Source organism: Cajanus cajan, chromosome 4 (assembly GCF_000230855.2).
Source record: "Cajanus cajan strain Asha chromosome 4, NIPB_CcT2T_4, whole genome shotgun sequence".
Taxonomy (NCBI): Eukaryota; Viridiplantae; Streptophyta; class Magnoliopsida; order Fabales; family Fabaceae; genus Cajanus; species Cajanus cajan.
In genome coordinates this window covers 6,556,273-6,628,361 of record NC_138520.1, presented here as the reverse complement: position 1 = coordinate 6,628,361, position 72,089 = coordinate 6,556,273, and the positions used below count along the sequence as shown (strand labels likewise).

Genomic DNA, 72,089 nt, shown 5'->3' with positions numbered 1-72,089 from the left:
AAATTCTGTCAGAAAATTCCGTCGGAAATTTCTGACGGAAATTTTCGACGAAATTTCTGTCAAAAATGTCCTCCAGAAATTTCTGACAGAAATTCTGTCAGAAATTTGTGAGGAACATTTCCGACAGAAATTTCGTCAGAAATTTTTGGGGGACATTTCCGACATAAATTTCGTCGGAAATTGCTGGGAAAAATTTCCGACGGAAATTCCATCGAAAATTTTTAGGGAAGATTTCCGACAAAGATTCCGTCGAAAATTTCTTTGAGACATTTCCAACGAAATTTCCGTCGAAAATTAATATTTTAAATTTTAAATAAATTTCTTAATATAACTAACTGACATTATTTTTACCTGTTTAACAAATATATATATATAGATTGCAGAAGCTTCATCAAAATAAATTTAAAAGATAATAGTCAATAATTGTGCCTTAGAAAGTTTTAGAAGGAAATACAACATGTAATAATATTCATACTTCAGAGCCTATTATATATTCCCTCAACATTAAAAATTCTGATACAATAATACACATATCATAATAAAATACATAAAACTTTAAAATGTGAAAAAAAAGGTTATTTACAAACCTTCAAAACTTCTTAGTTGTTAGAGACTGACCTTCTAGTGTTCTGCAAAAATGAGACAAGAAAAGGCTAAAGTAATGTTAAAAATAAATAGAGGGACTAAATTGTATAAATTAAAAGCCATGTATGTATAATATAAAAACACTACAAATACCTTGTGTAAATTGGAAAATAAAAAAAAAAAAAAAGTAAATTGCATCATATATCTTTTAGAGGCTATTGCCATCAATTTATCTATGTGGCTGACTCACCTAATGGCACATGAATTCATTATTTGTTGTAAACCATGAATGTAAAACCCTAAATCAAATATTAAAGTTGTGACCAAGTGGTCAAGAGTAGTTGGAATTCAGAAAATGACTAACACAATTCAATATGTAATATAATAATGTGAATAAAATTGAATAAGTTCCAAAATCATTTTTAATTATTCTCTACTGTAATGTCATTTCACTATCAAATTTAATTATTAAGACAAAAGAAGAAACAAAAAATTCTGAAATAAGATTGCAGAATCTCAAAGTCTTAAATATTAATTAAAAGAAAAATAAAAAAAAATAAAAAAGAGAGAGAAACTTTTTCTATATTCCATGATAATGTTTCACTCATGCGGCAAAGGGGGAATATATATTAAAAGTATAAATTGATAATTTTATTAAAATAAAATTGATAATTATATTAAAAGTATAAATTGATAATAATTATATTCTATATTAGTTTTTAATCTTAGAAAAGGTTAAATAAGTCTTTAAAAGTATAAATTGATAATTATATTAAAATAAAATTTAAAAAATGTGTGATTAAAATGGTAACATTAATATATATTCAAAGATTAAAATATAATAAATTATTAAATTTAGACAATTATTTGATATTATATTCTCGTAGTTCTAAGTCTAATGTGATTATGCTTACTACTTGAAGAAAAACACTAAAATGACTATTTATTCGTAATAATTTCGTTTTATATGATTGGAATATAATAAATAAATCATTTTATTTAAATTTAAAGTAACACGAGACTGCCGTGGAGTTAAAGGAATCAAAATATATATGTTCATCCATATGAATTAAAATACAAGAAGTTGTTAGGAAATCATATGTGGATACAGTGCATTCCAAATATGACATACACACCAAAGTTTTTCGTTCCACATCTAGCATATGATATATTCTTCTTAATGACACACCTACAGAATTCTGCAATTTGATTTAATTTCACAACTTCACGTGGTCCTGGGCACATTGTGACACCCTCTATCCCAACATATATATATATATATATATATATATATATATATATATATATATATATATATATATATATATATATATATATAATAATAATAATAAAAAGAAATATCTCATTGGATAAAAAAAATATTTAAAATTGAAACGACAATTCCAATAATCATGTGAGTAGAGAATTCACATTCATGTCCTTAATCCAAATAACAAATAAAATTACAAAGAATAAAAATTGAATTTTCCAAAATATATACTTTAATAAATCATAAACAATGTCATATTCTAATTCTATCTATGTCCCGATATCATATGTCCTATCAGAGCAAAACCCAATATAGAAGCCTAAGCTTCATCACCAACATCCTCAGCCTCACGCTGATGATCACCTGTATATCAAACAAGAGAAACAACACAAAAGAAGGGAGTGAGAAACATCTCACTTTGGCTCACAGTGTAGGAACGCATACCGGATAGCCAAACACAAACAATACAGTTACCTCATAGATCAATCAACAACAATAGCTTATCCAATCATCCAAGTCATACAAATAGTAATTTATCATCATTTAATAATAAGAATGCACATGCATGGATACGAGCTACATATTATCATGCATGTGGCGCCAATAAAACATCACATGGCATATTGCCGCTAGCAATACACGAAGAGTAGTCTAGGAGTACATGCCGGGTCACACCCTCTGCGCACTCTCACTAGAAGGATATACTACCAGAGTCTCGTCGGGATAGCTAAGCTGCACAAGATACATCCCATGCACACAATGGGCGAGACTAGGACTTCCAAATCGAGCTATCCCCAAGGACTAATCCCCAAAGCTTTTACACTAGGGGGTCTTCTCTGGCAGTGTATTCCATATCGTACCCTTAAAACACTTATGCAAATGATGCATGTCAATCAAGACTCTATGCATTCTCATATCACATTATCATTTCCCATGGGTCATATCACATCATCGCATTTCGTCATCATATTTCATTATCACATTTCATATCTCATGTCTCAATCACATTTCACTTTACATCATCATATTCACAAAGCCTCCACAGAGCACTTTAATTTATATCAAAAGTCGTTTATTTATAAAATTAAATACATATTTTTACATCTCATCAAACAAGGAATATAACAGAAAAATCAGAAATCAAAACAGAAAATATTTCATATTTTGCCTATTTCTCATAGGGTTTCCCAGAGGAACCCATAGAGCACTCTAGATCATATTAAAACATATTTATTTTCAAAATTAACCACATACTCATGCATCACATCCAACAAGGAACACAACAAAGTAATCAGAAGGCAAAATAGAAAACATTCATATTTTGCCCGTTTTCTCAAGGTTTCCCATAGGAACCCATAGAGATCTCAAGTCATACAATTAATTGCATATAAGAAAAATAATAAGCAAAACAGATACAATTGGGAGAAACTCCTCATACATGGACAATTATTATTATAATAATAATTATTATTATTATATGGTATTTGGTCATAATTATTTTAATAATTATAGAAGAATATTATTTTGTACGTTTTAAATAATTATTGTTTTGGACAATTATTTTGTACGTATTAAATAAGTATTTTTTATTAGCATATTTAAATAAATATTTATATGTTTTAAGAGAAGGTTGATTTTATATGATATTTTGTTATTGAAATTATATTATTATATTTTGGGTCAGAAATATATTATTATTATAGAGGAAAAATATTTTATAATATACATGTATTTATTTTATTTAATTATTTTGAGAAAAAAGAGAAGTGGGTTAGAAGAGAAGGAAAATGGGTTGGGTTGACCCAGCCCAATGGATTAATTTTAAGGAGTCAGGTAGCGTTAACCCTATCTACCTCATTTACGTTCTGAAGGGTTAGGAAAAAAAAAAGAGAGAAACAAAGAGCTCTAAGGAAGAGTACTCAGGAACGACCTTAGATCACACCTTTGTCTTCTGCTCATCCAGGTAAGGGGGGAGTGAGAAACCTCGCTCTGGGTGTTGGATTGTATGTTGGGTAGTGGGATTGGCCCCCAATCCTGTGTTTGTTGTATTTTTTGTATGCTCATGTATGAGGGATTTCTCCCAATTGTATCTGTTTTGTTTATTATTTTTCTTATATGTAATTAACTGTATGATTTGAGATCTCTATGGGTTCCTATGGGAAACCCTGTGAGAAACAGGCAAAATATGAATATTTTATGTTTTGCTATTTGATTACTCTATTGTATTCCTTGTTGAATGTAATGTGTAAATATATGATTAATTTTGAGAATAAATATGTTTTGATATGATTTAGAGTGCTCTATGGGTTCCTGCGGAAAACCCTATGAGAAATAGACAAAATATAAATATTTTTTGTTTTGATTTCTGATTATTCTGTTATATTCCTTGTTTGATGAGATGTAAAAATATGTATTTAATTTTACACATAGACGAGTTTTGATATAAATTAAAGTGCTCTGTAGAGGTTATGAGAATATGATGAGATAATGTGATAATGTGATATGATGATGTAATGTGAAATGTGATTGAGGCATGAGATATGAAGATGTGGTAATGTAATATGATGATATGATGAGATAATGTGAAATGTGATTGAGACATGAGATATGAAATGTGATAATGAAATGTGATGATGTGATATGACCATGGGAAATGATAATGTGATATGAGAATGCATAGAGTCTTGATTGACATGCATCATTTGCATAAGTGTTTTAAGGGTACGATATGGAATACACCGCCAGAGAAGACCCCCTAGTGTAAAAGCTTTGGGGATTAGTCCTTGGGGATAGCTCGATTTGGAAGTCCCAGTCTCGCCCATTGTGTGCATGGGATGTATCTTGTGCAGCTTAGCTATCCCGACGAGACTCTGGTAGTATATCCTTCTAGTGAGAGTGCGCAGAGGGTGTGACCCGGCATGTACTCCTAGACTACTCTTCGTGTATTGCTAGCGGCAATATGCCATGTGATGTTTTATTGGCGCCACATGCATGATAATATGTAGCTCGTGTCCATGCATGTGCATTCTTATTATTAAATGATGATAAATTACTATTTGTATGACTTGGATGATTGGATAAGCTATTGTTGTTGATTGATCTATGAGGTAACTGTATTGTTTGTGTTTGGCTATCCGGTGTGCGTTCCTACACCGTGAGCCAAAGTGAGATGTTTCTCACTCCCTTCTTTTGTGTTGTTTCTCTTGTTTGATATACAGGTGATCATCAGCGTGAGGCTGAGGATGTTGGTGATGAAGCTTAGGCTTCTATATTGGGTTTTGCTCTGATAGGACATATGATATCGGGACATAGATAGAATTAGAATATGACATTGTTTATGATTTATTAAAGTATATATTTTGGAAAATTCAATTTTTATTCTTTGTAATTTTATTTTCTATTTGGATTAAGGACATGAATGTGAATTCTCTACTCACATGATTATTGGAATTGTCGTTTCAATTTTAAATATTTTTTTTATCCAATAAGATATTTCTTTTTATTATTATATATATATATATATGTTGGGGTAGAGGGTGTCACACATATGATTAATTTGCTTAACATAAGTTAACTTTTTCCTCCCTTATTTTAATTAATAATGATATTTTGAAAGATGAGTGATTTTTAAAAATTAAAGAAAAGATATGTTATTCTTAATAAAATTGTTGGTATATATTTTTCAAAAACAAATTAATGATATACGTAATTAGGCATACCTCACTCACTCATTGTATTTATGTTATTCGTTACAAATAATATATATATATATATATATATATTTATATTTTGAAAACACCCATATAATAAAGAAAATATTAAATAGTGCATTCAGGGTTTCCGATGGAATTTCTGACGGAATAAATCCGTCGAAAATTTCCGATGGATATAAATCCGTCGAAAATTTACATTTTTCGACGAATTTTAATTCGTCGGAAATTTTCTGTCGGAAAAAAAAATTTTCCGACGGATCCTAATCCGTCGAAAATTTGGGTTTTTCTTGTAGTGTCAACTTTAACAACTTTAAGGCAACTTTCAACTTAATGCAACTTAACAACTTTAAAAAACTTTAAACAACTTTACAACAATAATCTACTTCAACTTATACATCTTGAATTATTAATAATTCAATGATAAACAACATGTAAAAAACTTAGTTTCATCAACCACACAACCTATAAACAATTTAAGCCAACAACTACTCAACTCATATTCATCTGGCAACTTAATAACTTTACAACCTTATAAACAACTTCAACAATATACAACATATTCGACACAAATTACAAATCAATCAACATATTTAAAGTTCATCTACCATGCCAACATACACAATGTAAACAACATAAATCAACTTAAGCACCCAACAATTCAACCATTTCAACAAAAAAAAAACACAATGCATAAAGCTTCCCTAACCTGAATATTGGCTCTAAATAGCCAAAAATTTGGGAATAGGAAAAACTTTCCTCCGAGCTCGACTCCCGAACTTCAATCCTTCAAAATCAAGCTTCCTAGCGGACCAGAGTCCTTCTCTCTAAACTTCTCTCCCTCTTTAATGCTAATTTATAGAGGTCAGGAGTGGCCAGAACGACCCATTTTCAAATTCAAAACGGCCCGTTCTAGACTCCTTTATCATGTGTAAAATTCACATGCAGAACAGTCCGTTCTAAAACTAGAACGACTCATTCTGGCACGTCTAGAACAGCCCGTTCTTGAGTTGAATTTAACACAACAATCACATTTGGAACGGTCGGTTCCAATTTGAGAACGGTCCGTTCTGGGTTACTAAATTACTCATCGCCTTTTGAAATACTTACTACTTTACACATGTGACATTGTTAACTTTGAAAGACACAAAAAAAAATAGCAACAACAAAAATAGAGAGTAATAAAGTATAGAGAAAAAAGAAAGAGAAAATAAATGAACTTATCTTGTGAAGACAATTCTTGGTATAGGTGTAATGAGAAAAAAATCTAAATGCCCCGTGCTTTGTACTAAGCTTTTTTTTCATTTGTGGCCTCCTTCTTACCCAGCAAAAGGAGATGATGCTCGGAGTAGTGTATTCTCAAAGGAAGGGATGAAGAGTAGATTTTCTGCAATGTTTAAATAGTCTATTTCGGATTGATTCTCATCCAAATAAAAGTCCTTTTTTTTTTTTTTTGTTTACACTTCAAGTTTTCAATGATGCGGAAAAAAAAACACTTCAAAGGAATGCGTATAGATAAAGACATGATATGATTTGTCTTTTCATGGTGTTGAACATAAACATAAAGCTCTTTTCTCTTTAAAAAAATTGTCCTTTCCCTTTTTTTTAACTTTTGTTTTATGTGTTATTTTTGTTTTCTTAAGCAAAATCAAGTACTCACATTTTTTTATTTTATCTCATATTATTATTATTTTTAAATATTTTTATTTATCTAAAAAAAATTAAGTGTTCAGAATATTCAAAACTAATTTTTTTTTTTTTTAAATTCAGTTATATGTATTTCAAGATTAAGTTAAAAATTGATATTACCTACATGCGCTTTGACGAAGAGATGATATTCTCTATACTCCTATTATTTATAGTAAGGTTAAAAATTAGAATGATACTTAGTATTTTATATATAGATAATTGATTTTATCTTTAAATTTAAAAATATAATTATATAATTTTTGTTGATATATTATAATAGTTATATAAAAATATTATTCTTGATAATATGATTTCTTGATTTTTGAGAGATGTGGTGTCGAATAATTCTATTATTATTATTTTATTTTTTGAATTCAGTATGAGACGAATTAATATTCAATTAAACTTGTAACGCCCGATTTATATAATAATAAATATATTTTTCTTATATGATATTATCACAATTATATCATTAATAATATTTTTCATAAGGACAAAGAAAATTTTGTAAACTTATTACATGACATATTATTCTAAAAATATGTACTATTTTACATATTTTTCATTTCTTCCACCTCTATTACAATAATTACATTAATAGTGAAAATAAATTTACAATTTGACTAGTATGGTTGACAAAAAGAAAAATATATGAATGTAATAATATGTCTTCAAAACGTAACAGAGTTGGAAACAACATCCACATCCCAATTCCATCCAAGGAAGATGGCAATAATAACAACTGTAAAATGTCCTGGAATCGTAGGTAGATTCGTCTATTTTGTAATATATTTAATTTGAAAAACAAAGAAAAGTGGGGAGTGAGAACAATATCTAATAAATACAATAATTCAAAAGAATGTACAAAATTATTTATAATCAATATTGAACATATATATAAATATATATATATATATATATATATATTAAATTTTCATGTTACAATAAAATTTGAATTATAATTGTAGTGATTAGTCAGGATAAATGAGCATTATCATAATATCAACCAAATATCAACCAGGATATTTCATCTTAATTCCTTACTCATAAGGATATTTCACCATAAGTCCTTACTTATTTAAATCCTCAAGGTCAAACTTCCAGCTACAAATAATTCAAACTTTATCTTCTATGGCAATAGAATAATATTTATCTTTTTTATAAATACATGAAGAAATACCAACAAGACAAGTCAAAGATATGAAAACTATATTATAGTTGATGATAAAATATATTTACAATAAATATATTTACGTAAAAAGAATATATTAAAAGTACCAGTCATGTAAATAAAAATGACAATCATTATAAAATAATTAAACAACATAAAATATGAACACCTTAATAATTATTATGGATAAAAATAATCATAGGTAAGCAAATAAATGAGGTTAGAGACGTCTCACTAAATAAATATACATAAAATAAAACATAAATAAATAAACATAGTAGTATATAAATTTTAAAGAGATAAAGTTCTCCTCCCCTTACCTTAGAACATCGATTTATCTACAAAAAAAATCTTCGAGATCCTTTTCCTACTCACTTTTTCTCTCTTTTCCTCTTTCTTTCTCTCACTCTCTTTCTCTTTCTCTCTCTAAGTTTTCACTTCAGACTGTTATAATTTTTCACAGCCTCTCCCTCCTATTTATAGAAGTCTGGAGTGGCCAGAACAGCCCGTTCTAAATCTGGAACGGCCCGTTCTGGACCCATTCATAGTGTGCAAAATTTCCACTAGAACGGTCCGTTCTCACCACCAGAACGGCCCGTTCTTAAACCAGAACACTCCGTTCTGGGGTTGATATTTACTCACAACGACCATAATTGAAATGCCCCGTTCTCAACTATTGTCTTCAGGCACTTTTAGTAGCTTAAAACGGTCCATTCCGAGCTTTCAAAATACTAAAATAATATAATTATAAATTCCCTTTAATAATCTCCATAAATATTAAAAATAAATAATAATCAATTATTAAAATCTCTAAAATATTTTATAAAAACCTTTTTTATTAATTAATAACTATAAAAAAATAATTTCCATAAATATAAAAATAATAATTAACTATTATATAAAATTTGGGACTAGCTCAACCTTACTGAACTGGGCGATAAAAGTTTCAATTCAGGTATATTATTTGATATATTGTGAAAACAAAAAAAGTTTACTTGCCTTATAAAATAAGAGGCTATATGGTAGACGCATTTGACCAAAAAGACATAAATATCTAATCAACTTAACAATGTTCTTTACACAGTCGTGAGTTAAGAACTTAAATTATTTATTAATATTCAAAGACCTTCCATGTGAATATAGTAAAAATGCAACTTGTGTGAACGTCATGGCTTAAGTCACGTTAAATTTACGTTAAAGTGAATTTATTTATTACATATATAGGTCAAAATGGAGTGATAAGGGTGGTCCAAGTAGTCTGGGGAGAGGGATATAGGGTTGTGACTAAGAGGGTGTGGGTTCGAATCTCCCCACTAACAACTAACAAACTAACCATTAATATTTGTCGTTCCAAAAAAAAAAAAATATATATATATATATATATATAGGTCAAAAAAATCTATTTGATTAAATAATCGTTTCAATGATTATCATTTTTTATCTAACACATCAATGTATTTAAGTAAATAATAATAAAATAGAATAATAATGATAAAGAGATATAATAAAAATTGAGCTTATGAAAAACATATTAAATTTTATTGTAACAGTATAATAATTTCAAAAGGTTTGTCAAGTGATATTTTATTTAATAATAATACTTTTATTATACCTTTAACTTTTTAAACTATGCATATACTTATGGATCAAATATCAATACTTACTGGAAAAAAAAAACTAATCCTATTTTTTCAAAAAAACAAAAATTATATTACCTTCATAACTTTTTTTTTCTCGTAAAATTAAGGAACGTGCAAACACCAATTTTGTTCCATTAATTTTCTCACTATTTTCTCTCTTAAAGTTTTCAAGTCAATAATTCAATAATAAAATATTTTACAAACCAGATTTAAATTTCAACAATATATACAAGAAAGAATAAAAAAGATGGAAGTCAAATGTAACACCTCAATTTTCATACTTTTATGGAAGGTAATTAGTAATTTTCATGTGATTTTAGTAGCCCATAACGGGCTATTCTTAAACTGGAACGGGTCGTTCCAACCTATCAAAAGACCTATAAATTCTAGTCCAAAATGGGCTGTTCCTAAACTGGAATAGGGCATTCCAAATATGGCCGTTGTGAGTAAAGATGCAACCCCAGGACGATTCGTTCTGAATTCAGAACGGACCGTTCCGGTCACTCCTGAAAGTCTATAAATATCAACGCCTTGGCCTTCCCAAAGGGCTTCACACATCTCCACTTTGGACTTCTTCTTCTTCTACACTCTCTGAAGACCAGTGAGAACCCAGAGGAAGAGACCAGCAAGTTACCACTTCTTGAGCGAAGAATAGTGAGTATATTGAACTCACTTCTTTTTATTTTCTTTTTATATTAGTAATATCTGTCATTTTATAAAAGATTATTTGAATGTAACATTCTCTTGATCCTAGAGCTTAAAGGTGCAAGTTGTGACGATTTGTCATCTTAAAGTCCTTATTTAAATTCAAAATATGATTAAATATCAAAATATAGTGTTACAATATTCAATATAAACATTTGAAGTTATTGTATCAAAAAATTTATTGGAGAAATAGTTAATTAGATGTGACATCTTTTTAACCTTTGAATTTAAAATACAAGTTGTGACAACTTGATATCTTTAAATTTTTTCTCCAAAAACAAAAATGTCCAACCAAAAAAATCTTTTAAGATAATAATATTTATAACAATAATTATAATTAAAATTTTATTGAGTTGACTTTGGAGTACACCTCAGTCATTTTTATATTTTTAGGGTGAATGAGCTGAGACAGTTCAAGAATCCTAAATTTAACAAAAATAAAATTTAATTAAAAAATGTCAACACACAAACATTTTCTACAAAGAACTACGTGACTATGATTCTCCATTGCATATGGAGATACGTAGGAGCAAGAAATAAATCTTATCGAGCAAAAAATAATAATATTATATTTTTTGATAAATGCATTAGTTAAATAAAATACATTTATTTGTTACAATTAATTTTAATTAATCTAGGGTGAGATAAATATTTTATAAAAAATTTGTTTAATTAATTAAAGGTAATCGTCTTAAGATGAACGTTGTGAGGTGCTAATGCCTTCCTCACATGTAATCGACTCCCAAACTCAAAAATTTGGTTTTTGTAGACTATTTTCTACTTTACAGTTTTTCTAATGTTTTTCTGTAAAAAAAAAATAACATTGGTGGCGGCTCCCTATTTTTTAATTTATTTTTGTCATCCCGTTGTGATCTCGGTTGCGACAGATGGCGACTCCACTAGGGATATTTTTGAGAGTCAAGCCTATAATAATTAGTTAAACTAATTAATAATTTTTTTAAAATGTTTATCTCACTTTTATTTTATTTTTTTATTATTTTATTTTTTTATTTATGTATCTTATTTGTTATTTGTCTTATTTACATGAATTATATAAATATGTGTTGTGTAATTTGAACTTTAGGATAGAAGAATTTTATTTTTTATATCATATGCGCTATGTTTTGTAGATTGGATAGTGTAGGATTGCTCCCTTCACACACTTCACTTGCACAATTTCACACACGTTTATGAGTGGGGTCCTATGCCCAGACTTTAGTGCAACTTATGATAAGTAAGAGGTTGAGTAATGGTAACCTTCTTGATGTACATCTTGTTTGGTTATTATGAAGGTCTCACCTAGAGTTTGATCCTTTCAAGGGTATTATCACCTCTAATAGTTTACCTATTATTGTGACTAATATCCTAAGAAGGGTTATTGGCTCTAAGAACCTGTTTTAGAACTATAATCCCACCCTTTTGAGAGGAACACATATTAGTAGTCGATAGAGTTTTCAACTTAGGGAAGCCCTTATTAAGTATCATAGGAGCAATATTCTACCTCTACGTTCGAATGATGCAAAAAAAAAAAGAGAAAATTTTATCCCATTCCATAACAAGCATCATGCATTTCATTTCATGGCAAAATTCAAAAAATAAACAGTTACATCATATCATGCATTTCAAATAGAATCATATAAAATGAAATAGATAAATTCATCAATAGCATACTACATTCATTTCTAGGTTGTTGGAGAGTCATAAAGATTTAAGTAGCTACGAACACCTTTCCAGAAGCCATGGAATCAAGTTTAAGGAAGACTTTGAAGTTAAAGGTCAGACAAAAGGATTTGAGTAGCTTGAAGACTCTCAGTAACATGTTAAAGGGCGGTCAACGATGAACTTTTGTTGTCCGGTATGGAAGAATCCTTAACCTATTAGAGGTGGACGTACAAGAGGGAGCTCTCACTACCCTAGCCCAATTCTATGATCCTCCTTTGAGGTCTTTCCTTTTTCAAGATTTTCAACTAGCACCATTGCTTGAGGGAATTTGAGCAGATACTAGGTATTTGCTTAGGGAATAAAAAGCCTTATATGTACATGGGACATTATCCTTCATTAACCAAAGTTGCCACATCCTTGGAGATTGATGCTAGAAAACTAGCAAGAAAAAAAAGAGATAAAGGGAGAGAATTGGGAAAAAGAAATTGTAATGCGGAGGGGAGTTATCAACAATGGCTCAATGAGAGGGTCCAACATGTCAAGTTGCCATTTTGAAGTCTAATTCCGGCTATTGAAGAAACACCAATTTAAGAACCCATGAGTCTAGAGGAAATTGAAAAACTTAAAGAAGAGTTGGCCAAATCTGAGAAAGAAAAAGAAGATATGAAGAGGGAGTTAATACAAGCATGCCAAGAGTATCAAGTAACGCAAAGAGAAATTTTCCAAGCAAGACAACGCGTTGAATTAGCCAATAAGCGAGCAATAACTGAAGAAGAGGGCAAGTTGAACACCCGTAGTTGTTTAGAGGCCGCTTCAATAGAGTTAAAGATGCGGAGAGGTGAACGTGACCAGGCTAGGGTTGATCGTGAACAATGGAAAGAGGCATGGGAAATATCCAAAAAGGTTGAGAGATTGGCACAAAAACAGCTTGAGGATTTAAAGCAACAACTCAGACGGGTAGTAGTGAGTACGAAAACAGAGTTCAAGGTGAAAAAGACTGAATTTCAATTTGAATATGGACTATCAAGCCACATTGGAGGAGAAAAATCATCAAGTAAAGCAATTAAGGGATGTCATCGAAATACATGAAGAAAATGAAAAAATTTGGACATATAATCTTGTAAATCGAGTTCAACAAGTTAAAAATATGCTCAGTGACAAAACGTATCAGTGTAGAGATAATATAAAAATTATATATATATATATATATATATATATATATATATATATATATATATAATGTGTTTATGTATAATAAAAAAAAACATATCAAGAATATTACGCTTTATATAAATTTAAAATATTTACCCGTTAAAAATGTAATTGGGTAGACACACTTTTCATTATGGTCATTGAGATTGAACTTACAATATTTTTCATATATATTAAAATTAAGTGTTCAAAGTCCGTCAAATTTAATTATATTATTAATAAACTTAAATATCATCAAATAAATCATAATATTAGCTCAACTTTAAATAACAACACAATTAATTGCATATCACAAGAATTCATAGAAAATATTTAGCAAGTATATGCTCTTTCATCGGTTTTCATTAAAATGAAAACATTTCTTTTTTGCATGATAAAAATGGGATAACTTGTAATTAAATCTTTTTAGATGTATGTATACTAAAAATAAAAGAAAAAAAATAAACATTCACATAAAAGGTTAATTATTTAAGACTTATAAAATATGCTTTTAGTCTATTATAATTATTTTTATTTATTTATTTATCAAAATGTTTCATAATTATATTTTAATTTATTCATAATTGTTAGTGATACTACACTAAAATTTTAGTATGTGATACCTATAATTTTTTTTATGAATCTCTAAATTAAATATTATTTATTTATCTTAAAATCGTTCCTAGAGTTCCAAAATAGTGATTTTAAATTTTAGAGAGATGGAAGTAAAAAGAAAATTATTTTACAAGGATAAAAATTAAAATTTACTCATTTTATTAGCACAAAAAATATTTTACAAATGTTAAAAATAATGTTTATAAATTTTAGAACATTAAAAATAAAAATAAAAAAATACAAGAACCAAAGTCAAAATTTGTTAATTTTACTAAAACTAAAAACTTTTAAGCCATTATTTAATATTGACTTGCATATATTTTTAGGCCTTTGTAAAATTTAACAAGTTTTAATTTTAATTATTGTAAAAAAAAATTATTTTTCATTCTTCTAAAATTTTCAAACATTATTTTTTGTACTTATAAAATTGTCTTGGTCCTTGTAAGTTGAGTAAATATTTATTTTGGTCTCTATTCAAATATTTTTCTTTGATTCTCATCCTTCTAAAAATATAAAATCAGTATTTTTGACACCTAATTTTAAGTTATATAAATAGTATCTAGTTTAAGAACTTATTGAAGCTTTTAAAGGTGTCACACACTAGCATGGTATTATTGATAATTATGAGTAGTACATGATAAGATCACTTAACCTTTTAATGGACAGTTAAAAATAATTTCATAATAATGTAGACTAAAAATGATAATTCTAAATTTAAGATGGATGAAAAATAAATAATTTTTTTTACAAGAATTAAAATCAAAATTTGTTCATATTCCACAAACTAAAAACATATATTTAAGTCTATATGGAATAATAAAATATAAATTGAAATTTCTTTTAGCATCCTTAATGACAATGAGTTCTCAAATTTCAACTCGCATAAACTTTATATTCAACAAAAAAAATATCATTTAAAATTAAACTAAAAAAAGCTAACAAGTGTCTGTGATTATATGTATACAGTTAGTTTGTCAAGTAGAAAAACAGTGATATTAAAAATTAAAAATAAAAGTATTTTAATAGATTATAAGTTTTAATTGAAATGAAAAAATAAATATAACATATCAATAGTAAAAAATAATGATGTTTTATTTTTTATAAAAGTCAATATGACGACAAAACTTATAAGAGGGGAAGAGAGGGGTTCTAATGGAGAGGGAGGGGAAGAGAAAGAAAGGAAAGGAAGGAAAGAAAAAGAATTAGAAATTTTGTTTGATTGAGTATAGATGACAATGGGGTGGAGTGGATATAAGTTTCATTATTATTCTCATTTTCCTTCTTGCTCTCATTCTTGTATCTTTTACTCATCCTCATTTCCATATACGACGGGTATAAAATTTAGGCTTTCATTCCCTTCTCCGTCAAGTATCGGATATATCCGTATCTATCTCATACTCACCTATAATTTAATTATAAATATTTTGTTTGAAAAAAAAAATATATATATATATATAAAAGAATTTCAACATATAGTAACAATTAGAAAATTACTTTAATTAAATTTCATTTGACATAAATTTAAAATAGTAAGAATTACATAAATGTTAAATTATTTTTTAAAAAAAATTAAATTAAATTTCTTGAAATTTAAAGTGGATATGGATATGAGATGAGTAATTATATAACCATCTCATCCTATCTCCATATCCGATTTAATAAATTAGATATTATTCATACTCATATTTGATTAAATTGGACATTTCTTGTCAAAATTGAAACAGATTCAAGTATTTGATATATGTTTACTTGTCATCGTCGATTGAGGAGAAAAGATGATATATAACTCTTTTTTATTTGATTCATTAGGAGATGATGAGAATTTTAAAAATTAATTCATCTTTATATCCTTATAATTTTAAATTTACAAACATAAATAAGGATATTTTTGAATATTATAAATCTTTTTGCTCCTCCAAATCCTCCAATATCAAAGGAAGTAAACATTAGTGATTAGATATTTTGCTCTCTTTCATTCCTCTTTCCTAAAAAATGAATTAAGTAAAATAAATCATAAAAATCACTCCCCTCCCTTCTCTTTTACTTCATTTTCTTCCCGTCAAACATCATATTAAATAATATTGTCCACAAACATATCATTATTTTATATTTAATTTTAAATAAATATTAATAATAAACTAACATCCCTAAATTTTAAATTAAGACACCAAATTTATAATAAAAAGTTTAAGAAACTAAAATTATACAATCATGTAACTATTTTGACATTTAAGCCACTTTTGTTTTTTTACATCATTCTCCAAGACCTTTACATTATTCTAATGGCTAATTTAGTAGCAAATCATAAATAGAGAACTTTGACGGGAATCGCAAGTAGCAACCCCACCGGCGGCTGGCGTTTGACACTTTGACTACATTATTCATATCGCTCATGTATATAAAGAATAACTATATATGTCTTGCTTTACAGTTCACAAACGAAACACTGCATCTCCAATATCCCTGCAACACAAATCTAAATTGTGTGTTCGAGAGTGTGAGCATGAGTACCCCAGCTGTTCGACATGTTTCAGAATGCTTCGTCAAGCCCCACCATCCCACCCAACTACCTGGTCCTAATCAAATCTGCCATTTAACACATTGGGATATTGCTATGTTGTCTATCCATTATATCCAGAAGGGTCTACTCTTCAAGAAGCCCGATCAACATGATTTCATTGAGAGTCTGTTGGACAAACTCAAGCACTCTCTTTCTCTCACCCTCTCCCACTTCTATCCACTGGCTGGTCGCTTTGTTACGCACAAAACACAAGACCCTCCCTCTTATGCTCTTTTAGTTGATTGCAACAACACTGACGGAGCCAAGTTCGTCTATGCGACTTTGGACATGACCATATCTGACATCCTTTCTCCCGTTCATGTTCCACCAATTGTTCACTCATTCTTTGATCTCCACAAAGCAGTCAACCATGATGGTCACACCATGCCACTCTTGTCCATCCAAGTCACTGAACTAGTCGATGGTGTTTTCCTAGGTTGTTCCATGAACCACGCTATTGCCGATGGCACTTCTTATTGGAATTTCTTCAACACATGGTCTCACATCTTTCAAGCCCAAGCTCAAGGGAATGAATACGATGTTCCCGTTTGGCACCAACCCATTCACAATCCTTGGTTTCCAAATGATTGTCGTCCACCAATCAATCTTCCATTCAAACACCATGACGAGTTTGTCAACAGATTTGAAGCACCCTTGCTGAGAGAGAGAATCTTCCACTTTTCAGCAGAGTCTATTGCGAAACTAAAAGCAAAGGCGAACTCAGAGTCCAACACCACCAAAATCTCATCATTCCAGTCATTATCAGCACTTGTATGGAGATCCATAACTCGTGCACGGTCCTTACCTTACGAGCAAAGAACAAGTTGCAAGTTGGTCGCAAACAATCGTTCAAGAATGGAACCGCCTCTGGCTGAGGAATACTTTGGAAACTCGATTCATTCACTGAGTGTGGAAACAAGCGCAGGGGAATTGGTTGAGAATGATTTAGGATGGACAGCATGGAAGTTACACGTGACTGTTGCGAACCACAATGGCGGAGAGGTGATGCAATTTCTGCAAGAGTGGCTACAATCTCCTTTCATATTTAAACTTGGTCGTTTGTTTGAGCCATACTGTGTGGTGTTGGGTAGCTCTCCGAGGTTCAATGTGTATGCGAATGAGTTTGGAATGGGGAAAGCAGTGGCAGCTAGAAGTGGGTATGGTAACAAATTTGATGGGAAAGTGACATCATACCCAGGCCATGAAGGAGGGGGAAGCATTGATTTAGAAGTGTGTCTCTCGCCACAAAATATGAGTGCGCTGGAATCAGATGAAGAGTTCATGAGTGCAGTTTCCAAGTCCAATCCTTTCTACTAGTTTACTGATGCGTCCGTGCCTGACCAAAGTGTTTAAAATAAGATAATTTGTATTTCAATAATGTGTTTTATTTCATTCAAAGGAGAAATATCATTTTAGTAATGGGTATTAGTTGAAATATGTAACACAAGTCAGCATAAAATCGTGAGTTTAGATGTTTTCATGTGAAATTTCATTTTACTGAAATCTCTTTTAATTAAAAATAAGAGAGAAATTTTAAATATATTATTTAGTATATATTATAAAAGAATTTTTTTCACATAAAAAAAAATCTTATTCATTTTTTCTGCCTAATTTTTACCGATTTTTATTTTTAATTTATAAAACCACGTTATTATATTTAATTATAGTATTTTTTATACATTTAATTATAGTAATTAATTTTATTATGACATTATGCATTTTAATAATTTTAATCAGTATATATGTTAATTTATTTAACTAAAGTGATTAAAACTAATATATTAATGATATTTTCTATTTTTTATTAATTTCATCGAATATTCTTTCTATTCGTAAAACTATATTATTATATGTAGTTATAATAATTAAGATGATCATAAAAAGTATATATAATGATAGTATTTAATCAATATATTTTAATTTATATTAACTAAGTTTTTCTTATGCATCAGAATATACACAACACAAACAAACATAAAATTATTTGAATTTTCTAGTATTTTAAATTTCCACAACATCAACCGGGAGAATGAATGTGAGTTGAACTGGACAAATATCTTAAACAATGAGCGATGAGTTGCTAGAAGCATCAATCTTAGCTAATCTATCTGTAACGACCCGGCTGGTCACTACACTCACAACCACAGCACACCGGAAACACTAGACAGAATAGAACGAGTATATAAATATAGGATCTAGAATATAAATATATACAATGTCTCAATCCGACTAGAGTTAGTGTGTACAAACAAAATACAACCAAAGTAGCCAGATAGTGGCCCAACAACAAGACATCAGCCAAACAGGACTCCTCCCTTTGCCAACTGCCGACTTGCCACTATCACCAGTCTAACCCTGTTCTGCTCCCATACATAGTATGATCATCGCAGTCCAAACCACATGGAAACAACAAAGGGTAAGCTAGTGAAAAGAAACAACGTACATATATAAATATATGAATGGTAAACAGATTCAACTATCAGCTTAATATATATATATATATATATATATATATATATCAGCACACATCTCACATCATTCAGCAATAACAGTAGTAAACACACAATTAATGCGTCGTCACGCATATAAGTTAGTATTGGTCGCTTGTAATCGGTATAGCTCGACCTGGCCCCTATACCGTGGTCGCTTTGTACACGTGTGCCTCGACCTTGCCCACACACGGGACCGCTAAGACTTAGAGGAGAACAGCAAGTTACCACTCCAAGGGTCAGCTTTCCAGGGAGGGTTTTCAACAAATTAGGCTCGCAGAGCACCACAGCCGCTGCATCCACACAATGGGATGAGGTAAATTTCGAAAACAACTCCTCTAGTCTTAGTGATCAACAACTCAGCCTTACGGCCTACAACAACTCAACCATTAATCCGCAAAAATCAGCAATCATGTGAGTTTCTAGCTCATTACACAAACAACCGGCAAGAAAAATACTAGCTTCCCTTACCTCGGTGAAGAGAAATCCGAGCTCCGGGAAGAAGAAGCGGAAGAAAATGGAGAAGAAAAAGCAAGCTTGATAACTCTCTGCACGACTCCGAGAAAAACCAGCACCTACTCAACACCTAAGAATCAACATCAGCCACCACACGAGGGAAAGAGGTTAGCTAGGGACAGTGAGGAGAAAAGAGAGTTTTTGAGTGAGTGAGAGTGAAGGAAGAGAAAATAAAGGGAGGGTTACGGGTCTCACAATCTCCCCAACAACAAGAGTTTTCGTCCCCGAAAACAAACTTACTTGGGAATAAACATGGATACCGATCCCTACACTACTGTTCTACCTCCCAAGTAGTCTCACCAGTAGCTGCATCCCACAACACATTCACCAGAGCAATGGACTTGCCCCTCAGCTCCTTCAGCTTATGATCAATCACAGCTACTAGCAACTTCTCAATCGTCAGATTCTCCTTCACCTACACATCATCCAGCTCCACCACATGACCAAGGTTATGAACATACTTCCTCACATACAATTGTGTCAGCTTCTCCAAGGACCACTTGATGTTGACAGGCAAGAAATGCGCACACTTGGTCATATGGTGAAGATATATGTCCCATGTTGAGATACATAGTGCTAATAAGGTGATAAGTTTAAAGTTGTTTTAAAGTTGAATCCCTTAGCATGTCATGGTTGAATGACCAATTTGAGTAAGGTATCTAGTTAGAGATGTAGTCTTTGACTAGGTACTAGAGGGTGCGTGGTACTTGGAGGACAGTGGGTGAGCTAACTCCATATGTGGATTGGTGATGCTAGCCAAGGTCGTGCTAGGCTCATACCCAAACCCTTCTGTCCTGACAGTAGTACTGGACCTCCGAGTCTAAGTGGCACACCTGAGTAATCAACTATTATTGTCTATACCTGGTTCTCTTCGGAGTTCCTAACGCTGTTCTATACCTGACCTGGTTGTGATAGGTCAAACGCTGGATTCGGTAGGGTTTATGCCACCTAGACTGCTCAACCTCAGTTGTTGGAGATCTCCTAGTTGTATATGTCTGACGATGTATTAGTTGATGTTGCATGGGTTGTTGTATTCAAGCTGTATATAATGTTGTATGAATGAGTTGATAATTGAGCTATTGTGATAAATACTATGTGATTGTGTTGTGATGAGTTGTTGATCACTAGGGCTAGAGGAGAAGTTTTCGAAGTTGTTCATCCTATTGTGCGGATTGAGATAGTTGTGGTGCTCTGAGAGCCTAATTTTGTTTAAAAACCCTCCTTGGAAAGTTGTTCCTTGGAGTGGATGATGTGTTGTTCTCCTCTAGGACTTGGTTGGTCCCGTGTGTGGGCAAGGTCGAGGCACACGTGTATGAAGCGACCACGGTATAGGGGCTAGGCCGAGCTATACCGATTACAAGCGGCCAATTTGAATAAAGTATGATGTGTTGAAAATGTTGTTTCTATTAGATGATATTGTATATCTATTGTTGTAGGTGTTATGTTGCTTTATGTTGCAAGTTGAAAGTAGAATTCTATTGTTGTTTATTATATGTTGATGCTATTTTTTTATGTTTATTGTTTTGAGCTTACCCTAGTGTGTTTTTCCTATGTGGTTGGGACTACGATGACCATACCTTGGTATGCGAGCAGATCGGAATAGGTGTTCTGCTGGACTGGGTGAGCTTCAAGACTCAGGAGGAGAGCTAATGTTGTAGCTAGTTGATTGGTAGCTTTTGACTACTTAGTTATTATATAGGATATTATTTCCCTACTTTCAGTTGTATATATATATATTGAGACTTTTTAGTTGTGTATTCTCATTATATATAATGGTTTAGTGGTGAGTTATTTTTTTTATACTTTTTTTTGACGTTATAAACAGTGTAAAACTTGACAAGTCGTTATACTTATTTTATAATAAGTTTATTATAAAATAATAATATTTTAACCTTTCCCGAACGTGATTCGAACTTTTTTGCGGGATGAAGCACTGCTCATTTTAAAAACAGCCTCATTTGACTAATAAATTTGTAACACTGCATTATAAAAGTAGCACCGTAAAAGTTAAAAAGCCGAACTATCTTGTAAGGAATCCATAACACAAATAAAAGTGGGAATGGTGACAGACAGTTGTTATGCCATAGGGGAGTCAAACGTGTTGTTGTTCACATATCACATCGTCCGTCTCTTTAGACCGGGTCTCAGGCACCACTCCATAATAGTCCCATCCATGACATCATTCAAGGCATCAAACCTTGAATTTAATTTGGGATGATTCTGCATGTCAATTTCCATTGATCCTCCTACATCCATGAGGATGAATGTAACAAAAATAAAAATATTAATATATAACTTATAATAATTATTACTACTAAATTACTATATAGACAATAAAATATTTAGATATTTAGATAAATATAGAGAATCTTTCTAATATTTTTCTTTTTCTTTAAATCTATTAGACAATGAAATATCGTAGACTTTTTTAATATGCAAGACTAAAGATTCCCTATTTTATTATCATAATAACATTTCACTAGTTCCTTTATTAAAAATTAATAAAATATGCTTATTATTATTGAAATGTAATTCAGATTATATATAAATAGACCCATTTGTATAATAAAGAAATACACATACAAACAAAATATCTTCTCTGCATGTTATTTTATAACAACTTCTTATTATCAAGTAATTAATTAGATTAATAAGATAATTAAATCAAACAAATTATATAAGTCACATAATATTTTTTTTTTAACATTTTCCCACTTAGCTCATATAGATTGGCCTTATCATCAAAAATTAAATATGGTCATTTAACTTGAAGCTTAAAATTCCTCAAAAACTATATAAAAATTATCATACATGAATCATGCGTTATGTTTCAAAATAAACATTTTCTTTCATGTATTATAATGCATAATACTTTCTAATAATTGAAATAGGTTTATACTATAATGATTCAAATGAATCATATCTTTTTATGTCAAACTTAATGTGTATAAAGTCATAAAATTAAAAAAGACAAACTTTAATACAAGTCTTTGAATATATATGATCCTAAAATATACTTAATAACTCTTATTATTATTATTATTATTCTATAACCAACTTCTTATTATCAAATAATTAATTAAATTAATAAGATAATTAAATCAAACAAATTCAATAATTTTTCCCCATCGGTCTAAATCTTGGATATTAGAGCATCTATAATAGGGTTGCTTATAAGCAACTCCCTGTACCACATCACTGTCACATTAATTATGGTCCACTTTATGAGTTGCTTAAATTTTAGCAAAGTTACTTGTAGAAACAACTTTATTAAAATTTAAGCAATCTATAAAATAGATTAGAGTTGATGTGGAAGTAACGTGGCACATCCTCTTAAAAAAAGCGGAAATCACTTGCAAAGCTGGATATAATGTTGGGGCCACCTTTTAATTCTTATCTTTATTCGGTGAGACAGCATTAGTGATAATCTGCGAGAAAAAGCCTTCATTCCGTGGCCTTTTTTATTTACTTTTTTTCAACAAAGCATGTGGGTGGGCCCATAGACATAGTTGCACCTTTGCCGGTCGTCGTATGTTGAGTGGGCAGGTACTACAAATAAACCCGAACTTATGGATAATGTCCTGATTTTAATATGAAATACCCGATTTTATTGGATACAAATATAGGTAAAACTTGTATATTAAATTAGATATGAGTATAAGTATATATTTATTCATTTCGTACTCGTCTCTGTTTTGATTCTTATTCTTGGTTTTATATTCATGTACTTTCAATTTAATTGTGTTAAAAAAAATTTAATATTTTATTATATGTAATTATTTATTATAATGTGAAATATTTATAATTATTTAATTATTAAAAAAATTTAATTAAAATATGAAATAAAAAAATAACTTAATTATAATTGTAATATAATAAAAAAATAATTTAAAAATATTGTATATTTTTTTTACAAATTTTTTTTTGACACGTACAGTACAAATATAACCAATACCTAACAAGCATATAGACAAGGAAAAAATAATATATTCAATAAGTACAAATATCATGAAACCCATAAGTGAGCTACCGCGCCCTATTACCATCTCTATGAGTGGGATGTGCAATAGTAGCTGCATTATTATTTATCTTTTTCTGCTAATCTGGATGCGCAATAACAGGAATATTACTCGGATTTGACTGGCCATGTCTTTTGATGATATTCCACCTTCATTAATAAAATCTTTCCGTTTTTTTTAAAGCTTATAGTACATTGGGCATCTATTTATGACACCATATTGGCTTTTTCACCAAAGTGGGGTCGTTGACCAACTTATTTATATAAATGGGGCTCTATTAAAAGTATTTACGCCTTTGGGGCTGTTTACAACGGTGTCGCTATGGGCCATAGCGACACCCATGCCACGTGGCCTTTTTATAACTCCAGAGAAGCCATGAAAGCCATATTGACGAAGTTGTTGCAGCCCATAGCGACACCTACAGCTTGAATGAAGTCGTTATAGCCCATAGCGCCCCATATTTTAATTTTTTTAAAAAAAATCAAAAAATATATTAAATAAAGAAATTAATGAAAAAATAAATTTATAAAATAGTAATTAAAATTTATATGATAATGTAAAAATAAAAGAATAAAAAAAATAATACAGTTCATAATTTAAAAAAATAAAAACGTCAAGAAAAGTGGCGCTATGGCCTATAGCGGCACTGTGTCGCTATAGGCCATAGCGCCACTATTATAAATACATAAATATATATATATATATATATATATATTTATAAAATAAAGAAATTAATGGAAAAATAATTTTATAAATAGTAATTAAAATTTATATGATAATACAAAAATAAAAGAATTAATATTTATTTGCTAATATAAAATATAGAAATTTTAAAACAAATTAAGTTAAAAATTTAAAAAAAAAAATAACAAAAAAAATTAGTGGCGTTATGGCCTATAGCGACACTGTGTCGCTATAGGCCATAGCGCCACTTTTAATTATTTATTTAATTTATTTTTTCCACTTTTTAATTTATTTTATGAATTTTATATAAATCTATATTTATATATTTATTTTTTCTGTATTTTCTTTATTAAATTAATATTTTAAAATTTGAAAAGAAAAGGAAAAAAAAAAAAAGAAAACAAGTCGTTGTGGCCTATAGCGAATTTTCGGCGCTATAGGCCATAACGACTCGTGAGGGGAAATAAGAAAACGGACCAATGTAGCAGGCTTATCACTCGAAAGATGGAGTAAATAATATTGTGGGGCCTTAATTTTGTCTTATCTTTCACACATAATGCAAGTCTTTTCGGTCATCTCAATCTCCACAATGAAGCCAAAACTATTCAACCTGGCATCTCATGACCCAAATTGTCTGCCACATGCATTTTCAAATAATTTGTTGAAATTATATAAATTTTTATAATAACAGCAATATAAAATTAATATAAAATAAAGAAATTTTAAAATAAAATAAGTTAATAATTTAAAATATAAAAAAAAAAATTAGTGGCGCTATGGCCTATAGCGACACAGTGTCGCTATAGGCCATAGCGCCACTCTTATAAATAATTAAAATACATATTTTAAAATTACGTTTTTAAACAACTTATTTTTATTTTTATAAATATATAATAAATAATTCAATTTATTATTTTTAAGTTACATTTAAATTATTTTTGTTTTTTCTTTTTTTTCTTACATGGTGTCGCTATGGGCTACATCATTTCTGTTGGTCCATCAACTATGGTAGCTCAGCCCATAGCGACACTGATGTGGCTCAGTCCAGCCCATTTTGGGCAAAAAAAAATGACACGTGTCACCGGTGTCGCTATGGGCCATAGCGACACCGTTATAAACAGCCCCAAAGGCGTAAATACTTTCAAAAGAGTCTCATTTACGTAAATAAGTTGGTCAATGACCCCACTTTGGTCAAAAAGCCCACCATATCATTGCACTAAAAACGATTAGTTTCAGGTTTATTCTGTGTTGTAAATTAATGTTTATATTATTCTTTTATTTCATCTAATTTATAAAACTCTCCCTCTTTTGTTTGGGCCATATTTTACTGATAAGAAAAGTACACAAATAATCTTAGGCAGATGATAAACACACCTCCACTCTCGTATAAATACACTCCCTTTTAAAAAAAATATATAAAATGTCTAAATTATCCTTAAAAAAAATGAAATTCCTAAATTTACACCTCCCTTCCCCTCACAGAACGACACCAGAACGGGTCGTTCTGCAAGAAGAACGGTCCGTTCTGATTGCAGAACGCCCCGTTCTGCTTGCAGTACGGGCCGTACTGAAAGCAGTACAGGCCGTTCTGCTTGCAGTACGAGCCGTACTGAAAGCAGTACAGGCCGTTCTGCTTGCAGAACGGGCCATTCTAGGGTCGTTCTGTTGCAGTACAGGCCACCGCATCACTTTTAAAATGGCTACCTTATAACTGATTTTAAAACTCCGATTTTAAAAGTCATTTTTGTACTAGTGTGTCTTTTCATAGAACAAGTAAGACATTGCGCACCCCTCTTCTTTCTCTTTCTGGTACTCCTCTTCTTCTTCTTCTTTTTTCAGCACCTCGCACACCCCTCTTCTTTCTCTTTCTGGCACTCCTCTTCTTCTTCTTCTTACTGTTACGGAAAGTTCTTTCCGGAAAATACTTTCCATAATATTAAATTCTTATTCCGGAAAGTATTTTCTGGAAATGTTTTGTTACATAATTCCGGAAAGTACTTTCCATAATATTAAAGTTACTATTACGGAAAGTTCTTTCCGAAATTATATAAACAATAATTTTACTATTCCGGAATGCTAATGACTGTAAAAGAACCTTTCTTATGCTGGTTATGGTGGGGCTAGTCCTTTTTTTCTATTCAGAATGACTATAAAAGTATATTGCTTAATGACATTGAGCGAAAAAAGGCTTTGGGAAGAAGAGGGGTGTGGAGTGTGGGGTGCGGGGAAAGGGGGTGAGGGGAAGGGAGGTGTAAGTTTAGGAATTTCATTTTTTTTAAAAAGGGTAATTTAGACATTTTATATTTTTTTATATAAAAGGAGGTGTATTTATACGAGAGTGGAGGTGTGTTTATCATCTGCCATAATCTTATTAGTAGGGGTGACAAAGCGGCCAGCCCGCTTCGTTTTGGCCCGGGTTGCTAAAAATGGAATGGGCTAGCTCAACTTGTCATTGAGAAATGGACTAAAAATGTTGGTTCACCTTACTTAAATATAGGCTAGCGGGTTCACGAGTCAACAGACTAGCTCGTATTATATTAAAAAGAAAAATTAAAATTACAAAAAAAATTATCAACGGGTTGACGGATTTAGCGGGACGGACCTGACGAGTTGACGGGTTAGAATAATGAGTCCGTGGGTCACGACTAATTTTGTCACCCCTACTTATTAGTATTACTATTATTATTATTATTATGTTTTACTTTCAATTTTTGTTGTAATTTTTTTATTTTTTTTCTTCTAATTATTAATACGAAATATCTGCAAGTGTACAAAGTCTTCAAATAATATATTGTTCTTTCCTTATGAATCGTGTGTTTGACAAGGTAATATTAGTAATAAAACAAAATCAAGACGGAAAATATTTCTCAAAACAGAAAATATAAATTAAATTTATGTATAAATTAAATTCATGTTTGAGTGAAAATTGAGATACTGAGATAATTTCTTCGCTTTTAAATTAGGTAAATTTATATATGAGAATCAAAAATTCATGTTAATAATAAATTTCATAAATCATAAAAATATGTTTGATTCGACTTAATTATTTATGAAAATACTCTTAAATCTTAATTGAAAATGAAAGATTTTTATTATATTAATAAATAATAAAGATAATTTAACATTTTTATCGCATTAAAGTTTCAATTTGTATTTCAAAAAAGTTAGTTTTTCATTACTGATGTGATAATAATTTTGTGAAAAATCTATATAGAAATCATTTTATAAGAAACAATATTTTCTATGAATGTTATTTTTTAAATAACAAATCAAATATGAAAAATTAATGTCCCTGATATTAAATTCTTGAAACAGTAAGAATTTTTCATCTCTCCTAAATTAAAATTTATATAACTAATTTATTTTAAAAGAACCTTTTGTAAACTTTATATTTAAAAAACAATTTAGTTGTTTGACTATGCAAAAAAGTTATTGAAATTTTCAGGAAAAAGACACGTAACCTATGCTTAACAACGTTCTTTAAGTTTACACCATATGAGTTAAGACGTTAAATTATTTATTTATGTTCAAATACCTTCCATGTGAATATCGTAAAAAATAAAATAAAATTATGCCATTTGTCTGAACGTCATGGCTTAGGTCACGTTAAATTTAAGTTAAAGTGAGTTTATTTATTTATTTATTTTACCTGTGTTTTAAAACTTTGTTTTAAACTAATTTAATAATATATATTTGCATTTATTATAGATATCATTAATATAATATTCGACTAACGTGGCCTTTCAGACTCAACAACTTCCCTGTTTAATTTTTATTTTTCTCATGATCATTCTCCAAAACCTTTACATTATTGTGATGGTTACTAGTAATTTAAAAGTAAATCTATATTAATATATAAATGAGATATTCTTTTTTTAATAATCATTTTGATCTTCATTTTTTTTATTATTATATATTTTTATTTTAAAAATATTTTTAAATTAAATTTAAAAACTTAAAATTAATAAATTTATACTGATATACAAGAAATACTAATTTTAATAATTATTTTTTATTTTTATTTTTATATAGACTATTTTATTTTTAATTTATATTTTAATAATTACATTTTTTATGAGTAATTTTTTATTTTTTTTCTTTTAATAGAATGTAGCCTTTTTCCTACTAATATCTAACAGAGAAGTTTCGCGCAAGGATAGATGCTGCACGGCATTGACCAGCGACTGCAATATTTATTTATATAAAGAGTAACAACTATGCCTCCGTTTAGAATTAGAATAAAATACTGCATATCTAAGTTCTCGGCATCACAAATCTAAACTGTGGGTGTGTGAATGTCACTGGCTGCAAAAAGAATGAGTACCCCAGGCGTTCAACGTGTTTCAGAATGTTTCGTGAAGCCACATAGTCCCATCCAAGAGTCAACTCAAATATGCAATTTAACACCTTGGGATGTTGCTATGTTGTCTGCCCATTATATCCAAAAGGGTCTCTTCTTCAAGAAGCCTACGCCACTTGTTAATCAACAAGATTTCATAGAAAATCTGTTGGACAGTCTCAAGACCTCTCTCTCTCACACTCTCTCCCTTTTCTATCCATTGTCTGGCCGCCTTGTCACCCACAAAACTCAAGACCCTCCCTCTTATGTTGTTTCTGTTGATTGCAACAACGCTGATGGAGCAAGATTCATCTATGCAACTTCGGATATCACAATATCTGACCTTCTTTCTCCCGTTCATGTTCCACCCATTCTTCACTCATTCTTTGATCACCACAAAGCAGTCAACCACGATGGTCACACCCTGTCGCTGTTGACCATCCAAGTCACTGAACTAGTGGATGGTGTTTTCATAGGTTGTTCCTTGAACCATGCTATTGGTGATGGTGCTGCCTATTGGAATTTCTTCAATACATGGTCTCACATCTTCCAAGCTCAAGCTCAAGCTCAAGGGAATGATTATGATGTTCCCGTTTTACACCAACCCATTCACAATCGCTGGTTTCCCAATGATTGTCTTCCACCTATCAATCTTCCTTTCAAACATCATGAGGAGTTTATTAGCAGATTTGAAGCACCCTTGCTGAGAGAGAGAATCTTCCACTTTTCAGCGGAGTCAATAGCGAAATTGAAAGCAAAGGCGAACTCAGAGTCGAACACCACGAAAATCTCTTCATTCCAGTCACTATCAGCACTGGTATGGAGATCCATAACTCGTGCGCGGTCCGTGCCGTACGAGGAAAGAACAAGTTGCAAGATGGCCATAAACAATCGGTCAAGAATGGAACCGCCTCTGGCTGAGGAATACTTTGGAAACTCAATTCATGCAGTGAGTGCAGAAACGACGACAGGGGAATTGCTTGAGAAGGATCTAGGATGGGCAGCGTGGAAGTTGCACTTGGCTGTTGCAAACCATAACAATGGAGCGGTGCTGCAATTTCTCCAATACTGGTTACGATCCCCTTTCGTATATCAAATGGGTCGTTTCTTTGACCCCTTCTGTGTGATGATGGGTAGCTCGCCCAGGTTCAACGTGTATGGGAATGAATTTGGAATGGGAAAAGCAATAGCTGTTAGAAGTGGCTATGCCAACAAATTTGATGGGAAAGTAACATCGTACCCAGGTCGTGAAGGAGGGGGAAGCATTGATTTGGAAGTGTGCCTTTTACCACACACAATGAGCGCGCTCGAATCAGATGAGGAGTTCATGAATGCAGTTTCCAAGTCCAATGTTGTCCACTAGTTTGCTAATGTGCCATGTTCTTGACTACGGGTCATTAATGAAATGAGATAATGTGTATTTCCCTTAACAGAGGTGAAATAATCATGAGAAATTACCCGAACATGTATAATTAACAGATTTTGAAACTGTTTTCAAATTTTATTTTCCTCAAATGTGTACTGTGCAAACTTCTTTTTTCGAGCCTTTTTCCATTTTTATTCGTGAAGTTTTTTTATTCATAATGTCCTTGAGTAGTCAGGTAAGGTACAATTTTCTCAGTGTTATTTTGTATATAAAAATGTGTTTGCAACACATTTTCTCGTAGGTAGTTGATAATTTTTGCACTTTGTTTACTCTTACCAACAATTCTTCTATGATGACGAGACTTAAATACCTTCGTCACTTCAACTTTTGATAAGTATTTTGTACAAAACTCAATAGCTTCTTCTATAATGGATGTTCTATAATGGATGCTTTTAAATGGTGTTGGTTCTTCATATACCTTTTTAATATTTTCATGTACTACTCAATTGGGTACATCCACCATAAGAACATCATATCACATAATCTAACTTCTTTAGCTAAATGCACAATTAAGCAAGCTATGATATCAAAAAATGATGGAGGAAAATACATTCTCAATTAACACAAGATAAGAACAGTCTCGTTCTCTAACTCATCCAACTTCTGAGGATCACCAACTTTACTATAAATTGTATTAAAGAATAAGCACAATCTTGTTATTACATATCTAACATTCTAAGATAATAAGTCTTGAATTGCCATAGGTAGCAACTATTGCATCAAGATGTGACAATCATGAAATTTTAAATCCACCAATTTAAGATCTTTCATTAATTCAAACTTCTTAACAATGGAAGAATAATCATATGGAACCTTTATGTCATGTAAACACTCACAACCCCCCCCCCCCCCCTTCCCCTTTTTTCTTTTTCAGACAATGTATGACATGTTGGGAACAAAAATGTTTTCTTACCATGAAAGCATTTACACCTACCTCAACCATTTTTTGTCTTTTAAACCCACATTTTCTTTACCCATCTTAACCAAATATAAACAAGCATTTACACCATCTTTTATCTTTTCCTAAATGTTAAGAAACATTCCAATAATATTGTTACACACATTTTTTTTCACATGCATGACATATATACAACGTCTCACATCAAGGATCTTTTAATACATTAGATTAAAAAATGTTGGCCTTTTCTTACATATATTTTTCTTACTAAGTTATTTTTCGTTATTCTCATGTACAACATGTATTTAATTATTTTTCGTTATTCTCATGTACCACATGTATTTAATTTCTTTATCCGTTCATAAACTTGGTCACCAATTTAGAGCGTCAGAGCTACTTCTTTTACTAACACTCGTTAAATGCTTTCTTTAATCTACGCCTCAAATGACTATGATTGAGAAATCTCTAATGCCCAAGGTAAACTATTTTTCTTCCATGTTGCAATTGATGGTGAGATGTGCCCTTTTCACATATAGGTCACACTTTGTGTTCCTTAACATTGTAGCCAATCAAGTTGCCATATGTTGGAAAGTTGTTGATTATGCAAAAAAAAAAAACACAGCATGCATCTTAAAAATCTCGTTAAAAAATTCATCAAAGACATCAACATCTTCCTTCCACAACATCCTTAAGTTCTGAATCAGGGGGTTTAGATAAACATCAATATCGTTTCCTAGTTGTTTTCAACTCAAAATCATCATATATAACATCATATATTTATGCTTCATGCACAACCATGGAGATAAGTTGTAAATCACAACCAAAACAAGCCATGAATAGTGTTTACTACTTAGGTTACCATATAAATTCATTTCATATGTAGCAAGTTCAAGTCTAAGATTTCTTGGATCATTGTCGAAATCTGGAAACATAAAATCTATTTTATTCTATTGCAAAGAATATGTTTCATGCCTTAATTGTCCATCTTTCTTCCATCTATATGCTTGTCTCCTAATGTTTTTGGTATCATAGACGTTACTAAATAATCACTTCAATATTAGAACAACAAGAAGACAACACAACACCTTTGCGGGAGGATCCTTGCTCACCCCACATTTAGAGTTACCTTTCTTCAGTTTGTATCGTGATACTCCACATTGTGGACACTCATGTAAGTTATCAAACTTCCTCTTGCACAAAATCTAATTATTTAGACATGCATGGAATTTCTTATACTCCACACTCATCAGACATAATATCTTCTTCGCATCATAATTAGATGTGGGTATATGGACTCAAGTTCGCGAACCAATTCATTTAGTACACGACTTGCACGAATATGGGCCCAATTTTTTTTTTAATCCGTATAGGTATAGCAAAGTTCTTGACCCGACCTGCGAACTTCGTGGGTAGCCCATTTATTAATAAATTGTTTTTATGTATTTTTTTCCTTGTGTATTTATATCAACTTTTTATGTTACATATGTATTTATATCAACTTTTATGTTACAAATGTATTTATAATTGGGCCTACGAATTGACCCATTTATTTGCGAGCTTCATAGGCTAAACTTGGAGTAGAAAAATTAGTCCATTTATTTTGCAGATCAAGTTTATCTATCCCATTAAAAGTGCAAGCTTCACAGGTCAAGCCTTAAACGTGCCAGATTGGTCCGTATACCCACCCTTAATCAAAATTATGTGTCAACAATGTGTTATCTTTGGAAAACACGTCGCTCAACAACTTAAACAATTTTGTAAAGCTTTTATTGGTCCATCTATTTTTTGCCTTAAGATTGAACAATCTTAACACCATAAACAATTGTGTAAAATTAGCTTAGTTTGGACACAAAAGTTTCACCCACATTACTGCACAAACTACTATACACATGTGCGTATATGAAAGAATCAACTCCAGCATCACAAATCATGTTCTCCAATCCATCGTTCATCTCTAAATTGACTTGTTAATCTTGTTTTTGAGATGCTTATATGTGTGACATGTTTAACAATTCACCTTGTCATGTTCGTATTTTGTAACTTCTTAGGAACACATCACACAAAATATGCTCTCATATAACTTCTATTGGATGCCTTTGCAAATTGAACAATTCACACAAGGATAGTAGAATGTTCCATTACTATTTTTAACATCTTTTGTGTAAACTAAAGAAACTATTTCACTCCATTCTCATATTTAGTAATTATGCGTCACTAGTAGAAAATTAGTATTTTATGTTAGCGTTTTTTCGTCGGTTACAAAAATACCCAACGTAAAAAATACGCAGTGACATTTTTGAAATTAATCTAAACTTTTTTACGTCGGACCAAAGCGGGTCCGGCGTAAAAACTAAAATCTACGTCGGATATGAAGTACAGTCCGACGTAGATTTCCATTTTTACGTCAGATCCCTTTTGGCCCGACGTAAAAAGTTGTTTTATTCCCCTCAGCACCTTCGTCTTTTTCGTGCGCGCAAGTGTTTTTTCATTGTTTTCCTTTAGGATTTTTCTCTAGCGATTTCCGATAATGGTGGTGCAATTTCCGTTGGGTATTTGGGTGTTTTTTGGTCACAGTGAGTGGCGATGAGAACGGTGGTGAAGCCCATTTTTGATTCTGAACTTATCTCTCCGATTGGGTTGAAGCATTTATGCGTTTTCATGGATTGAGGTTAGTGCTTTCATGCGTGTGTTGATCTTTTTGTGTAAAAATGTTGTTTTATTCATGCACGCGAGTGTTTTGATACTGTTTTCCTCTCCAGCGATTTTCGGTGATAGCGGTGCAAGACCTTTGGACGTTTTTCCGTTCACGATGCACGACGACAAGACCCATTCTTTATTTTGGACATATCTCTTTGATTGGATTGAAGCATTTGGGTATTTTTTGGACATGTTCACAGATTGAGGTTATTTTTTTGTTTGTCTGTCAACTATTTTACCTTTTACGTCGGATGTGGAAGATGTCCAACGTAATTTTACGTCAGCTAAAACACCCGATGTAAATTTACGTCTCCCGCATTGACATCGAACTTTTTTTCGACATAAAAAGTCTAAAATAACATACGTAAAATGTCTCTTTTATACTAGTGCGTAAACAGTTAATCCAACTCGAATCCATCACTAGGTTCATATGACATAATTCATTTAAACCTCATCTTTTAATATAAGGTGTTGCCCTACCCATTTAGAAAGGATTTTTTTATACTTGATTAATACATAAATGTCAAGTCGTCCCATGCATTAAATTTGACAAAATTTCACATTGTTCTCTAATTGTACATACAATGAAAGTGCATGATGACATCAAATCCACCACAATTAAGTATGCATCTAAAGAACAACAAAAAATGCAGTAAATTAAAATCTTATCAAATTTAAAATAAAAGTCAATACATGTACACTAATCAACTATAAAAATATCTATTTTTCCAAATTATAAAAAGAAAAATTCAAGATTCAATACAATAATTATATATTAATTGTTTAAGCATTATATTCAATCTCAAACGAAAAATTAAAGTTCACTCACATTTGATCAATCCTAACAACCACAATATATGACATTAGATAACTAAGCACATAAAATCAACCATAAAATAAATATATAATTAAGAATGTGAAAATCACAAAAATTAAATTAATAATAATTAAAATATTCATTTAATTATTACTAACTTAATTGTAATAAAAATATATTTTAATTTTAAATCTATATCTTCTAAATTATATAATATCATATATCTTATGCTTTTTAGTTTCTAATAACCCATATCTCCTAAATTTAATTTATATTTGAATTTTAATTTGTAATTCGTATTTTTATTGTCTAACATTACATAGCTAATAATTTGTATATTATTTAAATTTTTAAACATAAAATTACAAACTATAATAAAGGTCTAAAATTATTACCTAAAATATATAAATTAATTAATGTCCAATATTGTGTAGTGCGACATAAGAGAATTCTTAGTTTATAGATACCTAAAATTAGAATATTAAGTATGTGAAGACCATAAAAATTAAATTAATAATAATTAAAATATTTATTTAATTATTACTATAATAAAATGATATATAATCCATATCTTCTAAATTATTAACTTTCAACTTATTATGTAAACATTGTCTAACAACCTTTTTAAAATTTTAAATTTATATCTCAATTAATTTTAAAATTTTATATAAATTACCTAATTAATGTTATACTTTCTAAAATTTTTAATTTTCAATTAAGTTAAGATTGTCTATAATTTTTTAAATTTTAATTAATTTATATCTTAAGTTTTTTTTTTATTTTATGTCGATTGCCTAATGATCTCATCAATTTCTAACTACGTTACCAACTAAGTAATATTAATTACTTGTTTAATGAGATTCTTGCCAACAGGATTCACACACCCTATCAAATTGCTTAATATTTATTTTATATCTAACTAAATTAACAATCCTCATATCCAACTAAATTAACAATATTCATTCCTAGTTTACACTTTTCTAATTGCCTAATTCTATTTTCAAAGAATCTATGTACGAACACCTAATTTTCAGTTCTCTTAGTATTTATTCTAAAAAGAATTGAGACACGCCTCCAAACTCAAATGAGTGTGTATCATTCACACCTCAACATAACATTGTTCGAAAACAGATTTGATGTGAAGAGTCTCCAGCTATCAATAAACAATCAATATTATGAGGTTCTAATAAACTTTTATTACGTATAAAGTAGAATACTTTCTCTCAAAACAAGAAAAAATTGTACTAGCTACTACACGAGAATAAAGCTAAGACACTCAAAATGGTTGCAAAGCTGCTATATAGGTAAAAATAATAAATAAATAAAAATGAAAAAGACTACTAGAAACATATAAATTAAAAAGAAAGTCATTTTTGTGAAAGTCATTATTTGTTAAATAACTATCTATTAGAAATTAAATATTTAAAACAATACTATTATATTAAAAAAAATCCATCCTCTCCTTTAATTATTTTCATGACATTCATTAATTTTAAGCTTGTAATTTTAAATCGAAACAAGGGGAATGCACGCATGAAATTTAAACTTCTAACATCGATATATACATGTGATTAACGATATGTATAAATATATTTGATTTATTTATAAAAGGTTAAAAATAAATAAATATGATTATACATAATTATTGATATTCGATTAATAATATCATGAAGTTATTTAATTATGTAATTATTGTTCACATTGTCTTAGAACTAGTTAAAGATGCGATAAAATTATTGATTGTGACATATATATATATATATATATATATATATATATATATATATATATATATATATATATATATTTAACTTAGCATCACAAGTTAATACAAATATATGCTTAACTTTGTGTCACAAGTTAATACAAATGAACATGATTGTATATAATTATGAAGATATATATGATTAATGTTAATAATAAATTTAATTTATGATCACATATAATTTTATATAATTCATCATTTCATGATAATTACATTAAAAAAATCTTAAATAACATATTTCTCACTATTTTTAATTTTATGAGAAAGTTTAAAAAATATATTAGGATCCATCACGCAATACAAAAATTTTAATAAATTATTCTCCCTTTTCTTACTTTTCTTTAATAAGTCTCTATGATAGTATGAAAATCTTTTTTGTTTGATTTTTGGTAATTCTAAATTTTCATAATTTCCTCCATGAAAAACAGGTTATGTGAAAATGTGTGAAAAAAATTCTTGAGTGAGAAAAAGAAGTTATGCTAGTTTTTAAAACAACTTAAATTTCATAACTTAAGTTATGCTAGTTTTTCAAATTCAAATTCTTTAATGTCAAAAATACCTTTTTAATGAAGTGAGAAGGAAGGGAATCAATTTTAATAACTTTTAATTATGTCCAATGACTCTTAATATATTTTAAGTCTAACAACCATTAGAATAAACATATATATTTTTTTAAAAGTTATTTTTTAAATACATAAGTCAACATTAGATTAAATAATCTAACAATTAATAGTTATTAAAATATAATAGTAGTTAATTTTGTCTCTCTAATAATTATAATATCACTAAATTATTGATTATTATATAAATATAGTTATATTTTTTTTAGAATTGAGAAGGTAGTTATCTTTAACCTATAAGTAATTAAAATAAATTAACAAAAGATTGTTGATTTAATTGATGTTACAACTGACTTTCAAATCTCAAAGACTCAATAAGGATTAATAATATTATATATAATTTATGATTAATAATGCTATAGAATTATTAAATATATAATATCTGTTAGCAATTAATTTTGTCCCATAAATTTTTAATAATACCATAAACTATTGTCTAATTATGATTAATTGTGTCTTAAAATAATTAATATTAATCACACATTCATAATTATATTGTATTAACTTGTTATAAAACAAAATTGATTATAATTTAATCTTGTATTATAAGGGGGTGTATTGATTTAAGATTTTAATCATTAGGGTTAGCCTAGTGGTTGAGTGTTGAGGGGTTGGGGTAGTTAGAAACATGAGGACTTAGGTTCAATCCTCATCGCGATCATCTTTGTAATTTTTCCTATCTTTACAAAAAAAAAAAAGAATTATGATTTTAAAAGATTTTTTTAGTTGAAAAAAGTCTTGTAAATTTTAAAAAGATTTTGTAAGATTCCGCAAGACTTTCAATCAGAATTTTAATTGCAAGACTTTTAAGTTAGGATTTTGATGGATTCTGCAAGACTTTGTGAACTTTGCAAAATTTCATAGATTTTTTACTTACAATAAGAGTTCAAGATTTTTTTTTCATGCATTCAAATTTAAAAATAATAAAAAAAATAAATAACAATATTTGGATCAATAATAATAATAATAATAATTCTCCGTAATATCATGTCTTGCTAAATAGCATTCACTCACATATTCATAGTTATACTACTCTTTCAAGCATTAACATCTTTTCGCTCTTGCTCTTGAGTTTTAATAATAGGCTCAAAATTATGATTTTCATTAGTCGATAATATTGAAAATGAAAGTTTGTCCACCACTCCAATTGAAAATTCATTAGAATAACATTCTTTACAAAGAAAGTTATGTAGTGCTGCACATGCTAAAAATTATTCTAAACAATATTTCAAAAATTTTAAAATTTGTGATTTAAAATATTTTATTTATAAATTTATAAATGATTAAAAAAATAATGGGAGAGCTACCATACTTTCTTATAATTAAATATGTCCCTTCATTTTATATTGGTGTTTGAATGAAAGTTTGTCTTTCATACACTTTTATTCATTTAAAATATCTTAAAAATTTACAAACATCAACTAGGAGAAAAAAATATCTAAAATTTGTTACAGGTACAAAATAATTTTTTTTAATTTTTTAATTGCTTTCATTTATTCACTTATGAAGAAATATTTTTAGTATTGAATTCTAAGATAATGCAATGTCTTATGTTAATTTTCTTTTTTAAAATATAAAAAATCCTAATTTCATAATATAAAAATTAAAAAAATAAAATTCATAATAAAAAAAGAAATAAAACAATGTTTGAGTCATAAAAAGGAAAGAATAATAGTAACAAATTCAAGAGAGGGGGAGAGATCGCAGTTTTTGTGCTGAGAGGGTTCTTCCCCCAATTAAGATCCATTCTTATCTCATTCTACTCATAGAAACCCTAAATCAAATTTATCTTTTATATATTTTTTCTAATAAATCTAAATTTATTACAAGATCTTGAAGATCTAAAATTGATTATAGAGATCATGATATTAATTTTAGTTTTTACCTTTACATTTTCTTGACACGTGTTATAAAAAAATTACTACTTAAAAGTTGAAATATCAAGCGTTTTCTGTAATATATAACTGAGAAACAATCTCAACTAAATAAAGCAAAATAGAGTAAGTCAATTAAAGAGAATGAGGAGAAAAATAAAACAAGTTAATGATATTATCATTTGAAGTTTCACTAAACAGGGGAATGAAATGAGAACAATAGTACAATATTATATATGAGTAATAGTGCAGTATTATTAGCAAGAGAAAAAAAATGAAGAAGACATGAACATAGAAAAAAAAAGATGAAAAACTCATTTGAAAATTCTTGAAACACTTGAAAAGTTACTTCAAACAATCCTCCAAAATTTGATGAGTTTTGATGAGATTGTTTTATGAATTTGGTATTTATAAATACCACTAAAAAGTCCTTCAAAATCTCTCTAATATAACAATTCTTTAAAATTCCTATATTTTTTAATACAAAAATTATTTTTAAGTTGTAAAAAGTCTTAAATGAATATCAATAAATTTTAATAGACTCTTTAAAAAATCTTGAAAACCTAGATTAAATATTATTATTATTTTTAAGTGACATAAACTTTTAATTGAATACTAATAAACTTTTTTATTAAAAAAAATATTTTAAAATCTTATAAAAATCTAAACCAATACACCCCCTAAATGATTCTACGATGGGCGGTTTCCCGAGTGTAGATTAGCAATTGCTCTTTTATATCTTATTAATATTATTCTTAATAAAATTTTTACAATTATATATTTATCATTTTATAATTACCGCCGTTAGTACCTAACAAGATTGAAAGAACAAATAACGTTATAGACTAATTCTTTAGAAAATAAAAAACTTTTCAATTATATATTTAATATTTTATAATTACCGCCCTCACTACACAACACGAGTAAAAGAACAAATAAAGGCAAATACTAACAAATAAATTAAAGATAAAAGGCGTAACGTATATAGTGTTATAAAAAAAATATTAAAAAAAAGCTTTTCAAGGGTAAGATTCTCAGACATACCGTATGTCACGTCAACACCAAGTGGAGAAATATTTAACTTAATTATTGGTCCAAAGGCCGGCTTAGGAATTGACTATATGTGAGAAAATTATCAAAATACTTCCATTTTTTTTTTGAATTTATGGGAAGGAACAAAGACATAAATATATATCAAAAAAGTAACGAAATTCTTATATCGGTATATTCTGTTTTTATTTTATTTTTACTTTCTTTATCTCAATTTTTTAATTTTCTATTTTTTTACATTATTTATTATATTTACTGGTTTCTCTATCTTGTTTTATTTATTTATTTATTTTATCTCTTTTATTAACTAGTATTTTTAATATGTACATATTAAAATTTAAATATTTATTATATATAATTAAATTTTATAATATTTTATATATGAAATAAATATTATATTTAAATATATAAATTATATTTAAAATGTATATAAATAGATGTTTTTAAAATGAAAATTATATATTCAATTTAAGATAAATAATTTATATTAAGATAAAAGATTATTTTTAATCATTAATAATGTATTTTAAAAATATTAAATTATTTATTTATAAATAAATATGATAAATAAAAAAATTGAATTTAATAAAAGGTTAAAAAAATTATTGAAAACACTCTCATAGGATATTCTTATACAAAATAATAATTCTTATTTAATATATAGAAGTTGATTTTTTTATAATTTAATTTTTTTATAAATAAAAAGGAAAAAACTGATATACGACATATGAAGAGAGAAATAAGAAGAGTAAATGAAAATAGAAATAATAAAAAGGAAAAGGTAAAGGAGATGATATTAATATTGATTGAGATTTTCCTTACAATTTAAGGTCTCTTTTTTTTTACAAATAAAAAAAATTGATATATGACAGATGAAGATAGAAATAAGAAGAATAAGTGAAAATAGAAATAATATGATGAAAGAGTTAAAGTAGATGATATTATTATAATTAAAAAAATATATTATTATGATATTGAAAGATGTAGCTGTCAACTTTATCAAAAATTAGTTAATATTTTTTTTGAAATTTTGATTATATTAAAATTATTTTTTTCAATATTTTTTTATTAAATTTAATACTTTAAAATTTGGAGATGAATAGTAATACTCTACCCGGACCAATCAACGTGTATAATATTGATGGAGATTGATTGCTGTGTGCCTTTAATTTAAACTACGTCCATATATATCACGTACACATTTCCCATTCCAGACACATCTAAGGTATCTGTAACAAATTTAAAACTCAAATTTTTGTGAGTATTTGGATGATGAATTCCCCTGTTGAACGAAGCATATTTCATATTGTTTTATAAAGTCTGGGTCAGCTAAAAGTTAAGCCAAATATGCAATTTAACACATCGGATATAATATGTGCGTGTATAGTTATTTAATATTTCAGCCGATCCATATTAACTATATGGTGTTTTAAATTTTGTGATTTTAACACGGTAACATTTGTTATTTAAATTTAATAGCTATGAATAAATTTTATTTATATACGATGTAAGAATGAAAAATATCTTAACCATTAAAATCATGACACCCTGTATTATTCTGTGAAATTAGGCAAGATAACTTTTTCTTTTAGATAAAACAAAATTTTAAACTACAATACTTCTGTGAGAGATCTAATAAATCAATTTATAACCATTAATAAAAGAATAAAATTTTAGAAATCACTTTCGTTTTCATTTTTTTACCTTTATTTTCTATTTAATTATACAACAACTTTTTCTAACAATATATTCGTAAAAATAATAGAATATATATATAAAATGTAACATCCTGTATAAGAATTATATAGAGACATGAATAATTTCATTAGGATAAAAAATTAAAATTTGAATCTATATATATATTTTTTGACATAAAAAATAAAATAAAATGATGTCACATTATATTGCAGTTATCTTTCAGTTGAATTATGAAATTCTAAGTGAGCACGTATCAACAATATTATGGCCATAATTACGATTGTTGACCGCAATTTAAAAGTCTGCCTAACAATATTCGGCGATGCGCATTGACTATATTGTAACTCTGACATTCATAATCTATTAAACACCCCCATCTCTAAGCTATCTGTATCTGCAACGGATCTCTGGAATTACTATTTAGATGATGACATCCCCTGTCGTGCAAATCGTTTCAGAATGTTATGTGAAGCCCATGGGCTCAACCAAAGAGTCAAACCACCTATGTAATTTAACACCTTGGGATATAGCTATGCTGTCTATGAACTATATCCAGAAGGGTCTCCTTTTCAAGAAGCCTGATCAACATGATTTCATAGAGAATCTGTTGGACAGGCTCAAGCAATCTCTTTCTCTTACCCTCTTACATTTCTATCCATTGTCTGGCCGCCTTGTCACACAAAAATCCGAAGACCCTTCCACTTATTCTATTTTCCTTGATTGCAACAACAATTATGGAGCTAGATTCCTATATGCAACTTTGGACATGACCATATCTAACATCCTTTCGCCCGTTGACGTTCCACCCATTGTTGAATCATTCTTTGATCTCCACAAAGCAGTGAACCATGATGGTCACACCATGCCACTCTTGTCCATTCAAGTCACCGAACTGGTGGATGGTGTTTTCATAGGTTGTTCCATGAACCATGTCATAGGTGATGGCACTTCCTATTGGAATTTCTTTAACACATGGTCCCACATCTTTCAAGCTCAAGCTCAAGGGGATGAATATGATGTTCCCATTTTGCGCCAACCCATTCACAATCGTTGGTTTCCGAATGATTGCAGTCCACCGATCAATCTTCCTTTCAAGCAAGAAGACGAGTTTATTAGCAGATTCGAAGCACCCTTGTTGAGAGAGAGAATCTTCCACTTTTCAGCAGAGTCTATTGCAAAACTGAAAGCAAGAGCAAACTCAGAGGCCAAAAGCAGCGAAATCTCTTCGTTCCAAACGTTGTCAGCGCATGTTTGGAGATGCGTAACACGCGCACGGCACATGGCGGATGATGAGATAACAAGTTGCAAGCTGGCCATAAATAACCGATCAAGAATGGAACCGGCTCTGTCGCGGGACTACTTCGGAAACGCGGTGGGTGTGGTGAGTGCAGAGAGCACAGCAGGGGAACTGATGGAACATGATCTAGGATGGGCAGCATGGAAGGTGCACAAGGCTGTCGCAAACCACAGCGACAGAGCGGTCCGAAACATGCTCAAAGAGTGGCTCCAATGTCCTGTCGTGTACCAGCTTGGTGTGCACTTCGATTCGAGTGGTGTGACGGTGTCGAGTTCGCCGAGGTTCGACATGTATGGGAATGAATTTGGGATGGGGAAAGCGGTGGCTGTTCTGAGTGGCTATGCTAACGAATTCGATGGGAATGTGACGGCATACCCTGGATTCGAAGGAGGAGGAAGCATAGATTTCGAAGTGTCTCTTGCGCCTCATGTGATGATCGCGCTCGAATCAAATGAGGAGTTTATGGAAGCAGTTTCTGTGTCCAATCCCCTGCACTAGCCACTTCAACAATATTGTTGAACATGTCATAATTAAAATAACATGCATTCTATCAGATGCTGAATGGTTTTTGAGAGGCTATGCGTTGCGATTCATTAGTCCCGAAAGCTTTCTCCCACCATTTGTGTCTCAAACTTCCATCATATGTCGAGTAAAGTTTTAACCATAAAATAAACAAATATACTGTCCCATCGGGTTGCGGAAATGTTTAGGAAGTATTGTCACTTAGCATATAAATCAGTTGATAGGTTATTGAAAAATAACTTAGAACAGTCTAATGAATAATTAGTAGATCTTCTTCGGTTTAGGGTAGCTGATTGTTCTTGTGCGACTAATGAATAGTCTACTTGGCTCTAAAGGAATAGAATTAGAGCATCTGCAACGGGGGTTGCTTATAAGCAACTCCCTATGCCACATCACTGTCATATCAATTCTGGCTCACTTTATGAGTTGCTTAAATTTTGGCAGAATTGCTTGTAGAAGCAACTTTACCAAAATTTAAGCAACCCATAAAGTGGGCCAGAGCTGATATAGCAGAGTTGCTTATAAGCAATCCCCATTGCAGATGCTCTTAGAAATTGATATTAGCATTTGACTAGATGCTAAAATGGGCCACAATAGATTAGATTAGACATCCTAGTCTATTTTCTCTAATCTATCAATTTGTCGGATCAAATGTCATGCTAGTTTGTGAGCCTGTCTAAATTTTATTTATATTTTTTTTTATGTTTAATTTATGTAAGCTACATAAGATTTATTAAATATATAATTTGTGATTTGTTATGTAGAAAATATGTTGTGTATTTAATTTATTTTAGATTAAAATATTTTTTTAGTCTCTATAATTTCATTTACTTTATATTTTTGTTTTATACTTTAAAATAAATATTTTTAGTTTTTATACTTATATATTTTAATCTTTTTAGTTTCATTGTTTAAGACAGATTTTTTTAGTCATTATACTACATTTTTTTAATTTTTTAGTCCATATCAATCATTTTTTTGTAACTTTGTTTGTTTTGTGTTGACTAGTAGATGTGACACCCTCTACTTCACACATAAAAGTAAAGAGTTCACATTCATAAACTTAATCCAAATAACATGTCAGCGGAATTGCAAAGAAATAAAATCGAGTTTTTAAATAGTTTAATGGAAATAGCATCCTAAACTAATCCTAGTTATGCCCAGTGTCACATATCCTATCATAGCAAGCCTAACACTGAATCATAAACATCATCACCAACATCATTATGCTGATAGTCTCTTGCAACACAATTAAAAACATACACAAAAAAATAAGGGAGTGAGAAACATCTCATTCAAGCTCAAAGTACGAAAATAATTGTAAGATAACTACACACACAAAGCAATCATAGAACAATAACACATACACAAATTAACATAGAGTAGTAACACACCCACAAGTCATTTATCATGCAATGAAGTCATGGACTCGACTCATAAATGCATGCATTTGGCGCTAATCACGTCACATATCACTAATATGCTGCCGAAGCAACACACCTAAGGTAGTTGTAACACCCTGATTTTCATAAAATTATATTAATATTATGTTATATAATTATTTTAATATTTGAATGTATTTATTAAAGGATTTTGATATTATTTAATTATTTATATGAGCTCTATTTTATTATAAAGCTTGATTTATAATTATTATTTTAATTAGTGAAGTAGGATTTATTTTATAAGGTGTATTTTATTATTATGTTCATGTTGTTTGATTAAAGAAAGGAATATGTTTAATTCTATATATATTATATTAATTATTTTATGAGAATGGGAAGGAAGGACATGTTGGTAAATGATTAATTATTATTATTATTATTTATTTTATTAATTGAGAAAAAGGGGTCAAGGAAGTTATCAGAAGTTACAAGTTATTTTCACGTATTCACTTACGCTCATTCTCTTCTGACCCTCATTCTCTCTCTTAAGGTTTGAAGAACGAGGAGACCTCAAAGAAGAAGACCTACCAGATTTTGCTTGTGCTTCATCTTCTACTCATCAAAGTAAGGGGGAGTGAGAGATCTCACTCAAGGGTGTGAGAATAATTGTTGGATAATCGGATTAGCCCTCAATCTCTTACTTGATGTATGCATATAGGAACAAACATTTTATATAAAAGCTTTCTATTTTTCTTTCTGATTATTCTGTTGTGTTCCGTGTGTGATTCTGAGTGTGAATATGTGTTCAATTTCAATAATGGATATGTTTGGTAGTAGGATGGACCCTCAATCCCTTGCCTGATGTATGCCTATAGGAACAAGCACTTTATGAAAGTTTTTCTGTTTTGCTTTCTAATTGTTTTATTGTGTTTCTTGTATGATTCTGAGTGTGGATATGTGTTCAATTTCAATTATTGATATGTTTGGTAGCAGGATTGACTTTAATCCCTTGCTGGATGCATGCTCTTAGAAATAGCTACTTTTCGAATGTTTTATATTTTCGTGTTTGAGTTTTCTGTTGTGTTCCTTGATGGTTATTGAATGTGAATATATGATTAATTTCAAAAATAGATAAGTTTTGGTATAAATTAGAGTGCTCTATGGGTAACCCTATGAAGTGAAATTAGGGATATGATCTTTGGATGAATTTTGAGGCATTATAAGTAAAATTAATGATGGATTCATGTTTTAGGTAATATTTGGAGTGTTTTGACCAATTAAAATATTATATTAACTGGATGGTTGTAAAAAATGCGTGAAATCATAAAGTTGGGTCTATGACCTTTATACTTTGTATGTTATGAATTGTAAATTGAATGTGTATTATGTTGAATAATTTCCTAGTATGATTTATGTATTATTCTGATGTATACGGCTATGAGAAGTTCCTTGTATGAGACTATGTAAATATGATGTGAAAATGTGAAAAGTGAACATGTGACCTGTGACATGATAATTTGAGATATGAGAATCTATGATAAGTGAAATGTTGAGTCAATGAATAGTAAATGTGTGACATGCATCATGTGCATATCTAATTCCAGGTGTGTCGCTTAGGCCGCATACCAGTGATGTATTGAGCTATTCTAGGTGTACCTTGGGTCACCAGTGATATATTAAGCTATTTCAGGTGTACCTTGGATCATCGGTGATGTATTGAGTTATTCCAAGTGTGTCACTTAGGTCGCATGTCAGTGATGTATTGAGCTAATCCAGTTGAACCTTGGGTCACCAATGATGTATTGAGTTATTTCAGGTGTGTCTCTTAGGCGCCAGAGATGTATTGAGCTATTCTAGATGTACCTTGGGTCACCAGTGATGTATTTATGAATGAACGTGCCCCCAGGTATGTTGCTGCAACAACATACTTGTGATGAGAAATGTGCAACTTTTGTGTGGCACCATATGCATGCATTTATGAGTTGATTCCATGACATCATTGCAAGATAAGTGAATGTGCATGTGATCTAATGTATTTGTAACTTGAGAGTTGTGCTTGGTTGTGTGTAACTTCTATGGTATTTGTTATGATTATGTGTGTTACCTAACATTTATTTCTATATCTGAACTAGAGTGAGATATTTCTCACTCCCTTGTTGCTCTATGTGTATTTTTATTGTGTTACAGGTAATCATCAACATGAGGATGTTGCTGATGAAGTTTAAGTCTCATTGTGGGGTGTGCTTTGATAAGACATGTGACATCGTGGCTTAGTTAGGATTAATTTAAAATGTTACTCTTGTTAAATTGTTTAGAAGATCTTGATTTTATTTTTTTTATAATTTTCTCATTAAACTATGATTTATGATTTATGAATGTAAGCTCTTTACCCTTATGTGGTTAGAGACTTGGATTTTATTTATGAAGGATTTTATTTATCTCTATTTATTGTATAATTATGTATGTGGGGTAGAGGGTGTCATAGTAGTCTAGGAGGACACGTGGGGCTCAACCCTTTAATTGCACTCTCAATTAGAAGGATGTACTGCTAAAGTCTCGTTGGGATAGTAAATCCGCGCAAGTTACGTCCCATGCACACAAACGGGCGGAACTAGGACATCAAAACCACAATATCCCCCACCTTAAGTTCTATTATAATTAACCCTTTGTAAAGCTTAAGTGATGTACTCTTTTTCCTACCTTAGCTTTTTTTTCCTGGAAAGGAACTATGAAGGTTTTAATGAGGCACACCAAAAAGTGTTAATGAAGTATCTCCTTTTTTGCACACATTTCGCTTGTGACATTAATTCTCAAATAACTCGGCAAATCGCATACTAAGATAGCCAAAAAAACACATACACACATGCATGTTTTACAAATAACCAAGGCCTTAACATGCCACCCTTGGTCGAGTTCGAACCATAACACTACAATGCCTAAACATGCACCCGAATGAGGTCGAGTTCGAACTAGGATTCGAAAGGCCAAGTTTGAAGCCCGATGTTGATTTGAAAGGCCAAGTTTGAAGCCACAAAAACAATTCAGTGAAGTTTGAAAGGCCATGTTTGAAGCCACAAAGAAGGCCAAGTTTGAAGCCACGAAGTCGATTCGAAAGGCCAAGTTTGAAGCCACAAAAACAATTCAACAAAGTTTGAAGCCACAAAGACAATTTAAAAGGCCAAGTTTGGAGCCACGAAAACAACTTGAACGACCAAGATGGCCAAATTTAGTACACCAACGTTTGTATGAACTAATAGTAGAACACGAATCACAAGGCACGACCATGATGTTCATAAAACATAAAAGATATCTAGGCAAAATAGAAAGTTGAAGTCTTCGAAATATACCCATAAAAACCAAAGGAAAATTGTTCATACATCAATAGAAGTAATAAGAGACAAAAACTTAGAAAAAAAAAAAAAAAAAGAACAACAAGGGGAAGACAATTTAAAGTTAAGCACCCTCCTCACTGGTCCTATCAGACAGATCATCCTTGTAAACAAGCTGACCACCACGAACGTCCTTATCAATGCTCAACAAGGAGAGATCAACCCCAAGAACCAACACTTTTACTTGTCGTACAACCTTAGCAAAACCTTTTCTATGCTCGATCATGACCTCACGTTGAGTCATGAGTAGCTCCCTCTCCGCATCCTTCTTCGTCGCAGTCAACACCCTGAAGTCCATCTTTGCATTTTCCACGTCTTTCTCTTGAGCAAGCCTTCATCGCTCTGATGCTTCTCCTTAGCAGCTTAGAGTTTCTCCCTCAAAACCTTGTTCTCCTCCTCACATGAGAGAGCTTGGAGCTTGGCGCCCTCATTCTCGACCTCTGCTATCTTCACCCTCTCAAGCAATTCTGCCTCCTTGGCCGCATAGGCCTCATTGGCCTTCATCGCGGCAAAGAAAGATTTCTTCACCTTCTCCAGGTCCCCTCTTACAATCTCGAGCTCGGCCTACCCTTTCTTAGCTTTCTCTAGTTCGACCATTTTTTGGTGCCATTTACGCCTCCAATGGTCCACTATGGCAATGGATTGTTGCATGAACACATCGGTAGAATCAAGCCCTTCAACTGGCCCTACCTTCTCAATGATGGCCTTGTCGGCCACATAAGTAGGGTCCTCCTTGTAGAAACCCTTAACAATGAGATTGGGATTCCATAAGGAAACCACGTCAAGCGACATACTAACATGGTCCAACCTCCCCAAGGGGCGACTCATGTCGAAGCATTGATAAACGCACCGCGACCTAGGTGTAGAAGCTAACCTTGGGCCAGGCGAGGTTGTGACAAGGGGAGCCGACCCTGAGCCAATTGTGTTGTCACCGCCCAACACGGCCAAGGTTGGCGGCGCCATCTACAAGAGCATGGAACAACAAAAACTCAACCTGCAAAAAGCCACAAAAAAACCCAACACATAAAAAGATTTAGATTAATACCTATTGCACCGGAGGGGTACTTTCTAGGATGTCCCTCGATGTGGGGTCACTCAGAGCAATCTCTACCTGAAGGCTCCCAATCAGGTCAATCATGGCCAAAGTCGTGGCAACATCTGACGTCACAACCCCAAAAGAAGGAACCTTGGGAACCTTAGTCGGCTCCCCAGGGCTCTTGGTCGCCTCAAGGACCCTTTTCCTCTTATGGCGAGGTCAGAGGTGAGGAACCTCATCCTCTCCGAACTTGAGAACCTCGAGCTCTTCGGTGTTGAATTTGGTCTTGAGTTCACGCCACTTACTCTTCCCTATCAGTTCAACAACAAAGAAAAAACAGGGTGACGACATAAACACAAAATACAAAAACATGGAATTAAACTCGACACGCCGACGGAGTACTCACTTTCTAGTCCCTTCTCCTTATCCTTATTCTACAAGTTGGAGAGGGAGAGAACCATCTTGCTATCCAAAGGCCGAGGTAGGGATTGCAATCTCTCGATGTCGGCCACGTCAGACGAAGAAAGGACAAGACCCTTAGAACTATCAAATCTCATCGGGTTCCGTTGCCAGTAAAAGCGAAACCTCAGCTCCCTACTAAGATAACAAACAATCTAGATTGAGGGTTCACATTCACAGGTCAAACCCTCACGAACTCCTTTTTAAAATTTTTGTAAAATTGGGAGTAAAGTTGGAACAGCCCCCCCTCCTTACTACCACTCAAGAAGACCCAACCTAGAGGAGGGTCACCTAACTTTAACTGATAAAAGTGCAAAAATGTTGCTAGGGAAACTTCCATCCACAAGGTCGAGCACAAAGCCTGAAAAGCTCGAAGAAACCCCCAACTGTTTGGATGAAGTTGACACAGGGCTACGTTGACATTCCTAAGAAAGGAACACTCAAAAGAGGTGAAAGGAAGGGTGACACCAAGGTCCTTGAAAAGACACCGGTACATGTAGAAAAAGGGAGACGTTGGGGTGCCCAACATGAAGACACGTTCACCAGGTCAGCAAGGCTCAACCAAAACGAGCTTGGAAACACTGGGGGAATAGATTGTCAGGGTCTTCCAGAGGGAGCCGACCTTAGACGGGGACCTAATCCTACTTTCAAACTCATCGACATCACCCCTCACTCATTCGTACCCGGCAAAGAAAATAGCAGGGTGGGAATCCTTCCTATTGTTACCACCCCTCTTCTTCTTATCGTCGTTATCGTCGTCGAAAACCCCAATAGGCACCACCTCCTCTTCTTCTGCAATTTTGACCTTGCCTTTGGTCGAACAACCGAAACTAGGGACCACTGGGACCTAGGGCAAACACGAGTAGGAGGAGAGCCTGACTCTTTACCACCTCCCATGATTACGACACCAACAATGCAGAGAAGGGAATGAGACAAGTAAGGAAAAAGTACCTGAGAACACTGAGACAAAGCCCACAACGACGGTGACGGAGACTACGGGGACGACCGGAATACAAGCGCACGGATGCAAGCATGAGAGAGCGATAATGTAAACAAGAATAATGAACGGGAAAGTGTGAGGCAAAAATATTAAGGGGTTATTACACGACAAAAATTTTCAGAAATATAACCCTCTTAAATGGGCCTCATAATGACAAGTCACAACCCGTCATTAATAGCCTTGAGCAATCATTAAAAGGCACGCCATTTCAAAAACTAAGAGATGTGACTTAAATGTCAGAAACGCGCGATGTTCAAGCCTGCGATGCTTCAGAAGAACACCAAAAAAATCTTTCGCCTACTCAGGCGTTCAGAGCTTGGAGGGCTAGTGTACTGCCTTGACAAGGTCGGTGACCTCGGCCACTGCCCTAACATGGTCGGAGACCTTGGTCACATGAGTAGGTCAAATGTTCGACCTCAATAGATGCTTGACCCACTCGAGCCTATCACATAACGACAAGGTCACATCGATTTTTGAGTGTCAGGTCAGCCCTAGGCCAACACAAGGAAAAGATAAGGTACAATCATAACACCGTATCACAACAATCCTGAAATCCATGATCGAGATAACCCTAAATTCGCCAAGGTACGTGCATTATATATATGAGACATCCACACCATAAAAAGAACTAACCTAAGCTTTAGAGTCTCTTTTGTAGGTACCACCTCCACCTTGGGGCATTCAAGTCGTCAAAGAAAAAGAGATCCAACAATCTCGCCGAAAAGGTCATCATTGGGCCAACTTTAGGTGAGAACACAATGTATTAAGTTGTGAAGTGATATTTAATATTGTGGACTATGAGAATATCATAAATGAAACGAATTATCGACATGTGATTAAATCGTCAGACGCAACGATAAAATCAGATAATGGTCGGGCTTGGATCCTAACATGATGTCTTAGTTTTTAGTTCATCTGAAAGCTCTCATCATGTTAAGAGGTCGGTATTTAGTTGACCTTAAACACATGTTTGAAACTATGGGTGTACGCTCATGAAAACCTTAAAGAGCTCTTCATGCTAAGGATTTGGAATTTTGTTGACCTTAAAATGCATTTTTGGCGCTAAGGATATATGTTCAAGAAGACCTTAAAGCGCTTTTCATGCCAAGGGATCAGAATTTAGTCAACCTTAAAATACGTTTTCAGCGCTAAGGGTGTATGTTGGAGAAGACCTTAAAGCGCTCTTCAGACCAAGGCATTGGAATTTAGTCAACCTTAAAGCCCTCTTCACGCAAAGCAATCAAAATTTAGTCGACTTTAAATGCATTTTTAGTGCTAAGGATACATGTAAGGGAAGACCTTAAAACGCTTTTCACGCCAAGCGATCGAAATTTAGTTGACCTTAAAATGTATTTTCGACGCTAACGGTGTATGTTGGAGAAGACCTTAAAATGCTCTTCACACCAAGGGATCGAAATTTAGTCAATAATCTAGAAAATACATGCATGATGAACAAAGAACATAAATTGATTTATTTATTTGAATGCCTCGTTAAAAACCTTTTCGGCCAAAAAACCTTTCACACTTTGAATGGGATAAAAGGATCAAATGACGAAAAAAGTGCATTTATTACATAGAATTTTAACTATAATATAATTGAAGGCTAGCCACGTTCCAAGTTCTTGGAATATCACCCCCTTCTAAAGTCTTTAGCCAATATGCTCATTTCATGACAACCTCTGAAATGCAATAAGGTCCTCCCTATTTTGAAGAAAGTTTGCTCGCAAGTTGATTTGGTTGAGCTTTCTTTAGCACCAAGTCTCCTTCTTGAAATGCCCTTGGTCAGATCTTAGAGTTGTACTTCCTTTCTACACACGGCTTAGATACAACTTCCCTAATGTGACACACAAAGGTTGGGCTTAGAAATTTCAATTGGAATGACAACATCAATCCCATACACCAACTGAAATAGGGTTTTGTGGGTAGATGAATGTGGTGTGGTATGATAAGACCATAGTACTTGATCTAAGTTATCCACCCATTAGGTTTTCACATCATCCAATCTTTTTTTCAACTATGAGAGGATTACTTTATTAGTTGTCTCAACCTACCCATTAGATTGAGGATGTTCAATAGACGTAAAGGTCATGCAAATGCTGACCACTTTGCGAAACTATTGCACTCGGCTACTTGCAAATTGAGTACCATTATCTGCTATGATAACACATGGAATGCCATATCGACAAACAAGGTTTTTCTAAATGAAGGATTTGACTTTTTCAACCGTAATTGTAGTGATTGGTTCTACTTCCACCCACTTTGTGAAATAATCAACAGCTACAATGAGAAATTTTAGTTGACGTATTGCTTTCGGAAATGGTCCAGAAAGGTCAATTCCCATCGGTTCAAAGGCCATGGAGATAGGATAGAATGCAAGTTCTCTGCTAGGGCCGCATCCAAGGTTGCATGCCTTTGACAGTTGTCACACTTTTAACAAAATTAGCATAGTCTTTCTTAGTGTGGGCCAAAAATATCCAACCCTCAACACTTTATGCACTAATGATCTTCCTCCAACATGGCTTCCATAAAATCCCTCATGTATTTCAGCAATTACTTGAGATGTTTGAACCGGGGACAAACATCTCAATAAGGGAGTATTGAAACCACTCTTGTAGAGTTTTCCCCCTAGAATGGTATACCTAGCAAAATCTTTACGTAACTTTCTAGCTGCACGGACATCTGTTCGGAGTTTACCTTCTTAAAAAATGCAATTATGGGACCCATCCATGACTCCTACTTGTCTTGCACAAACATCATCTCCCATTCTCTTGCATTTATGCTTGGTTTCTTCTTTGCCTATATTATAGATCGACTATATCCCAGTCTCTTTGTACTCACCAATTTGGAGAGTAAACTAGCACGAGTGTTTTGCTCTCTAGGTACATGGACGAGAGAAAATTTAGAGAATAAAGAGCGCTACTATTCTAACCTTTTCCAAATATTGAGCTAACTGTGGGTCCTTTGCTTGAAAGTTCCCAATGACTTTCCCTGTCACCAATTGAGAATCACTTTTAGAATCTAAATTCGTTACACCCATTTCTTGTGCCAACATCATTCCAGCTAACAAAGCTTCATATTCCACCTGGTTATTACTCGCCTTGAACTCGAACATCAGTGCTTGATCGATGAAAACCCCCTCTGGACCTTTGACGATAATGTTAGCCCCACTTCCTTTAAGATTAGAGGATTCTTCCATTGATAGCACACATGTTGTCTCCTTGTCAATTCCTTGCTCAATCGGATTGTTAGTTCTAGGATGAAATCAACCAAAGCTTGAATTTTTATTGGGCCTCATGTCTCATATTGTAATTCGTATTCAGACAACTCAACTGCCCATTTCATTATCCTTCCTGCTAGGTCGGGTTTATGAAGAACTTGTCGTACTAGTTGATCTGTTCGGACTACCACTTGGTATGAATGGAAGTAATATCTCAATTTTTGAGTTGTGACCAGGATGGCTATAGCCACCTTCTCTGTTTTGTTGTATCTTATTTCTGCACCTTGAAACACTTTACTTACAAAATAAATGGGTCTTTGGCCCTTATCTTTAACTTCTTGAACTAGCACAGTGCTCATTGCTCGGTCAAATACCACTGCATATAGTAGAAGCAGGTACCCCTTAATCGGTTTGGATAGAACAGGAGGGCTTTCCAAACATTCTTTTAAGGGAAAAAAAATCTTTTTCACACTCTATTATCCACCTGAACTTTTCATTCTTTTCGAGACACTAAGAAAAAGGAAGAGCCTTATTTACTATCCAAATAAGAAAGAGATATTGTTCGTCTTGTTAATTACTGTACTGCTTTGACATTTTTTAGGCTTTGCATATTGATCACTACCAAGCATCTTTTGGGATTAGCCTTTATTCCCCTATGAGATAATAAAAATTCTAGAAATTTACCTACTTTTACACCAAATGAACACTTATCTGGATTAAGTTTCAGATGATATTTGTTGATTGTGTCAAAGAGTTCCTAGAGATTAGCAGCATGTGATCTGCCAGAGTCCAACTTCACCACATGTCGTCTACATAGGCTTCTACATCTTCTTGCCATGTTAACTAGAATCCTATCTATTAATCATTGATATGTCGCACCTGCATTTTTTAAATCAAATGGCATGACTTTATAACAAAAATTGGACATCCCAGTAATAAACGTCATTTTATCTTCATCTCGCGGATGCATTTGGATTTGATTGTATCATGAACATACGTCCATGAAGCTTAAGAGTTGGTATCCCGAGGCCCCATCTACCAAATTATCGATGTTTGGCGACAGGTACAAGTCTTTTAGACAAGCTTTGTTCAGATCGGTGAAATTAGTGCACATTCTCCACTTACCATTTGGCTTCTAGACCATTACCACATTGGCTAGCCATTAAGGGTATTGTATTTCCCTAACATGACCTGTTGCTACCAACTTTCCCACTTCTTTATCAATTGCCTTTCTAATCATCCTCAGGTGGGTCAACTAGCTCTCCATTAACAACCCCCTTGAGATACCCAACACTGCTAAAGTCTGAGCCCGCATGCAATATCCTCACTTGAGAGAGCTGCTTCAAACCTTTCGACAAACTTGTTGGCTGCATCAACTTTATCAATATGCACCAGACTCTCAGCCTTCGCCAGATCCACCTTTGTTGACTCGGTCTTTGCCTCAAATATTTGTGCTGATTCAATACCTTTTTCCTTAGCAACCTTCAATGTTTCTATCTCAGTTAACAACCGACTCTCAACCTCTTGAAGTTTGTTTCTTTCCTCCTCAATGGCACGACGTTTATCTAGAAGCTTATTTCTCTCAGAGGTTACTCATTTTAGATCGACAACACCTTTCCTTTGTGATTCTTCAAGCATGGAAATTTCCTTGGTCTAATGCTTTATTTCTCGAGCCATCTCACGAACCCTGTCCTCACTCATTATGGAGAGTACGGAAAGGCGATCGGTAAGCGATTGAATCCCCGTGACCATGCTAAAAACTTTTAATTTCTCCAGACAGGCCACATCTTCTTCAAGCATATCAGTAGCTCGAATATGTGACGAGTGATTAAACTTGGCATCCAAAAATGACTTCACTTGCCCTGCTTCAGTGTCTTGATCAACTGGATCCCAATTGTCACCAAGCCCAACTGATAAGGTCCACTTAGTGGATTCTACTTCTACATCGTGAGGTGTTACCTTATTTGCGACAAGGTCATCAACATCGAGTGCATCTACATTAATCACGCTCTTATCTTTTTCAACCTCTTAACGATGCTTCTTTAACACGTTCATGCTCCCCTTATCCTTGATGGGTTGAGACGCACTAGCACCCGACACTTCATCCACAATGACCCCTAATAATGCCTTCAACACTCACTACTAGAAAAATGGAAATTAGAGACGGAAAGAATCCGTCACAAAATTATTAGTGACGGAATTTGTGACGGATTTTGGGTCGTCACAAAAAATGGCGTCACAAAATATTTAGTGACGAAAAAATTCAGTCCGTCACAATTAGTGACGGAAATATGCCGTCACTAACTAATAAATTTTCTGTCACAAATTATTTAAATAAATGTTAATACTAGAAAATAATTTCGTCGCAATTTGTGATGCCTAAGAAGTCGTCGCAATTTGTGAGGGAACGCATTCGTCACAAACTGTGAGGGATTCAAAATCCGTCACAAATTGTGAGGGATTCAAAATCCGTCACAAAATCCTAATTTTTTATTTTTACGAATTTTTAAATAAAAAATAATTAAATTATTCCAAATTTATTAATTATACAATATATATTATTTTCACTTTTTTTTTCTAATCTACAAGTATTGATTATTAATTTTCAGATAATTGGCAGTGGTAAGATTCGAACCCCTTACCTTCTACTCATTCTAACCTTAACACTCCTTCTCCAGCCATCTGAGCTACCTTATCAGTTCAGTACTTATTTAACAATATATATATAAATATGAAAGAATATCAATTTTTATCACAATAATATCAAACATCATTAAACATCAAACTAATAAATTTAAAATAGATTCATAATTAAAATCATAATATAATTTATTTTAGAATTTTTATTTTATTAAATTAATTATATTTTATCACTTTTTAATCAAGTGAATGAATGATAATGAATTAACAAAAATTTTAAAATATATTTTAATTGAAAGTATATATTTAGTAAATATTTGAATATAAAAGTATTTTTATAAATAATTAAATGAAAAATATATTTTAAAATTTATTTCTCTCATAACACCACTTAAGTAAAAATTTTCAAAAAAAACTAAACTTATATTTGTTTGCGTTATTTTTCCAAAATAAAATAAAATAAAAAGAAAAGATCAAACCTTTTGATAATTAAGTCATCCAAAAATTAAGACAAAAAAATAATGTTGATTGGACCAAACTACCCAATACGTACGGACTGAGTTCAGTGTGATATCCTCCACCAAAAAGAAAAGAACAATAGACTCTGAAACTATAATGCATAAATAGAATTTGAAAATTAAAACAATTTATTCGAAACGGTTACACGAGAAAAAACGAAAAGAATAAATAGTTGTTTAGATTGTGAAACTTGTAATCAATTACTAAAACCTTATATTCGATTACTAGATGATTTTATAAATTTAACTTTAATTCTAATACTTATAATCCTTTAACTAATTTTTTAATTAATAAAAATATTATAAATATTGATTTTTTTATAATATTTATTAAAATTATACATGTAACACTTAAATCCAAAATAATGATCAAGTGCCATAAATTCTCCAGCATCAACTATATATATATATATATATATATATATATATATATATATATATATATATATATATACATATATATATATATATATATATATATATATTATTTTTACATTACTTGTATTCACAGATATTGATCTTCTATATTAGAGTCACATCTTTATTAATTTATTAAGGAATATTTTTACTTTCATATATTACTTTATAAATTATATATTATAAATTATCATAAATATTTTTCAAACTAATTATAAAAATTAAAATAAGTTTAAATAAATACAAATGAAAAAATCCTAATTTTTTATTTTTACGAATTTTTAAATAAAAAATAATTAAATTATTCCAGATTTATTAATTATATAATATATATTATTTTCACCTTTTTTTTCTTTCTAATATACAAGTATTAATTATAAAGTATATTATATAATACATACAATACATTTTATAATTAATTATATATATATTTTCTAATATATATATTTTCACCTTTTATTAATTATATAATATATATTAAATTATTCCATTTAGGTGTATTACAAAGTATGATGATAATATTTTTATATATTTAATGATAGACTTAATTGTACTTTTTATTAAATGATCAAGCACAATGAATTTTCTAGCGTCAACCATTATATATATATATATATATATATATATATATATATATATATATATATATATATAGTTCTATATAATTATATATAATTTATAAATATACTTTTATATATTTATTTTTAGCTTTTTTAGTTAAAATAGAAATTAATATTGTATTTTTATAATTTCATATGTATTTTTAAATTAAAAGTTTTTTCCTAATTCATATTTTAATTTCTTATACTTCAAAATGACAACTTATTATTTAAATTAATTCATTTCTTATGTTTTAATTTTTAATCTTTTGATGAAAAAAATATTTTAGTTTCATAATTTTTTAATTATTTTTTTAGCAAAATATGATTTATTTATACATAATTCTTAAATATAATAATTGTGCAATAAAATTTTTTATTTTGAGAGGGATACGTAATCCCTCACAGACTGTGACGGAATTTGTGACGGAATACAATTTTTAAAAATATTCCGTCACAGAATCCGTTACAAATTGTGGGATTCAAAATCCGTCACAAAATCCTAATTTTTTATTTTTATGAATTTTTAAATAAAAAGTAATTAAATTATTCCAGACTTATTAATTATATAATATATATTATTTTCACCTTTTTTTTCTAATATACAAGTGTTAATTATAAAGTGTATTATATAATATATATAATACACTTGATAATTAATTATATATATATTTTTGACCTTTTATTAATTATATAATATATATTAAATTATTCCATTTAAGTGTATTATAAAGTATGATGATAATATTTTTATATATTTATTGATAGACTTAATTGTACTTTTTATTAAATGATCAAGCACAATGAATTTTCTAACGTCAACCATTATATATATATATATATATATATATATAATTTATAAATATACTTTTATATATTTATTTTTAGCTTTTTAGTTAAAATGCAAATTAATATTGTCTTTTTATAATTTCATAAGTATTTTTAAATTAAATGTTTTTTCCTAATTCATATTTTAATTTCTTATACTTCAAAATGACAACTTATTATTTAAATTAATTCATTTCTTATGTTTTAATTTTTAATCTTTTGATGAAAAAAATATTTTAGTTTCATAATATTTTAATTATTTTTTTAGGAAAACATGATTTATTTATACATAATTCTTAAATATAATAGTTGTGCAATAAAATTTTCTATTTTGAGAGGGATACGTAATCCCTCACAGACTGTGACGGAATTTGTGACGGAATACAATTTTTAAAAATATCCCGTCACAGAATCCGTCACAAATTTTGAGGGATTCAAAATCCGTCACAAAATCCTAATTTTTTATTTTTATGAATTTTTAAATAAAAAATAATTAAATTTTTCCAGATTTATTAATTATATAATATATATTATTTTCACCTTTTTTTCTAATATACAAGTTTTAATTATAAAGTGTATTATATAATATATATAATACACTTGATAATTAATTATATATATATTTTTGACCTTTTATTAATTATATAATATATATTAAATTATTCCATTTAAGTGTATTATAAAGTATGATGATAATATTTTTATATATTTATTGATAGACTTAATTGTACTTTTTATTAAATGATCAAGCACAATGAATTTTCTAGCGTCAACCATTATATATATATATATATATATATATATATATATATATATATATATATATATATAATTTATAAATATACTTTTATATATTTATTTTTAGGTTTTTAGTTAAAATGCAAATTAATATTGTCTTTTTATAATTTCATAAGTATTTTTAAATTAAATTTTTTTTCCTAATTCATATTTTAATTTCTTATACTTCAAAATGACAACTTATTATTTAAATTAATTCATTTCTTATGTTTTAATTTTTAATCTTTTGATGAAAAAAATATTTTAGTTTCATAATTTTTTAATTATTTTTTTAGCAAAATATGATTTATTTATACATAATTCTTAAATATAATAGTTGTGCAATAAAATTTTCTATTTTGAGAGGGATACGTAATCCCTCACAGACTGTGACGAAATTTGTGACGGAATACAATTTTTTAAAAAATCCCGTCACAGAATCCGTCACAAATTTTGAGGGATTCAAAATCCGTCACAAAATCCTAATTTTTTATTTTTATGAATTTTTAAATAAAAAATAATTAAATTTTTCAAGATTTATTAATTATATAATATATATTATTTTAACCTTTTTTTCTAATATACAAGTGTTAATTATAAAGTGTATTATATAATATATATAATACACTTGATAATTAATTATATATATATTTTTGACCTTTTATTAATTATATAATATATATTAAATTATTCCATTTAAGTGTATTATAAAGTATGATGATAATATTTTTATATATTTATTGATAGACTTAATTGTACTTTTTATTAAATGATCAAGCACAATGAATTTTCTAGCGTCAACCATTATATATATATATATATATATATATATATATATATATATATATATATATATATATATATGTGTGTGTGTGTGTGTGTGTGTAATTTATAAATATACTTTTATATATTTATTTTTAGCTTTTTAGTTAAAATGCAAATTAATATTGTCTTTTTATAATTTCATAAGTATTTTTAAATTAAAAGTTTTTTCTTAACTCATATTTTAATTTCTTATACTTCAAAATGACAGCTTATTATTTAAATTAATTCATTTCTTATGTTTTAATTTTTAATCTTTTGATGAAAAACATATTTTAGTTTCATAATTTTTTAATTATTTTTTTAGCAAAATATTTTTTATTTATACATAATTCTTAAATATAATAATTGTACAATAAAGTTTTCTATTTTGAGAGGGATACATAATCCCTAACAGGTTGTGACGAAATTTGTGACGGAATACAATTTTTAAAAATATTCCGTCACAGAATCCGTGAGGGATTCAAAATCCATCACAAAATCCTAATTTTTTATTTTTACGAATTTTTAAATAAAAAATAATTAAATTATTCCAGATTTATTAATTATATAATATATATTATTTTCACCTTTTTTTTAATATACAAGTATTAATTATAAAGTGTATTTTATATAATATATATAATACACTTTATAATTAATTATATATATATATATGTATATATTTTCACCTTTTATTAATTATATAATATATATTAAATTATTCCATTTAAGTGTATTATAAAGTATGATAATAATATTTTTATATATTTATTGCTAGACTTAATTGTATTTTTTATTAAATGATCAAGCATAATGAATTTTCTAGTATCAACCATTATATATATATATATATATATATATATATATATATAGTTATATATAATTATATATAATTTATAAATATACTTTTATATATTTATTTTTAGCTTTTCTAGTTAAAATGCAAAATAATATTGTCTTTTTATAATTTCATAAGTATTTTTAAATTAAAAGTTTTTTCCTAACTCATATTTTAATTTCTTATACTTCAAAATGACAGCTTATTATTTAAATTAATTCATTTCTTATGTTTTAATTTTTAATCTTTTGATGAAAAAAATATTTTAGTTTCATAATTTTTTAATTATTTTTTTAGCAAAATATTTTTTATTTATACATAATTCTTAAATATAATAATTGTACAATAAAATTTTCTATTTTGAGAGGGATACATAATCCCTAACAGGTTGTGACGAAATTTGTGACGGAATACAATTTTTAAAAATATTCCGTCACAGAATCCGTCACAAATGTAACACCCTATTATTTTAATATTATTATTGAGTCTTTTCGTAAATTTATTAAGTTTTAGGGGTATTTTTGTAAATATTAATGGCATTTTTGCAATTTTATTAAAGTTTGAGGGGTAACTTGAAACGGGCTGTTCCAAAGTTGGAACGGGCCGTTCCAAGCAATAAAAGGATACTGAAATTTTAAGTTGGGAACGGGCCCAGAACGGGCCGTTCCGGAAGGAGAACGGGTCGTTCCGGAGGGAGAACGGGCCGTTTTGCTGAGAGTGAGAATGGGCCGTTCTGGTTTTAGAACGGGCCGTTCTGCTTTTTGGAAACGGGCCGTTCCAATTTTAGAACGGGCCGTTCCAGTTGAAAAATTTGCACAGATTCGAAGGTTCCAGAACGGGCCGTTCCGAAATCAGTACGGGCCTTTCCGGGTAACCCAGATTGCCTATAAATAGGAGGCATGGGGGCTGAAAAAATATAACTGTGAAGGGTGAAAAATTTTAGAGAAAGAGAGAGAGAGAGAGAGAAAGAGGAGTGAGAGAAAGAGGAATCTTGAGGAGGAGATTCTGTCCTAGTTCCGATTATTGTTTAAGGAGAGAAGTGGAGGTTCTGCCCTAGTTCCAGTTACTGTTTAAGGAAAGAAAGGAGGAGGTTCTGCCCAAGTTCCTATCTATCCAGGTACGGGGGAAAAGGGGATTATTTATATGTATAGTACATGAGGGAATTGGGTAGAGGAAGAATTCCTTAGGATTATGATTGATTTTACAATTATTTGATTTGGAGAATTATTGGTTCTATTAAAATTATCTGTGTTGAGGTTTATAAATATGCCTAAGTGTAGGAATGATGATCTGTGAAGAAGAATGAATTGTAAGGAAAATGCGGTGAGCTAGATTTTGGAATAATGAGGGGTTTTACTGTTTATATTAATTATTCTATTGATTATTATATTAATGAAAGTTATTGCTATATTACTTGTTAAGAATTAATGATATTGATGTGAATTGCTTGAGGGGTATGTAAACCCTATTCTATTGAGCTTATCTGTTTTGTATGTGATATGGAATTGTGTACGTGATATGAATTTGAGTTATAAGATGAGATGATGTATGAATGTGATTTTGATTGTGATTGTGGTGCCTCACATCGATGACTAGGGATGGCACGGCCACTAGGTATGTGGTGCTACAGGGAGGGCGTGACCCTAGCATGGTGTGGGATGAGTAAGACAATTAACACACACCACTTATGTCGTTTATGGCAGCCCTGACATAGGGTTAATTGCAAGAGATTGTATTGATTGTAATGTGATTGTGTTTCCTCACACCAAATGACTAGGGATGGCATGGCCCCTGGGTAAGTGATGCTACAGGGAGGGCATGACCCTGGTCTGGTGTGGGTTGAGTGAGGCAATTAACCTGTATCACTTGTGTCAGATATGGCGAGGTCTTGGCATAGTGTTAATTGTGAAATTGGCATGAATTATAGATGTTGAAATAATTGTTATATTGATGTGAATGAGGAAAGGTAAAAATGATAATGTTAATTATAAAATCTAAATGGATTGTGATGGATTGATAAATTATGATACATGCTCGTAAATATTTTATTAAATAAAGAAATATGATGAGGTTTTAATATGGTGTGTTTGGATGTACTTTGCATATAGATATCTTCTTTTCTCACCGTATAAATTGTGGATATTTTAGGTGGAGAGGATCCGACTGCAAGTGACATATAGGATGCCAACAGTTTTATTTTGGGAAATGCTCTGATATTGTGACATCGGGGCAAAGGATTTTTAGGACGAAATATTCATGTGAATTTGGTACTGTAATATTATTTTGAAAACAATTTGTAAAAACTCTTGTGTGTTATGTTTTATATTTCTATTAATGTGGTTGTTCGAAGTTTCTCATGTGAACCCTTTTACTGCAATTGAAAGATTTATTATAATATATGTGTTGGGGTAGTAAGGGTGTCACAACAAATTGTGAGGGATTCAAAATCCATCACAAAATCTTAATTTTTTATTTTTACGAATTTTTAAATAAAAAATAATTAAATTATTACAGATTTATTAGTTATATAATATATATTATTTTCACCTTTTTTTTTAATATACAAGTATTAATTATAAAGTGTATTATATACAATATATATAATACACTTTATAATTAATTATATATATATATATGTATATATTTTCACCTTTTATTAATTATATAATATATATTAAATTATTCCATTTAAGTGTATTATAAAGTATGATAATAATATTTTTATATATTTATTGATAGACTTAATTGTATTTTTTATTAAATGATCAAGCACAATGAATTTTCTAGCGTCAACCATTATATATATATATATATATATATATATATATATATATATAGTTATATATAATTATATATAATTTATAAATATACTTTTATATATTTATTTTTAGCTTTTCTAGTTAAAATGCAAAATAATATTGTCTTTTTATAATTTCATAAGTATTTTTAAATTAAAAGTTTTTTCCTAACTCATATTTTAATTTCTTATACTTCAAAATGACAGCTTATTATTTAAATTAATTCATTTCTTATGTTTTAATTTTTAATCTTTTGATGAAAAAAATATTTTAGTTTCATAATTTTTTAATTATTTTTTTAGCAAAATATTTTTTATTTATACATAATTCTTAAATATAATAATTGTACAATAAAATTTTCTATTTTGAGAGGGATACATAATCCCTAACAGGTTGTGACGAAATTTGTGACGATTTTTAAAAATATTCCGTCACAGAATCCGTCACAAATTTTGAGGGATTCAAAATCCGTCACAAAATCTTAATTTTTTATTTTTACGAATTTTTAAATAAAAAATAATTAAATTATTCCATATTTATTAATTATATAATATATATTATTTTCACCTTTTTTTTTAATATACAAGTATTAATTATAAAGTGTATTATATATAATATATATAATACACTTTATAATTAATTATATATATATATATGTATATATTTTAACCTTTTATTAATTATATAATATATATTAAATTATTCCATTTAAGTGTATTATAAAGTATGATAATAATATTTTTATATATTTATTGATAGACTTAATTGTATTTTTTATTAAATGATCAAGCACAATGAATTTTCTAGCGTCAACCATTATATATATATATATAGTTATATATAATTATATATAATTTATAAATATACTTTTATATATTTATTTTTAGCTTTTCTAGTTAAAATGCAAAATAATATTGTCTTTTTATAATTTCATAAGTATTTTTAAATTAAAAGTTTTTTCCTAACTCATATTTTAATTTCTTATACTTCAAAATGACAACTTATTATTTAAATTAATTCATTTCTTATGTTTAAATTTTTAATCTTTTGATGAAAAAAATATTTTAGTTTCATAATTTTTTAATTATTTTTTTAGCAAAATATTTTTTATTTATACATAATTCTTAAATATAATAATTGTACAATAAAATTTTTTATTTTGAGAGGGATACATAATCCCTAACAGGTTGTGACGAAATTTGTGACGGAATACAATTTATGAAAATATTCCGTCACAAAATTATTCATTAAATTTTGTGGGATTTTTGTGACGAAATATTTAGAGAGGAATCAACGTCGCGAAATCCGTCGCAATTTTTTTTTTTATTAGTGACCCCGTTTGTGACGGAATTGTTAGAGACGGAAATTTTTCCGTCACAAAAGTCGTCACTATTAGTGACGACATTTTATCCGTCACAAATTTTGGTCACAAATTTTAATTTTTTTAGTATGTGACTACGACCTAGTGGTTCTAGATCTTCTTCAACTCCTGATTTGACATACTCGCCATGTTGGGTACACATCACAAAACAATAATATTAGAAAATTATAATGACAAAAAAATAAATCCACACACAATGAGGCTTTGTAACAAGTGTCCAATAATTACCTATGTAAATCCCCAATTCCCTGGTTCTAAATTCTAGGTCTAGTAACTTGGCCATATGTGTAACACCCAACTTTTATTTTATTATTTTATTATTATTATTATATTATTAAAGGAATTTTCGTAAATTTATTAAAGTTATAGGGGTAATTTGGTCACTTGGAACGGGCTATTCCAAAAATGGAACGGGCCGTTCCAAGCATTAAAAAATGTGTTGTTTTTGTTGTTGCAGAACGGCCTTGGAACGGGCCGTTCTGGTATGGAGAACGGGCCGTTCCGGAGGGAGAACGGGTCGTTCTGCTGAGATTGAGAACGGTCCGTTCTGGGTTCAGAACGAGCCGTTCTGATTTTTGGGAACGGGCCGTTCCGATTTTGGAACGGGCCGTTCTAGCTGAAAAATTTGCCCATGTTTGAAGGATCCGGAACGGGCCGTTCCGAAAGCAGTACGGGCCGTTCCGGGTGCGTCAGATTGCCTATAAATAGGGGCAGGGGGTGAAAATTTTATACAGAGTAAGAAAGTGAAATCCTAGAGAGAGAGAGAGAGAGAGAAAGAAAGAGATAGAGAAAGGAGGAGGGAATCCAGAGGAGGAGGCTTTGTCCAAGTTTCAACTCCGCTTATCCAGGTAAGGGGGGAGTGAGAAACCTCGCTCGGGAGTGTGGGGATAATTGTTGAATAGTATGATTGTCGGATTGGCCCTAATCCCTTGCCGTTGTTCTGTTTGATTTTCTATTTACTCTACTTTGTTTTTGTTGAAGGTGTCGTTGTTCTGTCCGATTTTCTATTTATTCTACTTTGTTCTTTGTTGAAAGTAATAAATGAGTATGAAATTAATGTTAATAATAAATGAGTTTTAATATGAATAAGAATGCTCTCTGAATCTCTGTGAATACCTATGCGGACCTTATGAGGAGTATTTATGACATGACCATGGAAATATGGACAAATGACATGAGACCTAAGAATGGACTACGAGACCTACGAATGGACTATTGAGACAAGTTGTGATAATAAGAATATGAAAAAATAATGATATGATGTACTTGATGAAATCTTGTAATAAGTTAAATGTTGAGTCAATGAGATTATAAATGTATGACATGCATCATATGCATATATTACTCCAGGTGTGCCGCTGAGGCCGCATACCCACGATTAACAAGGTGTACCTTATGGTCACCCACGATGTAACATGCTAATAAGGTGTACCTTATGGTCACCCACGATTAACAAGGTGTACCTTAGGGTCACCCACGATGTAACATGCTAACAAGGTGTACCTTAGGGTCACCAGTGATGATATGTGAAACTTCTTTATGGCGCCACATGCATGCATTTATGAGTCGAGTCCATGACATCATAGCATGATAAATGAATATATATGTGATATTGATTATTTATGTATGTTATTTACATGTGACTTATATTTGTTGTGTGTGTGTGGACTATCTAACTTTTATTTCTGCACCTGAAACTGAGTGAGATGTTGCTCACTCCCTTGTTATTTTTGTATATGTTTAAATTATGTTGCAGGCGATCAACATCATGAGGATGTGGTTGATGAGGCTTAAGGCTTCAGTTGGGCATGCTCTGATAGGATGTGACATCAGGGCATAGTTAGCTTAGTTTAATATGTTATTATTTTAATAACTTTAGTTTCTCTTCTTTTGTAATTTCTAACGAAGAGACAACGTAGATAAAGTTTATAATTCAAGGAAAATATATGTTAAGAATTGTAATTTAAACGTTCTTGATAAAAGACCAAAATGTACATCTTTGTTATATTTTTATTATATGATTTGGGAGTATAAATTAATCCCTAACTAGGAGGCACTGCCACCTTTACAGGAGTTAATTTATATTTCCTTTATTATTATTTGTATATATATGATTTCTTGTTTTTCACTAAATTGTATTGAAAATCTTAACTTTTCTTTTATAATTTCTACACTGGAGTTATGATTTATGAGTTACGAATGTGAATCTTCTACCTTGTGATATTTGAAATATTTGTCAACTATGAAAGATTTTATTTACCCAAAAAGAAGAAAAGAAATATTTTTATTGTTACATTTGTTGTATATTAATAATGGGGTAGAGGGTGTCACAATATGGAACATAGTATTCAACTTCTCTATCTTTTCCACGTTCGCTCGGTCGCATTCTAGTAACTCCTCAGCTTGCAAATTTTCGTCAACCATAGGTTTCTTACACCAATAATGAGGGAACCCATTGAGCAAGGTCTAGTTATGAGTGGGACATCTTATTTGAAATAAAAAATAGTTTTTAAAATCCTTATACGATATTGAAAAAGACTTAGGATACCCCTACCAACCACTCCACACATGAATACCCAACTAAGTCTCTTTATAGGCCAATATTCAAAAAAGTAGAAAAATTTCCCGATCGTGGGTACTATACCCAAGCCTGAAAACAAAACTTCGAAGGCTCTAACAAGCGCCCAACTGTTGGGATGAAGTTGTGTTAGGGCGACATTTAAAGCACTCAACACGCTGGTTTCACACTTTGTTAATGGCCATCTTACCTTTAACTTAGTTATCAATGTTTCGTAACAAAATGTAAATACTTCATTACTTGATTAAAGGCCAATACGCACAGGTTTTTCATCTACACAAGGTTCGCATATGATGTATTCTTCTCTACCCTCTCGCATAAAAACATGCTTTTTCCTCAAGTCATTCATTTAATCCCAGGTACAACAAATAGAGTGGATTTTTAACATGTCTGGTTTCTCCCAAGAATACAACTAGGCATAATCCGCGATTTCCTCCATAATTAAAATAAATAAAGCCTGGATTTCTCGTCAAAAACTAGGACTACTAACCAATACATAGAGCTAGTGGGGCAAGAAAAGGAGGCATACTTAAGTTGGTGGACCAAAAGGATTGTTACTGCCAGTGATGGTTGGACGTTGTGACGAAATACCCACATCAAGTGGTATCACAGGACAAAGGTGCGGGAGAAAAGGTGAATAAAAAAAGAAAGGTGTTTTAAGGGTAAAACTCTTGTTATATGCACGCAAGGGACGCATGGGAAAAGTCGCAAAACTCAACAATCGCAAACTTAAGGAGTATAACCCTTGGTTAAAAGGGTTAAAGAATTAAAAGTAAATATAATAATAATAATAATAATAATAATAATAAATAAATTATGTAAATAAAGTTGTAATGATGAGCCACACACAAAATATAATGTTGATTAAATAACCGTAGTGATGAGCCGTCAAGCACATTTAATGCATGTCTTGTAGCTTTTCATGTTCCCAAGGGACAAGACATGTCGAAGCAAACTAGTCATGGGACTTTTCGCGCCAAACACGCTTAAGTTGGGAGGGTTGTGTACCCTCTTAATCTTCAATCAACTGAATGGGCTGATCAATGGCTCTTCACGTCACTAACGCTCAAGCCAAGAGGGTTATGTACCTTTCAAATCTCCAATTGGTCGAGCAAACTAATCAATGGCTCTTCGCGTCGCTAATTCTCGAGCTAGGAGGGTTGTGTACCCTTCAGATCTCCAATTGGCTGAGCAAATCAATCAATGGCTCTTCGCATCACTAACGCTCGAGTCAGAAGGACTATGCACTCTCCGGATCTCCAATTGGCTGAGTAAACCGATCAATGGCTCTTTGCATCACTAACGCGAAGAGCTACAAGGGTTGTGTACCCTTCAAATCTCCAATTTGGCTGAACTGGCCAATCAATGGCTCTTTGCAGTTTTCATGCTCGAGGCAGGAAGGTTGTGTACCCTCCTGATCTCCAATAGGCCGAACTAGCCAATTAATGGCTCTTCGCATCGATCTAGGCGGGTTGTGTACCCTTCTAATCTCCAATCATCCAAGCAAAGCAAACAACACATACCTTCCTGGTCTCCATCCGATTGAGCAACCCAAACTTTAAGACTAGTCATTGACGTATTAACAAGTGAGTTTTGGTAAAACTAGTCAAGGTTGTGATTCTTGTGATTCTTGCGCAGGTTTGATTATAATTATGAATACGATTCATATGCTCATTACAAGGAGAGATCCACACACATTTCAGGAGATTAGAATCAAAGATTCGTATCATGGATATGAGATCATATAAATAAGGAGAAAGGGGACTCGTGGATAGACAAGTTTTTTCTCACTTTTGAATGTTCTAGGTCAGGATGGCGGCTAGGTTCTTTTAGAATTCACATCACTAAGAGTTCTCCAACAGTTATCCCCTTACTTAAAAAAAATGTGTATATTAGACATCCTCGATCTTTGTTTCAATCAAATGGAATCATATTAGATAATTACTGTTGTGACTCCGTGAGAAAATTTATTAGATAGTCTAAAATCATACTATATGACATAGGTTCCCTATTTTTTCAAAATTGTTCTGTTCCGTCAACGCCATTTTCAATTTATACGTGCTCCGTGACCACACTTTTCAAATTAACCTAACCTGCAAAATAGTAAATCAATTAAAACAAATAAATGAATCAAATTGCCTATAAATTCAGAAAGTTTAATCAAGTAAGAATGGGGGTTCGATGAAACATTTTTTAGAGTGAAAACAGAAAATTAGAGTGAAATCTGAGAGTTTGAAGATAAAAATATTGCCTCAAATCAGAAAAAGGATATCTTCAATCGGCGACCATCACACACAGGTATATCAATCTTGCAAGCTCATATTTTTTCATTAACACATTGTTTGATAAAAAAAGAAACAAATCAGAAATAGAGAAGAGAAGTGTGAAGAAGTATAAAAAAAATAGAATAAAAATAAAATTTATTTGGTAAGAGAAAAATAAAGTGGAAGTTAATTTTTTGTAAATAACTTTAAACATAATAATTTTTTATTACATTTATTTATTATAGTTATATTATTTTTTAAATAAATATAATATACATAAATAAATTTATTTAAAATGTAACCATTGTTTTATTTATTATAAAAATTATTATTATTATGATTATTATTATTATATATATATATAATTAGCATGAAACCAAAACATTCTGGAAAGAAAAAAAAACACAAAGCCAACAAATAAAAAAATTAAGAAAAAATAAATATCTCATTCATGCAGCATGAATACAGCAAGGCCACAAGTTACATACTTCAAGAATAACCTCTTTTTCCCCTTTCCCTCGTATTAAAGAAGTTTTTAATGGTGGATCCCATCTCAAATTACACACACTTTCTTCCTCTTCCCTCTTACCAAAGATAATACATTTTTCAACTTCCATCCACTTCTTCACAATTCCTTCATCTTCTATATTAACACTTCACTCTTCCCAATCAAAGCATTAATACAAAAGAGTTCTGATTTTTACACTCAAACAATGCAAATACCAAATTCAAGCACTGCAATATCACTTTTTTGTAACATCACTTCACTGATGTTACAAAAGCAACATGCAAAAACAAAAACAAAATCAAAATCAAGAGCCTTGATTTTTTACACAAACAATGCAAATACCAAATTCGGACACTGCAACACCACTCTTTTGTAACCTCAGTTCACTGATGCTGAAATTAGAGTACTACACCGTTGTCCTAAATTTGAATCACCGAACTTTGTAACCAAGCACCCACGTGCACCAGAAACCAGGCTAAACGATCATTTTAGAGCACTTTTACAAAGTATTTACTAAAATGGAGTTGTTTTGAAACATATTACACCTTTGGGGTTGTTTTCTACGGTGTCGCTATGGCCCATAGCGACATCTATGACACGTGGCAATTTTGTAACTCCAGCGAAGCCATGAAAGCCATATTGATAATGTCGCTACAGCCTATAACGACACAAAACAGCTCCACTGAAGTCACTATAGCCTACAGCGTCAAATATTTAATATAAAAAAAATAATTTTACTATAAGTAAATAATTTTAAAAAAATAATTTGTGAAAGTGGCGTTATGGCCTATAGCGACACGGTGTCGCTATGGGCCATAGCGCCACCCAGCTATAAATTAAAAATGATAAACAGAGAAAAAAAAAATATATATATATATATAAAGAAGTGGCAGTGTCCATAGCGACACTGCTTTTAATTTTTTTTTCATATTTTTAATTACGCATTTTTCATTTAATATTTTTTAATTAACATATAAAGAAATTATTAAATATTTAAATACATATTTAATTTGTAATATAAATATTTAAAGGAAAAATATATATAAAATAAACAAATTCAAAAGAAGAAAAAATATATATATAAAGAACCGGCAGTGTCCATAGCGACACTGCTTTTAATTTTTTTTTTCATTTTTCTAAATTA

The 72,089-nt window shown here is 30.6% G+C and overlaps 2 protein-coding genes and 1 non-coding gene across 3 annotated transcripts; all 3 read left to right on the top strand.

Moving 5' to 3' along the window:
• The first annotated feature begins 16,635 nt into the window (after positions 1 to 16,635).
• Positions 16,636 to 18,336, top strand: LOC109818521 (putative acetyltransferase At3g50280). The gene has a single exon (XR_014433625.1). It is a non-coding gene; the product is annotated as a putative acetyltransferase At3g50280 (transcript).
• Positions 18,337 to 28,730: 10,394 nt separating this feature from the next.
• Positions 28,731 to 30,360, top strand: LOC109818517 (putative acetyltransferase At3g50280). The gene has a single exon (XM_020384005.3). The coding sequence runs from the start codon at positions 28,802 to 28,804 to the stop codon at positions 30,206 to 30,208; it is 1,407 nt and encodes a 468-aa protein (XP_020239594.2). The 5' UTR covers positions 28,731 to 28,801; the 3' UTR covers positions 30,209 to 30,360.
• An 11,696-nt stretch (positions 30,361 to 42,056) lies between these two features.
• On the top strand, positions 42,057 to 43,559 carry LOC109818522 (putative acetyltransferase At3g50280). The gene has a single exon (XM_020384010.3). It carries the CDS (start codon positions 42,115 to 42,117, stop codon positions 43,483 to 43,485), a length of 1,371 nt encoding a protein of 456 aa, XP_020239599.1. The 5' UTR covers positions 42,057 to 42,114; the 3' UTR covers positions 43,486 to 43,559.
• Positions 43,560 to 72,089: the final 28,530 nt, after the last annotated feature.

Excerpts from the sequence above, each read along its gene's own strand:
- LOC109818517 (XM_020384005.3), top strand. The coding sequence starts at position 28,802 with ATGTCACTGGCTGCAAAAAGAATGAGTACCCCAGGCGTTCAACGTGTT.
- LOC109818522 (XM_020384010.3), top strand. The coding sequence starts at position 42,115 with ATGATGACATCCCCTGTCGTGCAAATCGTTTCAGAATGTTATGTGAAG.